General features: G+C 39.9%; 3 protein-coding genes across 3 annotated transcripts; all 3 read left to right on the forward strand.

The window, feature by feature from the left end:
* Positions 1-286: 286 nt before the first annotated feature.
* LOC124110659 lies at positions 287-8,204 on the forward strand. The gene is made up of 4 exons (XM_046469994.2): positions 287-385; positions 1,706-1,897; positions 2,261-2,503; positions 5,100-8,204. The coding sequence occupies exons 1-4, from the start codon at positions 319-321 to the stop codon at positions 5,333-5,335; spliced, it is 738 nt and encodes a 245-aa protein (XP_046325950.2). The 5' UTR covers positions 287-318; the 3' UTR covers positions 5,336-8,204.
* A 7,988-nt stretch (positions 8,205-16,192) lies between these two features.
* Positions 16,193-46,926, forward strand: LOC124126388. Its single transcript, XM_048387160.1, has 7 exons — positions 16,193-16,244; positions 32,701-33,755; positions 33,898-33,956; positions 34,635-34,739; positions 35,567-35,639; positions 37,344-37,412; positions 45,618-46,926. The coding sequence occupies exons 2-7, from the start codon at positions 32,702-32,704 to the stop codon at positions 46,277-46,279; spliced, it is 2,022 nt and encodes a 673-aa protein (XP_048243117.1). The 5' UTR covers positions 16,193-16,244; position 32,701; the 3' UTR covers positions 46,280-46,926.
* Positions 46,927-55,922: 8,996 nt separating this feature from the next.
* LOC124123911 lies at positions 55,923-71,146 on the forward strand. The gene is made up of 7 exons (XM_046487113.2): positions 55,923-55,936; positions 57,831-58,885; positions 59,028-59,086; positions 60,643-60,747; positions 61,517-61,589; positions 63,291-63,359; positions 69,224-71,146. The coding sequence occupies exons 2-7, from the start codon at positions 57,832-57,834 to the stop codon at positions 69,877-69,879; spliced, it is 2,016 nt and encodes a 671-aa protein (XP_046343069.2). The 5' UTR covers positions 55,923-55,936; position 57,831; the 3' UTR covers positions 69,880-71,146.
* The last annotated feature ends 943 nt before the right edge of the window (positions 71,147-72,089 follow it).

The raw sequence follows: 72,089 nt of genomic DNA on the forward strand, positions 1-72,089 counted from the left end.
CGATGCACACACAGTGAGATCAACGATGAGTGAGTGAGTGAGTTGGGTTCAACGCCGCTTTTAACAGTATTCCAGTCATATCACGGCGTTGATCAATGATGCAATGCAAGAGTTGTTGAGGGGGAACATACAGAGAGTATGTATCCATGTTGGCCTAACACATCCTGTTGACGCATGATGCGTTCTTGTATCATCACAAGGTGGTAGTCTTTAATTATGTATGTTGAGAACAAAGAGGAGTTCTCAGCTGACATCACGTTTCCATATCCACGTTGCAATGCACACTTTCCTCTTCTCATTCTGGGTGCTGGCGACAAGATGTCGGTTCAGGCACTCGCCGGTGTGATATTCTATGTTTGTATCACGAGACTGCAGAACACAGTTGGTGAGTCTTTTATGTTTTAGGTTTGTAAGACAAAATGTTTAGCTTTGATTATTTCTCAGTCAAGAGTATCAACTCATTGAGATTATTAAAACATTATTATTCAATATGTAACATAATGCCAACATTTGGAAGAGATACAGATACAATTGTCTAAACGTTGGGCAACATTGATTAATCTTGAGAGTGTCTTTGATCACAAAATCCAGTGCCGCCCTAAGAATATGAAACACATTTGAATTGACAATAGTTTGCTCAAACGCAATTAGTCCTCCAAAATACTTTTTGTCAGCTTCATGCGGTGCTTGTACCAGCGACATTTCACCCCACGCTACAAACCTGTGGTTAACACAATAGGATATAGCAACATGTGCTTAGCTTGTTTTGTTTGTTTGTTTGGGGTTTAACACCGCACTCAGCAATATTCCAGCTATATGACGGCGGTCTGTAAATAATCGAGTCTGGACCAGACAATCCAGTGATTGACAGCATGAACATCGATCCACGCAATTGGGATCGATGACATGCATCAACCAAGTCAGCGAGCCTGACCACCCGATCCCGTTAGTCGCCTTTTACGACAAGCATATTCGCCTTTTACAGCAAGCATGTGTTGCTGAAGACCTATTCTACCCCGGATCTTCACGGGTCACATGTGCTTAGTAGGTTTGATATATCAGTGATGGAGACGGTTTCACATTGGTAACTCGTTTCGGGGTTGGGATTGATGCAGCTGAAACAGATTTATGGGAACATCCTGGCCAACCAAATGTAGGTCAGAGGCCAAGACATGATGCAGGTTTATAGTATTTATTGAGGGCAAAATCACCACTCTACAGCAATTTGACTGGTTTAAGTATTGGCTAAAAAGCTACAACCACATACTTTTCATTCATTTAATAATCTACATGGTGTAATGACAGCCGAACAGGTTACTTTTTGATCGAAATAAAGCATGCATTTATGCTTGATACGATTCTCTAACATTGCCTATGTGGTGATATGTTGTCCTGTTATGCTTTGAGAAACTTGGAACATACAGATCTAGACATCGGCAGAATTAACACATCTCCGACAAAAGTTAACTGATTCGTGATTGTCACTAAGATAACCAATGACAGCTGTAAGGTATACCACAACTTAGAGAACGCTATTGTAGTTCATTAAAGGTGAGTATTTGTTACAACCTCCTTTGAAATACATCCCAGTCAACGTTGTATCAGATCAAATAACTGTAAGATCATCATTTTCTCAACATGAATGCGGTGATCTTAATTCGTATCCATATTCATAAGTGGTATTCGTCTCTGCTGTTTCTTTCAGGTGAAAGCATTTCTTTCGGCAAAAACGCCAAACAAAGTACCACTTTTAGAGACAATGATGCAAGCCACGCCCTCAATCGGACGTTCTCGTATACAGGATCAGTTACAGGCCCTGTCATCTCGCCCTGGTGGGAGGTCGACCTGAGGGGCTACTTTAGAATCAGCATCATCACCCTCACAGCAGGCGAATTTCGTACGTTCAAACAAACAAACAATATGTAAAAAAACGAGAAATCCTGAGTGCAGTATGAACATTTTTCAAGACCTCACTATTGGTGACCTAGTTGCTTGGATCGCGATGTCTTTATCCTTTCAATATCAGTATTGCCGGCCAGTAAATGAACTAAACATAGAATGCTTTCATTTTGCATACAGGACCTTACTTACATGGCATAAATATGTCTTATATCACGGAAGTGATATAATGTCTCTGTTTGAACATTGTGTCAACTTCATGTCACAGCAGTTTGCATGCAAGGAAGATGTAAGCCACATGCTCCTTAGCCTAACGTTATAGTCAACTAAAAGTGAATGCTGTGCTATTTATATGTTGCAGATCAAGACATGAGAAATGCCTCCGTGGAGGTGATGGACAAAGACGTCAGCCTCTCCTCTGATGTCCAGTCGGAGTGGTGTGGGAATGTGCCTAGCACTGTCACTGCTCGGGAAGAGTTCACCTTCACCTGCAATGCCACATTCCCTGTCCGCTATGTCCGTGTCACAAGGCGATCTACCACCAAGGCTTTCCTCGCTATCGGACATGTGGATGTTCAAGGGATCGGGGCTACAAAACGATGCCGTGAGTATGCTGCCAGTAGAGTGTTATTAACAGCAAAAAAAGCATTGGATGAGATGTCTAGATTGCGGAATGAAAGACTGTTCACCTGGACACACCCTGTAGAGAACATTCATGGTGATGGACTCAAGGTAGCTCACTTGAATGTTCGATCCCTCAGTGCTCATTTCGAAGATGTGAAGAAGGATAAGTTTGTTGGTGTGCTAGATGTTCTGTGTTTCACAGAAACACACATCAATTTGTTCACTCACTCATTGACATAAATTTTACAAGTTTTCACTCAGTTTTCTGTATGTAGGTATAGTGACCAGTTAGTTGAGCCCTTTTAGTTTGTGAAATATTCACCAATCACTTGTCATATTTTAGATGCCCCCCTTAATCTCCTTTTGTCTGACCAATCACCACTCTCGTGCGAACTTGTACCTATAACAAAAGATAACAAGAGATTTTCTTCTGGGGGCGAATATATTTTGTGACACCGGCCCGTTTAACCCTGGTCAGGGGCACATTTGTTTTTGTTTTGAGGGACGATGTCGCCTGTCGTTTTTTATCGTCTGTTTTACGTTATTTTGCTTATTTGCTACTTGAGTTTACTTGCCCTTTGATGATTCTGTTTTAGCGTTCAGAATTATACTAAACTGACGTCCAAAAGAAACTTTACAAACTGAAAATATAAATTTCAGACAAAGTATACATTTTTTTTATGAAGTCTATCTAAAACACATAATATAAATACAACAATAGTGTATGCAGAAAATGTTAATCGTCTGTTACATGTTTGCGAGATAACACGCGAAAAAGTGAAAAACACGTGCACAACGGACAACTGCAAATGCACGTGCGAGTAAGGGTATAAAACGATTGCAACGGCAAGTAAGACATCCACAGTGATAGTGAGTGAGTGAGTATGGTTTTACGCCGCTTTTAGCAATATTCCAGCAATATCACGGCGGGGGACACCAGAAATGGGCTTCACACATTGTACCCATGTCGGGAATCGAACCCGGGTCTTCGGCGTGACGAGCTAACGCTTTAACCACTAGGCTACCCGACCGCCCCTCCACAGTGATAAAAAAAAACACAAAAGAAATGTCACGACTCACAGTCAAACAACGTGAACGATCCTTGGGTATGGTACAGATGGGAACCACCCACGCCCATATTGCACGAACCATCGGTTGCTCCCGTGTTGCCGTTACCAACTTGATGCAACGTTACAGACAGACAGGGCGGACCGCTGACAGGCCAAGAACAGGCAGACCCAGGGTGACCACGCCCCATGATGACCGGTACTTGCGTACCTTGCACCTCCGAAATCGCTTCCTGACAGTGACGTTATCGGCGACAAATGCCTTAGGTCACAAGGTTAGTCGACAGACAGTGGCCAGGAGACTCAGGGCTCATGGAATCAGGGCTTTTAGACCATACAGAGGACAGCTATTGGCAGCGCAACATCGTCGTCTGCGATTGGGATGGGCCCGGACTGTACGACGTTGGCAACGACGTGACTGGCAGGGGGTTGTCTTCAATGACGAAAGTCGATTCTGTATGTTTAGGGCTGATGGAAGACAACGTGTTTACCGCCGATGGGGTGAAGGAACGGCGGCGTGTTGCGTGCAGGAGGTCGTACCATATGGTGGAGGGAGTGTCATGATGTGGGGAGGGATCTGTGGGCAGGAGAGGACACCGCTGGTCATCGTTGACGGAAACTTGACAGATCAGCGTTACATGGATACAATTCTTCGTCCAGTTGTCCTACCATTTCTCCAACAGCAGCCACGTGGTGTCATTTATCAGCATGACAACGCTAGAGCCCATACAGCCAGAATTTCACAAACTTCCTCGCAGCCAAAAACGTCAACGGCCTGCCGTGGCCTGCACTCTCACCCGACATGTCCTCCATAGAACACCTCTGGGACTTGATGGATCGTCGTGTTCGACAACGACCACACTCTCCAGCCAACCGGCAAGAACTGATCTTGGCCCTCCAAGAAGAATGGCGTCAAATCCCACGTGACCTCATCAGACGACTGACTTTTTCTGTGCGTCGAAGAGTTTTTGCGTGTATTGAGGCATTTTGTGGTCACTCACGCTACTAATGACTTGTGATTGAACGTGAGCGATTGTTTATATACTCAGCCTATTGTCCATGATTCTGAAAGCTCGAGTTTTGTACCACACCCAACTTTAAGGGGCTCTGACGTCATTCTCGGGCGCGGTATGATTGTCATTTTCAGTGTTGATTATGTTGATATATTGATCTTCTCAATACACTTTACTTCATGCATGTATGTTTTGTTGTTTTTGAGAAAGAATGATTTCAAACTCTGATAAAGTTTCTTTTGGACGCCAGTTTATATTCTTATCATTTGAAATACTTATTAGTCATTCACAGCACAAATTTATTGATTGGCAGGTGTTTGTTCATTGTTAAACACTGTACTCAGCAATGTTCCAGATAAACGACGGCAGCCTCTAAATACTCGAGCCATACTGCGAGCAACGATCCAAGTTTCTCTTCATCTAACAAACATTTTTTTTTAGAAAACAGAAAGGGGCTAACAAGCGCACTTTCCAGCTCTCACCTTCTACTTTCTAGGTTCCCACTACACGCCCACAGCCAACAGGAATGTGTCCATCCCATTCTTGACTACATCAGCCATAACAGCCGGAGCTTGTGGCATCCTTTGTCACAAAAGTTTTTCTTGCATCGGCTTCAGCTACAGCACAACTGCATCCTCTGAAGCTAACTGCATGCTAACCGACAAAGTAGTACCCCAGAATTATGTGGCAGATCACGCCTGGAGCATGTACACCCTGGACAGCTGCCTGTGAACACCACTGGAAACTCAAACTGGAAACATTGAAACTACACTCTGAATCGTAACAGAAGTAGACTAGGCATTTGATTTAAACAATATTTATTTCCCAGAAAAAGGAATGGGATTGATGAACAGGTTCAACCTATTTAAACACCTCTCCCTACAAAGGACATTTAACAATTAATGGGAGTAAACTGGTAGACAAGACATTTGTTGTGGAAACATTATTTATATATTATACAGAAAATTGTCAGTGGGATCATTCGGACTTTGTGAGAATTTTTCGTCAGATGAAATGATTGTAATCACGTTTTTGGAATCAGAATATTTGTAGTGGCATTGCTGGAACAGTAATGCATGGGATACTTCCTTTCATTCCTTTTAAGAGATTGTGACGATTCTAACACACTTGTTTTGTTAGATCACAGAAACTGCACAATCACTTTGCTCTCACCACAATAATAACACGAATGTTTTATGTCTGTTTATTACGTGTTCATCACACTTACTTTTAATACTTGCAATAGCTTCATACTCTGCCAGGATCAGAAACAAAAGTACTTGACTGTTGAACCATATCCCTTGGAATTTCCACATACCCTGCCATCTGGGCATGTTGCGTTCACTCCCATTATAAACCTATTCATTGGGATCTCTATTAAGTAAGAGAGTTCTTTCTACAGGCAGTAAAACCTATTGTGAGGTTTTACTTTCAAAGTAAAACCTATTATGATGTTTTATTTTCGTTCGGAAGGTTTTACTTTGAATGTAAAACCTCAAATTCCAGGTTTAACCAAGTAACTGAAAAAATGACAACAAGTAGCAATTCAAAATTTTAATTCAATTAAAATTGTATGTCAGGTGTACAGTTCCGCGTGGACATTTAAAAGCGACATCACTTCAGAGTCTCAGGTGAAAGGACAGCGAGGTTTCAAACACGTGCTTTTAAACAAGTGCTTGTCAATGCTGCACAATTTGCACGTGCAGTACCTGCTAGCCGTTACGTCACAACTACCTCTATGTAACAGTTGGATTGTTTAAAGTCGAAAATCTTGTAAAGCAAAAAAAAGACACCTTTAAAATTTTCGAATTTTCGTTTTGAAAAGTTTAAAAGAAGTGGAATATTGCAACACAAACATTTAGAAACCGAAGATTTCACTTTCATTTAAAAGTAAGTATTTTCTTTTGTGTTTTATATTTGTCACATCCAAGTGCTCTTGAACGCCTGGCAAGTCAGCGAATTTCACGTGCAAGTTAAGATATCACGTCTTCAAGGACGCGCTATAATGAAGCGCCTCATTTATAGATGCTCGTTATAACATTTAATCAATTTAAGACGGTTTATAAGTATAAAAAACACTTTCCCTCGGTTTTGGTAGACAGAGCATGCCCTGGGGGTCGGGAAAAACCGCGGGGGGTTCGCCCCGTTGGTTTTTCCCTCTCCCCAGGGCATATAATTTTCACCACTATTTTGGATTTTTCACCCAATGGAATCTGTTTCGGCAGATAATCGCGACTGACTCTTCTCTGGTTTTGACGTTTGTTATGTGTAGTATGTGAAGTCTATGCTTAATGCTGGAATTGCCTAACTTTCTGTGTTGTTTGTGAGTAGAAATAGAATTTTAGCCATGTGAGAAATGTGTTTGGTGTTGGTAGTAATATAGAAGGTGGTATAGAGTACTGTAGAAATAACCAATGCTTACTGTTGTCTGATGTTTGCGTTCTATGGAAAGTTTGGTTTTCGTATTTGATGGTTTCCGGCTAGTTTCTATTTATTAGTTTACTGGTGGTTATCATGACGTGGGAATCTTACTCATGTCCGAGTTGTCTTAGTTTGCTTGCCATTTAGTTTCCCGAAACACGAATGTTACCCTCTGTCAGAATAGTTTACGTCTGGTTGACATTAGGTGTTGGTTTCAGTATACCCGGAAACTTACACACGTCAAGTTTCCTACTGATTTCCTGGTCGTTTCCATAAATCTTGTAGATATTTTCAGCTTACTTTGTGTGTGCTTCATTAGCTCTCCTGTTGGAGAACAAATGTTAAGTTTACGCCTGGTTAAGTTTTGTTTCCGATGAGAACCTGATATTCACAATTTGTGGCCTGGTCACGTTGTAACACTCGAGCATACTGCGGTCACCATTGATTTGTCCGCAACACCTTCATCATCAACACGGTTTTTTTATGATATACCTACATCATTGCTAACTGATATCTCCAAACAAAATCACTCATTCACTCTGTTGAGTTTTAGGTTAAAAACATTTATATTTTCACAATTTCGTAGATTCTTAGACACATACTAGATGCTCAAATGTGATGTTGTCCTTCCAAGTAAACAAATAGTTTTTGTGTAGAATTAGTTTTTTCCATAATTACATGCACATATATGTTACCAGATTCTTATATCAACTCTTAGGGTCTTTTTATTGTGTACATGTAAACGTCTAAAATCTGCATCACTGCTGGCGTTCCTCCCACATGAAGTTGACACACAGTGCTATACCTGAAATACTCTTCACAGAAACGAAACTGAAATTTGAACAACAAAAGAAACTGAGGTTTACGCAAAATCACTCATCTTAGTCAAACATGCAGGCAAAGACAACTCTCAGTCCATGTAGGAATGTCTCAGACAATAGAAACTTAAAGCAAAACACATAAAACATTAATTTTCATTGAAATATCTCTTTACTCTTTGGAAACTTAAATACATCAATATTCATGCAATTGTTTCATTTCATAAACAAATTCTCTTTAGTGTGATACGTGCCCCCTCAGCGATACTGCAGATGCAGGTGTGTCAGAAAAAGTCTGAAAAACATTATTTTAGGAAAGGGAACTTTGTTTGGAGCTTTTTTGAGAAATACATTTAAATAAAGTGTTTGCAGCCAAAATGTTTTCTGTTTTAATTTTGTATGCTGTTTGACTCACCACTCAATAATATACTAGTTATATGACGGCTGTCTTTAAATAATCGAGTCTGGACCAGATACCCAGTGGTTGACATCATGAGCATCGATCTACGCAATTGGGATACGGTGATAGTTCATATGACATTTCTTATTCCCTTTATGCCGAGTAAAGTCCAGTCTTTGGTGTCTTTACTTCACGTTTGAGAATTTATTCGCCCATGTTCTTTCACCAAGGATTTCAAATAGCACCTTAGGATTATTGCATATCGCATTTCAAAAGGTGTTTAGTTAAACATATGGAGGACATTTGCAAATGTGAAGTATCACTGACGGAAGAGATGTCTGATGCGATTCCCTATTTTGACTTGTACCACATGTTTTTATGTTAAGTAGGGAAAGGATTTATGTATGAACAACTTCTATATAACAAATAGGAGCACGTTTCTTTGTTGGAAAGTGCTTCTCCGCTTTTTATTTATGTTTATAGTTCCGGGAACGGAGTCTTTCGGTGCAACAAGTCAATTAGCTCTTACGTATCACTTACTGGACCTTTACTGGTATTCCATCATAATTGTAGAGAAATGGTTGTGTGAAAATGTTAAGAATCGTAAAGGGGTATAATTTATTTATGTCTTCACTTTACGAGACATATCCATACCAGTAGCCTTTTGTTTCTACCATGAATAATAACTTATGGCACCGATCAACCCTTCAAGTTATATATTTTATTATGCTCTATAACAATGCTTTGGCCATTGTGCTTGGTTTTAATGCAGGGATCGCTGGTTAACCGTACGAGTCAAATGATCCAGGTCCGTGGGAATATTTGGAATGAAGCGAATTCGATTACTGAGCCATGGACGTCTGTGAGAATGACTGCAGGCAGATTTATGACAGTATAAATTAACAAGAATGCATCTTTAAACTAAACTACCGTGGCGCATAGATGTCATTAGTTATGGTCTGCCAACGCCTCTTTTAACAGTATTCCAGATATATCACGGCGTGTCAGCTTCATGTGGGAGGAAAGCCCGAAGTGATGCAGGTCTCAGACGTTTACCATTTCGGTGAAACCCATGAGCACGGGTATGGTGCTAACAAACCTAGAAACATAATCGGGGCGAACCGGGATTCGAACCCACAATCATAGGTTTCCTGCGTGCCCAAGGGACGCAACTCTGCACAGTGAATCGCGGCGTCTTGGACGACTGGGCCACCCGTGCCCCCGCGTGTATTGTAATGGCGGTTGAATGAAACCATGTGCTGACATTTGCCGGTGTCGCCAGTTCGACTCACAATCTGACATAACATCAAGATGAAACAAAGAATTCCAAGCTGTTGTCGTGACTCCAACCAAGCATCCATCCATTTCAGAGACGTTTGTGTTTTTTCCTGTACGTCATCTGCACAAAGGCGGCAAAACATCCGGCCGTCGCACTAATGGGTTCGTTGACAACTTTCCAGAAAAATTGATCATAACTTACGGCAAGCACGGGGTGCTGAAGACCTACTTTACCGAGTGATGGCGATACTGAATGCGGCAGGTCTTCTATCCACGTCAGGTCTCCTGTCCAATTGCAAGCCAGTATTACATTTGACAGACACATAGTTCACATGCGCTATAGATGCTAAGGCCGCCTCCGTGATCTGGTGGTAGAGCGCCCCCCCCACCGGAGAGCGGAAGGTCCGGGGTGCGTACCACAAAAAAGATCATCAGCCAACTTAGCAACACACCCTTCTTGTATGAGATTGCCAAGAACTCTACACATGAGTTCTTCAAGGTAGGTTTCTGAACCAGGTATCCGCATGGCACATCGGGTGTAAACTCAGATCCCTTTGTTAGGTGTCACCACCCCACAATACTTCATAGAATCCTGGAATAACGGACTTTGGTAGAAGGATTTTAATAAATCAGTTTTGATTATCCCTCAGTACATTGTCTACATTTTGCTTCAGAGACGGTTGAGGCTTGCTAATTCACCTACTTCTCCAAATGATGTCACCAAACGATAACCTCCAGCCGGTTTGCGAACAAGGAATGAGGAGTTCAGATATTCAACAGTAACATTTACTTGTTCTATGGTAGCAAATACGCCCATTTCCTCGAGTTCATCAAACTTGGCTTCGGTAAGCGTCTCCTTATTGTACTGGGGTAAGCGGCCTTGTTTCTCTGAGGGGCTGATGTAGGACCCATGTTGACAACATCCACTTCCCAATTTACGCGACCCCGTGCAAATGACCGACGTGCGTTCCGGAAGTTTCAGCTCGTAGATTTTACACTTATGTTGAACGTCTGAGGGTAACTGGATTCCTATTACGGTTTCTGTGTGCTGATATCGATATTAGCGTGGATTCAAAGCGGTGCCCCCACGCCAATGTAGACCAATCCAGTCCCTTTTGACACAAGTTTAATGCACAACAAACTACAATGCCCAAACCGGAAGGAAGGGATTTTATAAAAAATAATGGTTATGCATTGGATATGATTCTTTTGATGTGCCGCTTTATGTTAGTAAAATGGAACCGACCGTCTCGAACATTACCGCATTTTGAAGTATCCACAAACCCCACCATCTTTTTCTGTTTGAGAAAAGCTGCAAAAGGTTAATCTGTGCGTGATGTAGACTTGATGATCAACGCAGACCATGATGTTGTTGAGCTGGATGTGGTTGCTGATACTGTAACAAACAGCTGAACCATTATAAGAATCAACGTTACAGACTCGCCAGCAGTCACACACGCAGAGCATCAGACAAAGAGCTGAGAGAACACACACAACTTTGGGAGAAACTATTGGCCATACATTCCAATTTCTGAGATCACAACTTTATCAAAGAGTCACCTCTTACGTCAAGCATAGTCGCCACTTAACAACAACAATGCGTTGCCTATCCGTTGGGTTCCGCCTTCACGGGTTCCAAGTATGAAACTGGACTTTGACAAAGGGTCTGGGCGTGCATAGCAAGCTCTTCGCTTAAATTTCAATAATATGGTGAGGGGTTGAAAACAGCAGATGAACTGACCACCGAGAACATACCACGTCCTTTGGCCCAATAGAACAAATGCTATAGAAACAAACCGAGTTTTTTAACAACACCCAGTTGTATGACATGTACATTTGGGCCAATTTTCCAGAGACAAGGGCGTTAACTGACTATACAAGTCTAGTTTCCACAACTAGGATGGAATTCCGGAGTTACATTTTTGATGGACTAAGGAGTCTATGCATATTTCCAATCAAAATCGCGTAACGAACTAGACATCTGGGATTACAACGTGCAGATTTCGGTCGAATACAGGATTTGCAAAGGATGTGTACCGCCAACTGGACGTCGACATGTACTCTTCAAAAACGCAAAACGGATATTTCTGGCCATAAAAGCAAACATAGCGGACCAAACAATGTTAAACGAAGAGGTTTAATGCGTTATTTCAGTTACAAACTTTCCCGGATCAAAATGATCACAACAAGGACATGCAAACCATGAGTCGGGAAACTCGTACGATTCGGAAAAAAACGCACCCAGTGCATCAACAAAAGGGCCATGGAGTTGCACGCACTTCACGTGCAGCAGCACTATGAACGGTATTAAAGTACAGGGTGTTTGATTGCCTGGCATCTGCGTCATTGAAACAGTGACAGTTGAAAAACATGCCGAGATTAACAGAAGTGCAAAGAAACAACATCATGGGCCACTTGCAGGCTGATCAGCTGAAGCCATTGTTTTCAATGTAGCGCCCAGCACCATCACAAGGCTATGGGATCGGTTTCAACAGCATTGGTCAACACGTGATCGGCCAAGGTCGGAACGACCAAGATTAACTACATGTACATCCAAGATCGCTACATCCGACTGTGCCACCTACGTGAAAGGACGACCACAGCCACATCAACCGCATCCCAAATATCCTGACTGTGCAGAATCTCCGACCAGACTGTACAAACCCGTTTAAGAGCAGCAAGGCGTCCTGTTCGACGCGTCATATTCAGGTGACAACATCGTCAACAACTAGTGCATTGGTGTCGTCAACACAGGGTATGGCCTTACCTGTGATGGAGAGATGTCTGGTACAGCGACGAATCAACATTTCTACTCCGTCGAGGGGAAGGAAGAGCACGGTTCTCCGGACCTTAGGGAGAACGTTACGCCGGAAACTGCGTACAGGAAGTGGACAGGTTTGGTGGGGGTGACGTTATGGTGTGGGTGGCTATCTTTCATCATGGCAGGACAGGTTTGGTCCATATCCAGGGCAATCTTACCGCACAACGATATATTCTCCTACCACACGTCCTCCCAATTGCAGCCAATGGCAACGGTGTATTCCAGCAGGACAACGCTCGACCGCATACAGCACGGATCACAAGAGACTGTCTACACAACAACAACGTTGATGTTCTCCCCTGGCCCTCCAGATCCCCGGATTGAAACCCGATAGAGCACCCGTGGGATAAATTGGATAGGCGGCTACGCCGACGTTAACCACAACCCGAGACGTTGCAGCAGTTGGCTATTGCGTTGCAGGCCGAGTGGGCTACCATTCCCCAGGATGTGATTCGCATACTCGTCTCTTCAATGGGCAAGAGATGTCAGGCCGCTATCGATTCCAACGGGAGACATACGCGTTATTGATGGTAGCTGACCTCCACCTTGGACTTTTTCTGTGTATCGAGTGTTCTCTTCACAACATTTTGGCTCAAAACCTTGTGCAGTTCCTCCTATAAATGTATTACCCAACCTCACACAAATCTGGCTTTGCGTTTCTTTTTTTCAAGAGTATATATTGTGTAAATCATTCCGATTTTTTTTAAACAAGGCACTCACGTGATTTGATGCACTGTGCGGGTTATAACGCGTTTTTTTACAATATTGATCAGTCCAAAAGACAAGTGGCCACCTCCGAGGTTTGGAGTTATAGAGCGTCTGCTCGGGGCAATATCATCACTGAACACGAGATTAAACCATTTTATTCACTCTGCACAGTAATTATCTTCACAAGTCATGATGTGAAGGTAACAAACAGAATTACATAGGAATTGAAATCAATCATCACAGATGTATCACATAAAGATCATAAAATTGATAAATCTAATTTATTTAGGATTTCATCACATGTCTTGAGTGGAAAGCTAATATTGCAGTAATAGTTGCATGGGAATGAGGGGTGATGTGAGATAAGGTGAAATGGGGATTAACGTCGCGTTGTTGTACTTCTGTCGTGACGTCTATGGACGTGTGCTTTTGAAGCTGCTTATACTAATGCCGATTTTATAGTGCTAGCTCACTGAGATACCATGCCGCAGTTTAAGCATTGCCTAAAAGTCGGGCCGGGCCGGGCCAAGACGGGCCAAAGTGTTATTGGCTAATTACTTCATTACCGGCGACCATACCTATATATTATTGATGCAACACACACACATGACATAATTAACAATCACCAACCAAAAACGTGGACCATAAATTAAATAATTCGGGGTAAATCACTTGAAAACCAGAAAGTGGAGCTGTGTGTTCGCGACGCTGATCTAGGTAACATGTAAAGGAGCAATCGTTAAACGAAATAAGATTTTACACATATCAAATACTTCTAGCTATCGTGATACAAATTTCCATCTGTCGGCATAGCGTTTATAGGATAGTACTATATATAAGTAAATACCACTTTATAATGTCACTGTTCATCGTATTTAAAGCAGACACGTTGGTTAAAGTAGACCTCTTCTCCTTATACTCTGAACAGTCACACAAGTGTTGGGTTCGACTTGGCCCGGGCTGTCAAAATCTATTTTAAACACACAGATCTATCATCAAATATGTTTACATCTATAGACTGGAGTTATATCTACCTATATATACCACTATATAATGTCACAGTATATCGCAATTTTACCGTATTTTCTTAAGACAATCTCTAGAAGTGTTCGGTCCGACTTGGCCCGGGCGGTCAAAATGTACTTTAAACACATAGATGTATCTTCAAATTTGTTTACATGTATAGCTTAGTGTTATATCTACCTATACACCACTTAAAAATGTCACAGATCGCAGTATTTATAGAAAACAAGGGGCTCAAAGTAAAGCCCTTTTCCCTCTACATTCTCAACATAGTCTCTATCAGAAGTGTTTGGCTTGTGTTGTGTCCGACTTGGCCCGGGCTGTCGAAATCACCCTTAAACACACAGTTCTATCTTCAAATGTGTTTACATCTATAGACTAGTGTTATATCTACTTATAAACCAATTTATAATGTCACAGTAGATCGCATGTAAAGAAAACTGGTCCGTTAAAGTCAAGCATTTTTAGTGTATTTTCTTAAGAAAATCTATGTCAGAAGTGTTCGGTCCGACTTGGCCTGGGCGGTCCAAATCAACTTAAACCTCACAAATGTATCATCAAATGGATTCACATCTATGGATTAGTATTATATCTACCTATATACCACTTTAAGGTGTCTCAGATCGCTGTACTTAAAGAAAACAAGGGGCTCAAAGTGAAGCCCTTTTCCCTCTACATTCTCAACAAAGTCTTTATCAGAAGTTTTTGGCTTGTGTTGGGACCGAGTTGGCGAGGGCGGTCCAAATCTGCTTCAAACACACAGATGTCCCATCAAATGGATTCACATCTATAGACTAGTATTATATCTACCTATATACCACTTTATAATGTCACAGATCGCAACACGATGGAATAGGCAAAGGCAAGGGATTTTCCGACCAAACACATACCATGAAAGGGCTTCACTTTAACGAGTATACTTCACTCAAACACATTGGTGATACATCTGTGAGGTTTAAGATGAAGTTGACAGCCCGGGCTAAGTTGGTACAAGGACATGTGACAGAAATTTTTTTGATAAATACAGTGATAGTGCTCGACGGACCAGTTTTCCTTGAGTTAAACTGCGACATTATCAAGTATTATATAGGCAGATATAATACTAGTCATGTTGAGAATGTAGAGGGGAGAGGGCATCACTTTGAGCCCCTTGTTTTCTTTAAATACGATGTACCGTGACATTATAAAATGTTATATATGTGATTTTGTTTTCTATTAATACAGCGATCTGAGACACCTTAAAGTGGTATATAGGTAGATATAATACTAATCCATAGATGTGAATCCGTTGGAAGTTACATCTGTGTGCTTAAAGTTGATTTTGACCGCCCGGGCCAAGTCGGACCCTACACAAGCCAAACACTTCTGATAGAGACTATGTTGAGAATGTAGAGGGAAAAGGGCTTCACTTTGAGCCCCTTGTTTTCTATAAATACTGCGATCTGTGACATTATTAAGCGGTGTATAGGTAGATATAACACTAAGCTATACATGTAAACAAATTTGGAGATACATCTATGTGTTTAAAGTAGATTTTGACCGCCCGGGCCAAGTCGGACCGAACACTTCTGACAGAGATTTTCTTCAGAAAATACGGTAAAAGTGCTTGACTTTAACGGACCAGTTTTCTTTAAATGCGATATACTGTGACATTTTATAGTGGTATATAGGTAGATATAACTCTAGTCTATAGATGTAAACACATTTGAAGATAGATATGTGTGTTTAAAATAGATTTTGACAGCCCGGGCTAAGTCGAACCCAACACATGCCAAACAAAACTTCTAATAGAGAGAATGAAGAGGGAAAAGGGCTTCACTTTGAGCACCGTGTTTGCTACCGCAATATGAGACACTAAAGGGTTATATAGGTAGATATAATACTAGTCTATAGATGTAAAGTATGTGTTGTAATTGTAGAAGAGCTTTGACAGTTATCAACACGTATCGTATCAGCCCTATGACATTCGCGAATATCCACTTGCAGAAAACATCCTGTGTTGGTTTAACATGAATTACTAAAGATTAATTAGGGATTAATGAAAAGAGAGTAGTCACAACTCTGTCATTTCTTGCACAGGACATCACACCCCTACACGCTAAGGTCGTTGAGAAACCTAGTCATCAAAGAAAAGACACAGTCAAGATACTGACTTTTCTACGAGGACTCTCGGTATGTGGTCATAATTATCAGTTTATTATATTGGTGAAGAAGCATGTTGATTCAAACTCAATTAAATGAGCAAAACTATACTTTTCTGGACAATTGAGATCTGCCTAGATATGCATGTTTCGTTTTATTATTCTGCAATCCATTTTTAGTATTACCCGCTGGCCCGGCCCCGCCCGAATTTTCTGGGCCCGACTTTTAGGCAATCCCCGCAGTTTGTCATGACTAACCGACTCAGGCACAATATACTGACTCCGAGCTGACCAGTCCTTCTTTTAGTCCATTAATGCCAAGCGTAGGGTAATAACAAGTACCATCATTTAACATTCTTTGGTATGACGCGAGGATTAAACACCGGAGCTTAATGGCTCAAACAAGTCATGAAACACTTTACTGTTATGGTGTATAATAGAAAACACTCGGCCGCGTCGCCGTGTATAACAGAGGTATGGACAGACATACGACAAGCATAGTCGCCTCTGCTTTAGGCAGGCTGTAAACAGATGTTTATACATTAGTAAAGATAGAGTGTTGAATTATTTTGTTAAAATGAGATTGGAGATGGTGGAATGTAGTGTATATGCGGTAATGATAATAATTGAGATATGGCTTTATCATTGTGATTTTATACACGTGCTGAACGAACTGGTGCTGCTTGTGCTGGAGTACATGTATTGGGTGTGTATTGTTTCTGAATATACTTGTATAGTGAGAGGTACATGTACTGGTGCTATGCAGGGTATAAGGTAGACACGTATTTCATCAGTTAAAGATCAAAGCAGCCTCCTCCCGTCTAATCTAGCAAAACAGGTCGCACGATGTCACCTTGCGTCGAACCCGCTCCTTCGAAATCCTCGCTAAAACATATTCATAAAACGAGCAGTATTAGCCTCGTGAAATAGAACTGAATTAATTTCGTGTTATATCCAAACGACGGTTTCTTCTCAGGTTACACGGAGGGTCCCATGATTTATAATAGCATTGCCCTGGATGATTCCAACAGCTTCAAGGTAAAGTGACCAAAATATCTGAGTTGACAAAGAATAATGATTTCAATTTCTATTAGTAATTCTTATATATGCATTTATAATTCAGTATACATAAATACTTCAAAAGGATGTGTTGTCTTCTCATTAAAGGAAATAGACACTGTCATTATCATCGTGAACGAAAATATTTATATAGGTTCTAAAATATAACACACTTGTAATAAGATAGTTTTCCCGCGTAATTGTCCGGAAGTGACCTGCGTATCACAGAGGAGGAAGTCACCTTTCTAGGTTGGTGTGTTTGTGTCTCGTCTCTCACTTTGTCTTCCTATATACAGATAACTGTTCCAAATCCAGTGTCAAAACTTGCATGTATATGTCACGACACTATCAGGCTACTGTAGGTGTTACATATACCTCTATTTTTACAGTGTATATCTTCAATATCAGTGTTTGCTGATTGCTACCCATTCCTACTTTCGTTTTACAACGAGGCCGGGCTTCATTCAAACAAGTCATGACCCACTTTTGCTGTTATGGTGTATAATAGAAAACACTCGGCCGCGTCGCCGTGTGTAGCGACCAGAACTGAGATACGACCAGAACTGGGATAAACAGTCCACAATTTCGCAAAACCCCATTTACTGCGGTAATGCTTTTGGTTAGCTCTAAAACACATGGCGATATATATCCGGAATATGATTTAGTTTATATTTTTTGGGGGGGCCGTACTGAATATGATCTTTTGTATATTTCCATGTCCCATTCCAAATAAATAACGCACATTAAATTCTTCACTATAAATTGGAAACATCTTTAGTTGTTATTATTATTTTGTTATTTTGTACTTGACAAATATTCACACGCCTTTCTGTGCGGCAATTCACATTTATGCACAAATTTCACAGTGTCTGTGCGATATTTCTTTTAACAAATTATGTTATAATTAGATTAATAATTGAAATCAAGGATGTGTTTCTACATCACATTGTGGTCACAATAGTGTATAGAATGTAATGGAATCGGCCATATTACAAAAGTAAAAGCGGTAACTCGAGGGGTTTCTGAAATATTTCGGATTGTGGCCGTTAAATAAAAGAGCCCCGACACATTATGCATTCCATTTAGATTTTGTTTTGTTTGTAACTGTAAACAATTTTCCGTATTCTGTTGTTTGTGCGCCAATTTAACGTGCGGCCTCCTCCAATCCCACGATGTGGATAGAAATGCAAAACATGTATCCTCATTAATTTATTTAATGTAACTGTGCTGAAGGGAATCCTTGTAATTCACACATGAGTAGATGTGAGAAATCATATTTATATAATTTCAAAACAATTATTTCACTTGCCTCTGTATTTAGACAAGCTCTTCCCACTTCTTTTAATTAGTTCAATGGGTTAATCGTATATGGTTTGCCAGAAGATTGAGGCGAAAATTACACAAGATGAAAGTGTTTTATAATTCTTCTTTACAAAGTTACGGGGAAGTACACAGGTACATCGGACATAAAATATACATTACTCAGAATGAAACGCGGGGTGTTGTATATCAGTCATCATTATACATGAAAGTCGCGGGGGAGTATGTATATTGGATATAAACTATACATCACTCAGAACGATAGATAACGATAGAGGGTTTGTATCGGATGTATTATATTATACATACTTCAGAATGCTGTAGATGCAGACCAATGTAAGCTTTGAAACATGCTAAGAAGTATCTAAGCTGGATATTGACGATTGTTTCAGAATGGCTTTCTACCCACATATACAAGTTAGTGGTAACCTCAAATACCTCCTTAACTTAACCCTATCACATATACATGATGCAGGTAATGCAAGCTCAGAAGTTTGGTGTGCAAATTTATAATAAATGTATAAATATAAATGTATAACTAACATATATAAGCCGTAAGACGGATATGACTCCTCATCCATGCATGCATGCACCGGTAAACCAGACCTAACAGAAAGGAGTATATAGTTACTCCATAGTGTTTTAGGAACCAGGCAGCTTCAATTTGAAATAAAGGAAAGATATATTGAAGCAAGTCGAAATAATATATTTATATATCTAGCCTAAAATCACGAGGATCCATGGACAGTGCATTGTGTATGTCTATGTTGGGCATTGCTTAAAATATACCCACCGCTTCGCTTGTCACGTTAGGCGACAATCGATGGTTGGTTGGTTGGTTGTTTAACGCCGCACTGAGCAATATTCCAGCTATATGACGGCGGTCTGTAAATAATCGAGTCTGGACCAGACAACACGGACAATCCAGTGATAGACGTCATGAGCATCGATCCATGCATTTGGGATACGATGACATGCATCAACCAAGTCAGTGAGCCAGACCACCCGATCCCGTTAGTTGCCTTTTACGAGAAGCATAGTCGCCTTTTAGGGCAAGCATGGATTGCTGAAAAGACCTAGTCTACCCTGGGTCTTCACGGGCACCACAATCCATGGACCGGGTGGGCATGCTTGTATAGTGACTTCGTTAATTGTGTGTCATGTACCCCGATATAAATACATGTAGATAAACGATTGGTTTAAGTATGAATAACGTCCCACGCCGACATGTACGATGTCTGGCAATCAACCAAATAACGAACCTGACTACCCGAGGCTCGTTAGTCGCCTCTCATTTTACGATTCTAAGCCGGACTCCCCATCCGATCATGGGAATATTACCTGCATGGTCAGCTTTGCTGTTAATGGTTCTTGCAGTAAAATGTTGGTCCACATGGGCAGAGAGCAAAATAGTGATGGATATTATAAGCAAACATCCAGCACGTCGGAGGACGTTGAACCTCCGATCCATGAAGTCACCTGGTAAGACAATCAAAATTAAGCATGTGTTGCTGGGGACCCCTTCTACACGAAATCAACTGCGTGTGGTCTAGTGGATAGACGTCTGCAGAAGAAGTGAGTAAGTGGGTGAATATGTATTTACACTGCTTTTAGCAGCATTCCTGGAGTATCGTGGCACGGGACACCAGAAATAGGGTTTACTCATTGAACACATGATGGGAATCGAACCCGGGTCTTCGACGTGACGAGCGAACGCTTTGACCAATAGGCTAACCAATTGCACCCCTGACAGCGGAAGGTAAAATACACGGAATAAGATAGTACCCGTGCTTCGCGATTGGCATTACATGGATATACGTGGATAAACACAGTACATATTCTGTTTTACAAAACTCATGTAAGAATCCATGTATTACCTTCACCCTCACTGGGTAAATACAAGAATTTCTGAATTCTGACACTCCTTGGGTAACACACTTACTGGTATAATATTCCCTATAAAAGTACCAATCATGACCTCCCTCAATATTTGCTAAGTTTGTGGTCCTAATCACTTTCAAAAGCTAAAATTAATTATAAATATTCAACAGTTAATACTTTTTAAAGGTGTTATGCCGCTTCTGCACGGCTTAATTACAGTAATACAAGGGTAAATATCTAATCGTTAATTAATAAAAATCAGCTACAAGTATTCCATTATTTGTACATGTGAAAGGGCTATCCCATTTCTGGTCAAGGTGATATGAGTCATGATACAGTAAAAAATCCCTTAAAATTAGAAATACTGACCCATTACATAAAGATTCTGCTCACAAGTGTGAAATATTATTTACTATCATCAACCGACAAGAAATCTTAAGATTCCATTAATTGTAGATTTTAAAGGCATTATCCCACTTCTGGTCAAGGTGATATGAGTAAAAAAAATAGTCAAAAATCTCTTAAAGTTAGAAATATTGGCCTATTACATTAAGATTCAGTCCACAAGTGTGAAATATTATTTACTATCATCAACCGACAAGAAATCTTAAGATTCCATTAATTGTAGATTTTAAAGGCATTATCCCACTTCTGGTCAAGGTGATATGAGTCATAATATAGTCAAAAATCTCTTAAAATTAGAAATATTTACCCATTACATTAAGACCTTTGTTCATAGGATTGAAATATTATTTACTATCATCAACCGACAAGAAATCTTTAGATTCCATTAATTGTACTTTTAAAGGCATTATCCCACTTCTGGTCAAGGTGATACGAGTCATGATATAGTCAAAAATCTCTTAAAATTAGAAATACTGACCCCTTACATAAAGATCCTGTTCACAAGTGTGAAATGTTATTTACTATCATCAACCGACAAGAAATCTTAAGATTCCATTAATTGTAGATTTTAAAGGCATTATCCCACTTCTGTCAAGGTGAAACAAGTCATAATATAGTAACAAATCTCTTACAATTAGTATTATTGACACATTACATAAAGATTCTACTCACAAGTGTGAAATGTTATTTACTATCATCAACCGAGAAGAAATCTTAAGATTCCATTAATTGTAGATTTTAAAGGCATTATCCCACTTCTGGTCAAGGTGATACGAGTCATGATATAGTCAAAAATCTCTTAAAATTAGAAATACTGACCCCTTACATAAAGATCCTGTTCACAAGTGTGAAATGTTATTTACTATCATCAACCGACAAGAAATCTTAAGATTCCATTAATTGTAGATTTTAAAGGCATTATCCCACTTCTGGTCAAGGTGATATGAATCATAAAATAGTCAAAAATCTCTTAAAGTTAGAAATATTGACATATTACATTAAGATTCTGCCCACAAGTGTGAAATATTATTTACTATCATCAACTGAGAAAAAATCTTAAGATTCCATTAATTGTAGATTTTAAAGGCATTATCCCACTTCTGGTCAAGGTGATATGAGTCATAATATAGTCAAAAATCTCTTAAAATTAGAAATATTGACCTATTACATTAAGACTCAGTCCTAAAGTGTGAAATGTTATTTACTATCATCAACCGACAAGAAATCTTAAGATTCCATTAATTGTACTTTTAAAGGCATTATCCCACTTCTGGTCAAGGTGATATGAGTCATGATATAGTCAAAAATCTCTTAAAATTAGAAATATTGACCTATTACATTAAGACTCAGTCCTAAAGTGTGAAATGTTATTTACTATCATCAACCGACAAGAAATCTTAAGATTCCATTAATTGTACTTTTAAAGGCATTATCCCACTTCTGGTCAAGGTGATATGAGTCATAATATAGTCAAAAATCTCTTAAAATAAAAAATACTGACCCATTACATTTAGACCTTTGTTCATAGGTTTGAAATATTATTTACTATCATCAACCGACAAGAAATCTTAAGATTCCATTAATTGTAGATTTTAAAGGCATTATCCAACTTCTGGTCAAGGTGATATGAGTCATGATATAGTCAAAAATCTCTTAAAGTTAGAAATATATCACTGGGGGACACCAGAAATGGGCTTCACTCATTGTACCCATATTGGGAATCAACCCAGGTCTTCGGCGTCACGAGCCAATGTTTTAACCACTAGGCTACCCGACCTCCCCCACTTATGGTTGAGGTGATATGATTGATAAATACAGGTTATCACGCGAGTGTGTTTTGGGATGGTAAATATCCTGTATTAGGAATAAACATTGTATTTAGCGAGCCTTGGCTTGTTAAATACATAGTAATTGATATTTCTCCAGATTCCCGATGGTTAATTCTGACTTGATCGCGGAATGAAAGTAGTCCCAACTTGACCTTTGACAATTGCATCTCTATCCGCATATGACCCCAACGGATATCGTTTTTATCCATTGGCTTTATTCTGCTGAGAAACCTACCCATTATATGATAATACAGTATAAAATCTCATAAAATTAGAAATATTGACCCATTACATTCAGATTCTGTCCACAAGTTTGAAATGTTATTTACTATCATCAGCTGAAAGAAAATCTTAAGATTCAATTAACTGTAGATTTTACAGGTGTTCTCCCTTTTTCTGGTCAAGGCCATATAAGTAATAATATATACTGAACAACAAAAGTTCCTGTGACATTAAATAAGATTTAATGCAAAGTTATGTTTTTTACCAAATCTGAAACAATTTCTGTTTGCAACAGATAAAAGACTCCTGTAAATGTTCAAATGGTTTAATTTGTCATACTAAATGTTTCTGAATCAGCTCCAAGTCATATGGTCTATGGCGAATGTGGTAGATACCCGTTATATATTTGTTCATATTTACGTTTACTCAGATACTGGCTCAAAATAACAGAGATGTCACGGGAACGAATCCCAAGAAAATGCTACGAAATGATTGTCTATCGTGAAAGTGTTGGTTATGTAACCTGGGCATCAAACATTAAGCATTTACTCTTCTCTCACGGATTTGGATATGTTTGGCTAAATCAAAGCGTTGGAGACAAAATGTATTTTCTTAGCTCTTTTAAGCAGGTAGCAATTGATATGTTTACTCAAAACTGGAGGTCATCACTAGATAACAGTGCACGCTACAACGTCTATAAAACCTTTAAATATTGTCTTACACCAAAGGTTTACCTGCATACTATAACAGAGAGAAAAATTAGAGACACATTTATTAAACTCAGGCTAGGGTTAAATGATTTGATGTGCAACAGGGGTCGCTTCTTCTCTATTCCTAAGGATATGCGTTTTTGTCCATTCTGCGAAAACCATATTGAAAACGAATTACACTTTTGTTTATATGTCCAACTTACGACAACCTAAGATTGAAATATATGCCTGATATCACTAAGAACCACTATTCCATGAACAAAATATTATCTTTTAATGGTATCCCTAGTAAAAAATTAACTAAGATATTACAATACATCTATCAAAGTCTACGAGTGCGTAGTAAATTACTTAGTAAATCCGATATGTCCAGAAATAATTAGTTGTTTTGAAACTTTCGCATCTAGATCAGGAGTATCTACATTTCATTTTTGTCTGTTTGTTTCTACTAGAAATGCATATACAAATTGTCAAATTGTCATGACATGATGAGTATATTACTGATAGATCCTTTTGTATTGAACGTCGTGCTATGGCTGAAAGCCTTTGCGACGTAAAACTTCATATTTCCATTCCATTCCTTTTGTATTCCTTTTGTATTTTATACTACTACTGCTGCCACTGTGGTTATTACCACTGTTATTACAATACCTCTATTACATGTCAAGCATCATATTAGTTATCCAATAATTATATAATGCGCTGTACAGCTGTAAATGATATTGTTTATCTGTATGTGTATATGGGCCAATGGCCTTTCATACAATTGATTGATTGACTTCAGAAAATGCGTGATTTCATAAAAAACATGAACATGCCAAAATGTCAATTTACAAATCAATAGTGTGTGTGTCCACCTCTGGCTGCAATGCAAGCAACACGTCTTCGTCTCATGGAATAGACCAGGCGTCGCACAAAGTCCTGTGGGATATCTGTCCATATCTGCTGGAGCATGTTTGAAGTTCCTGCTGTGTCTGTGGAACACGTGGTTGATGTCGAAGGCGCCGATCCATCTCATCCCATATGTGCTCGATTGGTGAGAGATCTGGGGAGTGAGCCGGCCAGGGGATGACAATTACGTTGCTTTGTTGAAGAGAATCCTGAACAAGTCGAACAATATGAGACCGGGCATTGTCATGCTGAAAGGTAATGCCTGGGCCATGACGACGACAAAACGGTAGAACAACAGGGCCAGTGATCTCGTCGTGGTAGCGCTGTCCATTGAGATTTCCCTCTACCACTATCAAACAGGTCCTCTGTCTTGCTGTAATCCCACCCCATACCATAAAGCTGCCGCCCCCGAACCAATCTTCTTCCATAACACAACGATTGAAGTAACATTCACCTTGACGTAGGTACACAAGAATCTGTCCATCGCTTTGGCTGAGGTGAAAACGAGACTCGTCAGTGAATAGAACTTGTCCCCACTGCATGGCCGTCCAGCATAGACGCTGTCTACACCAGAGTAGACATGCTTGACGGTGGTTTCCTGTCAAAATGGGACGTCTGGCGGGTCTTCTGGCGACAATCCCTGTACATCTGAGGTGGTGAGGTACGGTTTGTGAAGATATTCGTCAAAGGCCAGGGATGCTTCTTGCAGTCACTGTTGCTGGCTGGAATCGATTTCATAGGTGTATTGTTCCAATCAAGTTGTCTTGTCGATTGATGGTTACGCATGGCCTGCCACTCTGAGGATTGTGTCTGACTGCAATTGTCTGTTGCCAATGTTGCCATAAACACCAAATTGCTCACAGGCGCTCATTTTCGGACAAGCGTGGCATTTCGTAATGTGGAATAATTGCGTAATTTTGTTGTTTTTCTGAGTAGTTGTTGTCAGCATGATGCTAAACAATGCACATGGAATCTAGTTAACGCACATGTTTTTATACCCATTCTTGGGTAGTGAAATGCATGGGCCTTGCATAAAAGTAAAACTTTTGCATCGAATGCATGCTTTTCTGTAGCAGTTGCGTTTTTGTGACTAGATTCCATACATGTACTACAATATTGAAAACCAAACTTTACTTGTTTGAAAAATACACTAAAATATTGGTGTCACAGGAACTTTTGTTGTTGAGTATAGTACCTGGCAAATGAAACGAGAACAAAGAAGTACTGCTTATTACCATAGTTAATGTAGAGATCTACTTGAATGTTGAGGTAAAATGTACATATTGATCATCTATGTCAGGCAGAATAGTTTCTTTTTATCCCCCGCCGCGCGAAAGCGCGAAGCGGGGGATATATTATTCACGACCGTCCGTACGTCCGTCCGTACGTCCGTACGTCTGTACGTCCGTACGTCCGTCCGTACGTCCCACCTGTTTGTTGCCGCGATATCTCAAGAACTAAACACTGGATTGTCTTCATATTTGGAACTATGGTGTATATACAGACTCCGCAGACACCAGTCGGTTTTGGTGACCTTGACCCCATTTTCAAGGTCACAGCAGGCATATCTGCTTTTGGAGTTGGAAAACGGTGTTGCCGCGATATCTCAAGAACTAAACACTGGATTGTCTTCATATTTGGAACTATGGTGTATATACAGACTCCGCAGACACCAGTCGGTTTTGGTGACCTTGATCCCATTTTCAAGGTCACAGCAGACAAATCTGCTTTTAGAGTTGGAAAACGCTGTTGCCGCGATATCTCAAGAACTAAACACTGGATTGTCTTCATATTTGGAACTATGGTGTATATACAGACTCCGCAGACACCAGTCGGTTTTGGTGACCTTGACCCCATTTTCAAGGTCACAGCAGGCATATCTGCTTTTGGAGTTGGAAAACGGTGTTGCCGCGATATCTCAAGAACTAAACACTGGATTGTCTTCATATTTGGAACTATGGTGTATATACAGACTCCGCATACACCAGTCGGTTTTGGTGACCTTGATCCCATTTTCAAGGTCACAGCAGACAAATCTGCTTTTAGAGTTGGAAAACGCTGTTGCCGCGATATCTCAAGAACTAAACACTGGATTGTCTTCATATTTGGAACTATGGTGTATATACAGACACCGCAGACACCAGTCGGTTTTGGTGACCTTTACCCCATTGTCAAGGTCACAGCAGGCAAATCTGCTTTTGGAGTTAGAAAACGGTGTTGCCGCGATATCTCAAGAACTAAACACTGGATTGTCTTCATATTTGGAACTATAGTGTATATACAGACACCGCATACACCTGTCAGATTTGGTGACCTTGACCCCATTTTCAAGGTCACAGCAGGCAAATCTGTTTTTGGAGTTGGAAAACGGTGTTGCCACATTATCTCAAGAACTAATCGCTGGATTGTCTTCATATTTGGTACTATGGTGTACAGGCGGGGGATATTTCGTCACTCTGTGACAAATACTTGTTGTCTTTGCTTCAGGAGTTCAGACATGGTGTACAAAGTATTAGTAAGAATTAGTCTTCAGGCGAATCATATGTCCTGTGATGAAAATATGAGGGCTATATTGAATTTTACTTATCGCGTACATGACGACACTTTCAAAGACATGTTAGGAGGGCTTACTTTGATCAGAAACATTATTCTTCAAGGTCAAATTGTTGGTTCACAAACTCGCTCCAAGAGAGCATTGCTACCTTTTATTGGTGAATTCTCACACAATTTATTTGGTGCCGCCCTGACAGCGACGTGAACATAATACGACAACATATCAATATCTTATCAAACAGAATGAGGGCTGAAGAAGCAGCTTTTAATGTGTCACAGGATGACATGGGTTCGTACATATCTAAGGCTAATGACAGAATGGATGGTTTGAAGCAAGGTATAATTCAAATAATTCCAGCAAAGTAAAATTATTTTTTTCTGCTACAACATTAACAATATGAGCTTATGACCTTGCTTAAATTTACACTGAGGTTCTCACACCCTTCATAAAGATAGTTCCTCCTTGGAATTCAAGTATCAACAATCTCCTGATCAGTAAGAGATCTGAACAGACAACTAGTCAGTAGTAATTAGGGAATCATCTTGTGACATGTTTATGGCTAGTGTGTCAGGTCAGTGCTAGCAGTAGCTTGCCTGTATTCAGTTGTTTGAGCCCTCAGCAGACCAATGAACCCTTCAGTATAAACTATCAATTTCCACTTTCCCCAGTTTGGCTTTAGCAAGTCTAGAAATAGACAAATACACACTTCCATGGAAGGTGATAATACATCAGTCTATACACATGTTCACAGGTCATAATCAACCTATGACATTTTATACACAATATCATCATACAATCTACACTTAATGGAATGTTAAGATTTCTTCTTGGCTGATGATAGTAAATCACATTTCAAACTTGTGAGCAGAACCTGAGTGTTATGGGTCAATATTTATAGATATTTTGCTATTTTATTACTCATATCCCCTCGACCAGAAATGGGATAACACCTATAAAATCTACAGTTAACGGAATCTGAAGATTTTCTTTTGGCTGCGGATAGTAAATCACATTTCTAGCTTGTGAGCAGATCCTGAATGCTATGGGTTAATATTTCTAAGTTTAAGAGATTTTTTACAATATCATTACTCATCTCCCCTCAGCCAGAAATGGGATAAAGTATATAAACTCGACAATTAATGGAATCTTAAGATTTCTTCTTGGCTGATGATAGTAAATAACATTTCTAGCCCGTGAGCAAAGCCTGAATACTTTGAGTCAAGATTTCTAATTTCTTGTCGGTTGATGATAGTTAATAACATTTCAAACCTATGAACAAAGGTCTAAATGTAATGGGTCAGTATTTCTGATTTTAAGAGATTTTTGACTATATTATGACTCATATCACCTTGACCAGAAGTGGGATAATGCCTTTAAAATCTACAATTAATGGAATCTAAAGATTTCTTGTCGGTTGATGATAGTAAATAATATTTCGAACTTGTGGACTGAATCTTAATGTAATAGGGCAATATTTCTAATTTTAAGAGATTTTCTACTATATTATACTCATATCACCTTGACCAGAAATGGGATAATGCCTTTAAAATCTACAGTTAATGGAATCTTAAGATTTCTTGTCGGTTGATGATAGTAAATAACATTTCAAATCTATGAACAAAGGGTCTAAATGTAATGGGTTAGTATTTCTAATTTTAAGAGATTTTTGACTATATAATGACTCATATCACCTTGACCAGAAGTGGGATAATGCCTTTAAAATCTACAATTAATGGAATCTTAAGATTTCTTCTCGGTTGATGATAGTAAATAATATTTCACACTTGTGACCAGAATCTTAATGTAAAGGGTCAATAATACTAATTTTAAGAGATTTTTGACTATATTATGACTCATATCACCTTGACCAGAAGTGGGATAATGCCTTTAAAATCTACAATTAATGAAATCTTAAGATTTCTTCTTGGCTGATGATAGTAAATAACATTTCAAACCTGTGAGGAGAATCTGAATGCTATGGGTCAATATTGCTAATGTTAAGAGATTGTTGACTATATTATTACTTACATCCCCTCAACCAGAAGTGGCATAAATGTTATGCTTTCAAGAATGAAAGGAATCTTGAGAGTTTTGTTTTCTGAACATTGTCATTCACATTTACAACCTCTGAGAAACATATGTACTTTGACAATAAGCTTTGAATATGAAACTACATAGTTTTAAAAAAAGCTTCGTCCCCTTCACAGCTGTAATAGGCTAACTGATCATCATGGAGGGACTGACTGCACAATGCATGACATTGTGCTAGGTCTGTACCTGCCTTGATAGAAACCACAGAAAAAAGGTAAAAAGTAAAGGTATAATGACTTACCTACACATTCTCGTCTTTCAAAGAAATATTATCTTAGAAACTTCAGCCACTTGGCCTTCAACAGCAAGGACCAGACGACCATTTTGATCAAGTTGTAAAGGGAGGATAACTCTTACTGTTGCTTTGTCTTGCAAATTTTAATGTCAATGATGACAGAGCATGAGATAACAAGTTCAGTTCTCTATTAGTAATGGGTTTATTAAATATATGTTATCTGCCTTAAGTTGGTAATTTTGAAACCTTTCTAAATATTTCAATCATATTAAATAATATCATTTAGATTCCATATGGTCTCCCCAGAAATATGAGGACATTTTGCTGGCAAAACGGTTATGAAAGCTTCAACGTATTTATGTCAATAAGCTACCAGGAATGGTTCAATGAGTTTCCGAGTTATTTTAATACTGACCAGGAAGGAGATTTTGTCATACCGGGTATTACATATGTATTTTTTCCCTTAAAACAATGAGAAAAAGAATAGGGTGGTGGGTGAATCAAAGGAACATTAAAGAAATCTTTTTTTAACAAGAGAAATCTTTTTCAACAATTTCTACTCTAATATTTCTATATGTAATTAGTTTCTTTTATTTTTTAAGTTAGACTTCTAAGATGAAGCACAAACTTTCTCACATCCTGCATCTGCTATGCCTGGAAGCAGTTACATGTACCTCCTCCATTAATATAAGAAAATAGTTGCTTTTATCATCATGTACACAATAATCAAATGGATTGATTTTGAATAATTGTTACCACTAAAATCTAACATGATAATGATAGTAATATTTACAAAAAATGACTTTGGGACTTGAGAATACAAACAAAAATACACACATCAGTTGCCAGAGGGCTGTGAGGTGATGGGGCTTAGAAATCCCTTGAACAGTACAAATTTAACTGTACCCCTTTCAACTCTGACATGTTGAGTATTCATTGTTTGATGTTAAATGACACACTTAGTTATATTCAAAATAATTAATATTATTATATTGATGTACATACCCTCCCACATATATTTTGTGAACATCATGGCCTATTGTACAATGTCATGAGTATTTATTCCTAGATATTTACCTGCTTTTTTACTGTGTATGAGAAGAAATATGCCCAACTCTCATAACTCTTGCAAAATTGCATAACACAAACATCCTAGGAACTTAAATTATTACGCTTGTATCCCCACCAATGAGTGGCATAACAACTTTAAAATACATAAATTAGAGAATAATTTTATTTTCATTTGGCTTTTGCTATTTTGTAGGAAACACTGTGTTCAGAAGTGGCCAAGATAGCTATTTCACAGAAAATTTACTCTGTTATTAAACATGTCACCACCTCACAAAGGTTATGATATGATAGACAATTAAATAATACATTTGGGAGTGATATCATGGTTAGAAATTAAACATGGCAATGGGCAGTAATTACAGATAATAAGCAACACGACCATATTTATAGGAATTGCATTTTGTCATGAGCGATATTGTATTCCGCTTTAGTTCCGCATTACCACTTTTATACGCTGCTATATTTAGCTGCAAATGTCGGACATCGAGTCAGTAGCATTGCCATTGGCGCACTTTGCAGAACCGAGTAAAAATACAAAACACAAGAAGTGCAGATGATTTTGCTCTTATTAAATGTTTGTCAATTAAACACATAGTTGCATGCCACAGATATAATTCTCTACGGTGTTTATCCCAGTTCTGGTCGCTACAGCCGTGTATAACAGAGGTATGGACAGACATGTCCTTGCTTACACTACAGCGATAATGACTGTATTTAGACGGCTTATACCTGTAGAATATACACACTGTGTAAGATAAGAGGAGGTTATTTCCTGTTATTGTGAATTATCGAATAGCGATGCTTATCATGTGCACACCCTATTGATTCTATGTTGTTGCTGAATGTACATGTACAGTGAGGATCCCTCATAGGAGGGTAGGGTAGCTGTGTGTATGCAATGAGTGGCCTTGAACGCTGCTTTAGGCTTTGTTTGTTTGTTGTTTAACGCCGAACTCAGCTATATTCTAGGTATCTGACGGCGGTCTGTCAATAATCGAGTCTTGACCAGACAATCCAGTGATTGACATCATGAGTATCGATCCACGCAATTGGGATAGGATGACATGCATCTACCAAGTCAGCGAGCCTGACCACCCGACCCCGTAGTCGCAACTTACGACAAGCATAGTCGCCTATGCTTTAGGCAGGCTGTAAACAGATGTTTATACATTAGTAAAGTTAGAGTGTTGAATTATTTTGTTAAAATGAGATTGGAGATGGTGGAATGTAGTGTATATGCGGTAATGATAATAATTGAGATATGGCTTTATCATTGTGATTCTTTTCACGTGCTGAACGAACTGGTGCTATAGTGAGAGGTACATGTACTGGTGCTATGCCTTTCACGCATTAGTGGATTCTGTAAAATGAGAAGGTACTTATTGAGGAGTATATCAAGAATAAGTGAAATACGCTCTGCTATGCAGGGTTATGTTTGAAGTAGTTGAATTGCTGTTTGTGTATTTTGTGGAGAGTTGTTGTATGATATAAATGTTGGTGTTAATTCTTCAAGTATGTAGTCAATATAACTGTTTCTAAAGCCGAGTTTAGCATTTCCATCCATTGTGATATGGCCCTTATTCATTATGTTGGTGTAATACCTGCCTAACACAAATACCAGTAGGTGTTTGCGACATTGCCCTACATGTCGTTTTCATTCTGCGAGCATAGTGTGTAGATAAGAGAGTGAGGTAGTATTGTTTCTTACAGCTTTCAGCAAAAGTCACCGGTAATTGATTTCGCGCATTGTACCCATGCTGGGAATCGAACCAGTCTGGACTAGTGACTGCACCACCTACTAGGCCACCCACCGCCCAGCGGTAGATAAGACATCTAGAAGTAATTTGTTTGTATGGACCCGCCCCCTACATTTGCCCCTGTCTCTACTATACTGTTCAGGAACGATTTTCTGAATTCATATTTAGTTTTTGTACCCTTTTTTCCTTTTTGTGCGTCAGATTCACAAGTGAACCAATGCCATAATTTAATATCTGACACTTAAACGACCAAACAGAATTTAAAGCAACCATGTTTACAATGATGTTTCATGTCATGCAAAGATGGTCTCAGAAAAGCATGTTATTACCCTGTCTGCCAATTTAAAAACGTACCACATATTCAGGGAAACTTAAGTTGATCAACACAAACCTGGCATGTCTACACCAATGCAATGTGGATATGTATCGCAAAGTTGGTCAGTATTGTTTTCTGTCTTTCAGAATGAACACCTTCCCGAAGTGTTCTGTCTGTCAGCAGCAGTTTACCCTGAAAGGTCCAGTCCCCTACTTACTGCCCTGTCTACACGCTGTGTGTGAGACGTGTGTGACATCTGCAGCTGGCGGTGTGATATCATGCTCTACATGTCAGAGGGAGGTCAACCTCACAGACACAAGTCTCCAGAAGGATGCTGTGAGACAGAAGGAAATATTCCACCTCACAGTCAAACATCGCCCCACAGAGCTCCTCTGTACAAATGACGATGATGGCAACCAGGCTGTGTGTTGGTGTCAGGAGTGTGAAGACTTCCTCTGTGAATACTGCCAGAACATGCACAGCAGCTTCAAACGTACCAGAAACCATCCCGTGCACAAGTTTGGGGATATTATTCTGCAAAATCTTGGAAATGAAACAAATTGCAGTATTCACAACCGTTATCCACTTGATTTGTTTGACAAAAGCTGCAACATGTCTATCTGTGGTCGATGTAGCAGAGGAGAGCACGTGGATCATGAGGTTGAGGATCTGGATGAGGCTGCTGAAGGCGTTAAACAGCGGATTGAACAACACGGGAAAGATCTGTCGGCGCTACTGTCTCGTCAGCAAACACACCTTCAGAGTATCAGACAAGATACAAAGTTAGCAGACAGGACGCAGAACACATTGAGAGAGACAATAGGACATACGTTCCAGTCTTTAAGATCACAGCTTGACCAAAGGGAGAAGGAACTCTTGATTGATCTTGAAAGTCAGACCAGGGAAACCAAAGCAACTCTCCGTGCTCTTCAAACCTCATGTGAAGAGGATCAAGCAAAATGCACCGGGGTTTTAGATTACATCAGAAAAAGTGTTGTCTATGCTTCCAAATCGTTTCTCTTGCAACTAGAGAGTTCTGTTGAGGGGATAACTCGGACTTGCCTGGAGACTGCTGCACCTCAAACACACGATGTACCCACAGCGGCCTTCAACACCAACGGCTTGTCCAAACTGAAATCAGATATGTCTGGATTTGGTACCATCACTGCTTTGAAAGAAGAGATTATTGACACAGGTGATGGTATGTAAATAAAGACATTTCTTGTCCTTTGAGAATGATATGTGCCAAAAGTCTGCAAAACAGAATTCATGTTTTTCATGTGCTTTTCACACAGTATTATTTTCAGTTCCTACTTTTTCAAAATTTGCTTCTTCAATTTCAGATAAGCAAACACAGACTGATGATGACTATTTGGCGGACCTGGAACAGAAACACGAAATGGTATGTAAAATTAGCTAAGGATTCATATAGGAAGAAGCCCACAGTCAAGTCTTCACCATACCAATCATAATAGTGTATGCATTTTATCTGAATATTTTAGAAGCACCTTGAAGACGAAAATAGCATTCTGCAGAATCTGTCAGATTTTAAAGTGTCTGACATCAAAAGATAAAGATTCCATACAGAGTGTCAGATAGATGATATGCTGATATTGATGGAGCTGACTTGTTAGAGCGTGGCGTTTGTGTCTTCTCTCCATTCTGGTGGAGTGTCTGTTGATGCAGAGAGCAAACTGATACATGATGTTAATCCAACTGTTCTCATTGTCCACATCATCCCTCCAGCCTGGAGAGAGCTGCTGGTTTTCATGTACGAAATCTAGCAGCTAACGTCTATATCAGTATCAGATCAACTGACAGATAGTATCAAAACAATGTGTTGGATGACAGTATCAGAGATGGTGGCTGGGGATACTGGACAGATCAGAGCACTACTACCAGGACGTGAAGTTAGCTTTTTTTACTTCGTAGGCCCAAATCATGTGATGGACATAAACTCTTGATCACACAATACTTGCATCAACCTGATGTAACTGTAAGAAAGTATTTTTGCTCCTTGATTGAAAAGTATTATTTTACAGCCTCGAACTTCTATCAAAAGGTATGTTTTACTTTTCAGGAGCTTGCAGAACTGAAATCAAATATCGCTTCAGACAAGGAAAGAATTGAATTACTACAAGCCCTAACGGACAAATTGAATGATGAAGCGTACAACATGAACATGGTTTGTATATCATTGTGTCACACTCACAGGCATATTGTTATGTCATATTCTAACTATTGGAGAGAGAGGGAGAGAGAGAGAGAGAGAGTGAGTGAGTGAGTGAGTTTGGTTTTACGCCGCTTTTAGCAATATTCCAGCAATATCACGGCGGGGGACACAAGAAATTGGCTTCACACATTGTACCCATGTCAGGAATCGAACCCGGGTCTTCAGCGTGACGAGCGATCACTTTAACCACTAGGCTACCCAACCGCCTGAGAGAGAGAGAGAGAGAGAGAGAGAGACAGACAGACAGTGAGATTCCGAAAATCACTGGTAATGACACAATGTCACAGTGTCTGCTCCAAATAAAACTTCCGCGCATTGAATACTCAATGACACCCGCAATTCTGGAAACACATGCTGTCACCTCCTACACCATGTCCACAATACAATATCGCTGGTGCGCAAAGGAGGCTGACTTCGGTTAATTGGCCTACACGTTTGTTTCACATTTGCAGATGACACTTTGTGTGACATCCTCCCAGTAATCCAGGATATTTGTTGGCACAACAGACAGGGATTGGTTTGCTTTGAATAATACTTGAATGTGTAATCCGGGGGAAGAACTGCCAGCTAAAAGCTGACTGATTGACCCTTCGGTTTGTTTTGTCCAGGCTTGATATCTCCAAGCTCCCTTTTTTCCAGTTCACGGCAAAACAACCATTCATCCCATCAATAATGTTTTAATTTGTTTCTTACAGAGATATACATGTCCTTCATATAGATATTAATATCCCAATTGGTTTATATCTCATGACCTTCCAGTACATTGTTTTCCTTTCTAGACGCTAGCTGAGAAAGACGAAACCTGTAAGATCGCCTCAGAGACCATTGGCCGTCTACATACATCCTTGATTGGTATGTCCAGAAATATTTCTGAATACCTTGGCCAATCTCAGGTACATGTACACAACGCTTTTCTATTGAAAATAAAAGATGGGGAAAAATACCTTTAACTGAAAGAAAATGTCAATTTTGTAAACCATTTGATTTAGGTGATGAGTTTCACTGTCTATCTATCTGTCCACTATTTCAAAATGAGAGAAATCAGCTAATTAGAAAATCTTTTTACACTTCACCAAACATGTACAATATGAATTTGCTTTTTAATAGTAAAACATAAGGAACACTTAGAAACTAATGCTATTTAATTCTGTCAGTGTGTTTCGTAACTGAAACTTTTCTTGTATCTTTATTTACTGAAGCCACTGCTTGGTGAATCTGTTGTTTTTTATTGTATATATGTATACAGTAACGTATCCACGTTTTTTGCATGTGCGCAACGCAACAAATTAATGTATATCAACTTCCGGGGTTTCCGGAGTAAATATCGTCCTTATACAATCCATATATTCTTCCTGATTACATGAAAAGAAATATTCTTTCAAAAACACACTTTAATTTGTAATCGAGTGATGTATACTAGCTACAGTCATGACATCTTCGTACCACGTAGATTCTATGGTATCTTTCTCTGTTCATGTGCTATTTAAAAGTGCCAGAAATGCTATAATCAGGGAAATGTGTCGATATAATAGAATTAAAATAATGTGAGTGAAGATTCTTTACTATTTTCCCTTCATACTGTGCAAGCGAGATCATGCCTTCGTTCCAACAGCAGACATTCAACACTCAAGATTGGAGGACACGTCTGACATATATTGGGGCAGTTTGTTTATTTGTTTGAAGAAAGTTAGTGATGACAGCATCTTCGTATTACACCCGGAAGCAAACAAGACCAAAAATGTTTAGAAAAAGCACATCTATGAGTGTCAAGCACAAGCCTAGGCACGATTCTTGTAAAGTTTCATAATTGGATTTTGTTGTTTTGTTGTCAAAATAATTCTTGCTGCTTGTGTTCAGAACGTTTAAAAATTATTCATGTCAAGATCTGTTAAGGTCAAAATTTGAAAATGACAATCTGTTTGGATATTTAGCATATTCAAGTTGTTTCCCGTCGTCAATCATGCCACCTGTTAATGTGAACTTAAAGATCAGTCTCCTTTAGTTTTCACCTAGAATAAAAATAAACTTACAAAACTGCCTTATTTCTGCTGAGGTATGTATACCAAAGGTGGCCGACATTTTATACCTTGTTCGCGTGTCAATCAGCATTTGAAACGTACATTTTCAGTCGCTTCTATATTTTTGACTAGTGACCCAAATATTGTACACGTATTTAGTAGCAGAAAAGTGCCACTGTATCTGTGTCTTGAGTAACACAAAGAAAAATATAAAATATAAATGCCCACTCACAGAGTGTACTATCAAAGTAAGTAATCTCAGTGCTTCTATAGTTTGGCACTACTATATCATCACTGTTTCGTCCTGTCTTGACTTCCGGTCTGTGGTGTGCTCCTGGTAATGTTCCTGGTTTGATTTCCTGTCAGGATAGCTGATATGACGTCATGATAGCTGTGTGCACTTTATACAGTGGCCTACATGTCCCAATTATGTTTTTCGCTTGAGATAAAAAGACCCAGCAGCATGTGACTCCAGCACTTCTGTAACTACTCACAGGACAATTCCACAAGCTCTGTATATGCTGTTGTTGTCTTGCAGGTTTCCCTACTGAAGGCTGTGTTCACCTGATGAAGACAGGTGTAGCGGACAGATGCATGATCCTGCATTGTGAGTACCTCAATAACTCCGTTCAGGAGATATACACACACGTTAATCTGCTGAACCACTGCACCTGATGAGTAAAGACAAGTATGTACAGGATCTTCCATGTGTTGAGTGAAACAAAGATGAGAGAAACATGGTATTTCATGAGACAAAGGGGGAATCCTATGTATTATACACTTTTTTGTGGAGATGACTACCTGAAATGTTCTATTTCATTAGAATATAAAACCTTGAAACTTCACATGCAGGGACGTTTCAATACCTTTCGTAATTGCAACTTGAAAAGTATTTCCGCGTTCGCAAAATCTTTAAAAAACCATGCACAAAAGTAACAAATAATATTTTAAGTCAATAAAAGTCATACATTTGAATATGGCTACATACAAAATAAAGTCGAACAAAACATATTTTTGGAATCTTGGAGACCACTGTTGGAAGCGAAACAGTAAATACTGATTAAGACACACAAATGGCGCTTTGCGAAACAAACAGTCTCGACTGACAAGTTAAATGAGATTTATAATGAAACAATTTCCAGAGAATAACAAACCACAAGAAGCGATATTTACTCCATTAATGACCATCTGCCATTTTTTTGCCTTGTCAATGTAGAACTAAAGTGAAAAGGAAGCCAACAGGGGAGATAATTTGAGGGTAGGTAACTCCTGTAAGACAATGTTCATAGCAGTGAAATATTAAGTGTAATGTTCACTGCAAAGAAAATGTCACTTTCTCAAGTCCAGAATACTAAGCCTTTCACACTGAAGTATATAATAAAGCCCTCTCCTACAGCAATGCATATGATTTGGTTAAGTTGGTTCAAATTCGTTAAGTGTGTACCCAATACTTGCCTTGTGTCTCAGTGACTCGGAAGACTGAGTGGACGCCACTTTGAACATGTCCGGTACTTCACACATGCGATGGCACAAAGGATAAGATATGAAGTAATTCTTTAAATCCTTAACGTTTGGCATGAATTATACAGTCTCGATTATCCGCTGAAACAGATTTGATTATGCCTAAACGGCGAAATATCCGTAAAAATTATATGAATGGATAATTGAAAACAGTGATGACACAAGGTGTTCGCGAAAGCATGTCCTGCCCTACCGATAGTACACGTCACTCACAAAATGGGCATAAAAAGGTTTTCTTGACTCACTCGCATATCAGTATTCCTGCCATGCATTGGTGGCCTGTACACAAACCAGACAAGTGATGGACCAGACAGAGAAGCCACTGACACGACAGCGCATATACTAACAGACGGTGTCAGAGCAGACTTATAAGACTTACAAGTAGAGACATTTAAGAAAAGAAAACATATAAGAAATATGTTTGTTTTCTTCTGGTGATAAAATGGTTTTTAACATTGCAATCTTAGATCAAACAACGGGCGGTCGGGTAGCCTTGTGGTTAAAGCGTTTGCTCGTCACGCAGAAGACCCGGTTTCGATTCCCGACATGGGTACAGTGTGTGAAGCCCATTTCTGGTGTCCCCCGCCGTGATATTGCTGGAATATTGCCAAAAACGGCGTAAAACCAAACTCGCTCACTCACTCAGATCAAACAAAGTTCAACTTTGAAACAATGCCATATGCCTGCTGGGTCATGTGACCAATCTGTTGGCATCGATTGGGTGATAATGAGACACTAACGTCTTCATCTACTTGTTGATGTACAGCCATAATCAAGTGAGTTTCAGCGCAACACCTGTCACGTGACGGGGCTTCTTGATTTTGTGACTTATATACTCTTTAGTATATTTCTGTAAGTACATGTTCTTTCTTTCTATCATGTTGTGTCTTTGTAAGGCATTCAGAAGTGATACACATAAGGAAGAGGCTATATGGATGTCAACTTCTTTATAAGGAGGAACACAACGTTTCGGAGTATATGCTTACTCCTTCTTCAAGAAGTTGACATCCATATATTCTCTTCCTTGTCATGTTATGCACACGAATATCCGCTCTAAAGAGACCAAGCTGAACTTGACCAAATGACCTGGTGTGGCCTGGTCCGTACTGATTGGTATCCGTTCAGTGTTGAACAGGGTCGTTATACACACTGATTCCAGACAACATAGACACTGATTTAGGACATTCCTGGGGACTCTGTTCTCTTCTGTGCCGCTTCGTGTCATAACGCCGAATGTGAACCAACAAGAACTCTCGTGTGTATGCAGCTGTGCAACATTCAGGACGTCTGCTGAGTCAAGATTACATATAAAAGGGCTAGCAAAATGAAAATGTTCTCAGTGTTAATCTATCACGTACAGGCAGGCCCAATACATTGTTTTACGTTCCGCTCATGTTGTTACCATCAACACTGTTTACTGTGTCGTGCCTGTGTGAATCAGCTCGATTGCATTATTAGTTTATTTCTGTTTAAATCACCTACTTATTGACACTTGACAATATACACTCACAAACTTTCTTATGGTTTGTTTGTTGGTTGGTTAACGCCGCACTCAGCAATATTCCAGTTGTATGATGGCGGTCTGTTATAGATACACCACCCGTCGCTCACATGTAAATACACAACGTATCTGATGATTATCCCAATGTTATAGAACTATCATTGCTACACGTTGAACATGCCGTAGACAGTGTGTGTGGCCCCATTCTCCAAATACATGAACATCTGGGTTCAATAATCACGATTTAAGACACTGGAACTTCCACATGTACGTCCTGTCATTCCGCCTACTGACCTGGAGATGCGTTGAGACATGGACCTACCAGTCACCAAGCCTGACCACGCGATCCATGCACTCGTCTCTTGGCTGCTTGGGAAACATACTGTGGCCCAGAATCACCATGCCGTTAATTAGAAGAAAATGCATGCAAAGTTAAGTGTAATCAGCTGTAGGATGATGCATTTACAATGATGCCCCCCCTTGTTTGGCTCCATGGTACACCCCGTTATAACGCGCAAAGCAACACAGTTGACGATCGAAATGACACGGTGGGATGACAGTGGCCATTTTAAGTTTGGTGTAACTTCCATAGTTTGTTCAGGAAAGAAAGCCAAATGACGAAACGGACAATTTACAGAGAGAAAATAAGGTGAAATGGGGTCTGAATAATGTAAATTGTCCAAGATGATAGATAGATACAAGTATAGAAAACATAAGACGAATAGGTATTGATTAGATATCTCACACCATGGCCGAGGCATGAATACAAAATGCAATGTGTGCTAATAAGTAAACCTAACATTATTTTGGTATCCTTCCACCAATTTCCCCAATGAAGTAGGTATATACTCATTCACTCACCACCCACGCGAATAGCTGCAATACTAGTACTGGTAATTTTATAATAAGCAACAGTAAAACACTCACTCCCATGTAATGTCATGTTATTTTATGGAAAGGGTTTTGTCGATTGTATTTACAATATTTCAATCGTTTCTAACGGAAAATGCAATTTCACAACCTCTTATTACACTTATTCAATATTCCTTACCTGCATATATTATATCGGGAAACCACAGTAAATAGCTAGCGTTATTGATTAGTATTTACAGGTTTTATTTGGATAATTATGGTTTGCAACCATTGACAGAAATTATTAAAAATATTTCTTATTGATTATAATCAATAAAATAAATGATCCCGATTCCAAGGTCACTCGTGTGATCACAACTGGACATGGTACAGTTAGTTGGGTTCAATTTCAACTCTTAATACCCTCTCTGTGGTATAATAGAACTGTTTCCATGCACTGACACATGTACTATGCTTAACATCCGAGTTTCAAATAACCAACGATAGTCATAGAGTAAACTTTGATTTGCGACTATTATTTTTTAGAAATAAATACGTAATTTCATTAGTCGGTCAAAGTTCGCGAAAGGTCGTTCTGACGTGACCTGTAATGAGGATGTCCTCAGCGGTAGCGAGAACTCGTATCCGATTTTAAGAGATTGAGGTAATCTTGGCGGTTCCCTCCCATAACGTAGACCTCCAAAATGCAGCCCTCCCAAGAAGCAGTTAAAATTAGCTCACTAATTGATTGGGCCATGCTGGTCACACCTAATTAATGAATGGACTGGTCCACTTCCCCTGCTATGAGGGATTATCAATGAGCAGTAGTGGACAACAACAACATTGTCTTAAAAAAACTCCTCCTTTCTTTAATCTGCTCCCGGTACATCACAAATCTTATTCAAACATTACCTTTAAACAAGTTGTGGGATTTGTGTAAGAATATACCAATGTTCTCAATCACTTATACTTCCTTCTCTTGTGTATGGTATAACATACAAGTAGAGATTGCTGCAGAGCATCAATAGCTCCCCGCCATATAATGTTATGTGCAGAGGAAGGAAGTGTAAGCTATGGGAGGAGAGAATTTGTGTTAAGTACAAATTGGTTGTTATTAATGTACTTATCTTTGGAAAGCACAATAAAAGAAACAGTGTCTTTAATGTGGTCAGCACAAAGAAAACCCAGGCAAGAAAACTGGGCCTGTCAGGCAAAACTTGATGTATACCCACTATTAGTAACAAAAAAAAAATCCTATATAGATAACACAACATGCAGCAAATATCAATATTTCTGGTCAAAATGTTGGTTGGTTTAAATAAAGCAAACTTTTAAAATAGTAAACACAAAAAATGTAATGAATACACTCTAAATATACTTCAGTTCAAATGTAAAAATTCACGCAATCATTAATGGATTCCCATTAATCTAGCAGCAAGTTAGGAACATACAGTTTGGTCACGTTATCTATAAATATTGAGAATAATCTTACATATTGTAAAAACAAAGGCCATTGGTCACTTTTTCTCAAAACTTCGTTTAAGTAATCACAAACTAAAAATTGAAAAAATTGTAGATATATAAAAACACCAACCCCATTTGAACAACGTCTCTGTGAAACATGTGATGTCTCAGAAGATGAACAACATTACGCACTGTCTTACATAATACAACCAAGAAAGAGAATCACAAATAATCCCCAATCATTATAAAGAATTTGGTACACTCTGTTAAAAGGAGCAGATTCTTAATAAGTTTACCAACAGTTATCCAGAAACAACTTCCAAGATCTGTTAACATATCAACAATTACAAACAAATTCCTTGTACATGTATGTACTACATTACCATAGTTTTGCTCAATTCTCATATTGTTTCCATATCATTATAAAACACTTGTTTTAGAAATTAAATTCTACCTCTTTTGAATGTTGAATGTTCCTGTGTTTTTTAATTGTCGTTTATTGTGCATGTATTTTGTAGTTTGTGATTGTGCAATATTGCCACTGTTTCTTCATGGAATGTTCCGCAATACATATCTCATCTAAAACATCTTTGTTGTATAATAGTTTCTTACAGTTGTTTACGGGGACATGGTTGGCCCAGTCGCCGAAGGCGCTGCAATTCGCTATGCAGAGTTGTGTCCCTTGGGCAAGCCAGAAACCTATGACAGTGTGTTTGAATCTCGGTTCGCCCCGATTTTGTTTTCAGCACAAAACCCTTGCTCGTTGGTTTCACCAAAGTGGTGAACGTCTAAGACCTGCATCACTTCAGACTTTCATCCCACTTCAAGCTGACACGGAATACTATTCAAGACGGCGTTAAACCCAACTACCTCACTCACTCTTGTGTATGGTTCCGTTTGGTTAACTGGGTTTGTGTTGTGATTGCTTCCGGCTTAGATTGGAAATTTGTTTAGAAGAATGTTACTATGTTCAACCCAAACATCGTGAAAATATCATGCAACCGTATTATCTTTTTGGAAAATAATTGCAAACTACAGACCAACCTGTTGATTTCCTATGTATCCAGAAGCAAAGAACATATACGGGTGTATGATCTCTGCTGGAAGTTAATTTTTTTTGTCAAAGCAATAAACCATGCAGAAACGTAAACCGCCGCATGAAACGGTATGTACCATACATTACATACAGTGAAGTATTTAAAACAATGCTGTGCTCAACTATGCACAGCAAGAGCCATACATGTGATTATGAAGACAACTAATAAAAAATTTCTCATATCAAACCCGTTTCTTTACATGTGTTGTTTATTGAAGAAAGTCATACTTTATAGAAGCCTGTTATTTAATCGTGTTGAACAATATGTTGCAATAGCAGTGTGAAAATTGAGTGCGCGTGACAGGCTTGGCCTAAATTCCTTCCTGGAACGTTTCTCGATGGCTGCCAAAATATAGACCGGTTAACTTTAGCGAAATGGGATCATTTTTAGCTCTTTTAAAAACAAAATGAACAAATTTCATGGGTTATCAGCATTACGCAAAGTGACTAAGTCTCAGAATAGCAAGACGATTTTGAAGTATCTCTTATTGCCCGAAAAGAAAAACATCAACATTTCACGCACATTTCACATGGTTTGTATATTTCGTTTCGGTAACTGTGTGGCTTGAAATATCTAAGAAACCAACATGTCGACTTGCATGCTCCAAAATTAACCTCTCCCGTATACTTCCCCGCCTTAAGGGCGGGGAAGAATAAATATATTTGAACATGAGCGTCAACCTCCCGTGTGCGACCAAGTTCTCCTAGACGGCTACACGTATGCTAAGTACAGGACGAAGAATGAAAATGAGTACTTGAGGTTACGACATGGGTGGATGACGATGCCGGGTTCCCACCTCGACTGTGGATATACCATGCGACACAAGGGCCCCGTACAAACAACAACCTAGAAGGTTTCCACTCCAGAACTGATCCAGAAGGTAAAAATTTCGGAGAGAGCGAAACTAGCGCAGATTCAATTTGGAGCCGCACCGCCACCCAGGAAGGTTGTCTACAGAGAGAAGGAACAGCGTCATCGCCGTGAAAAGACACCCCTTCAGTACCTGGATGCAGTTGGTCCACTGATGATAAACAAGTGAAAATGACTGATAATCATGAAATAACATTTGAATAAGAAATTGTGAACTCTACCCAGCTTTCTTTCTTGTTACATGGGTGATACCATTTTACTTAAGGGTACAGAGTACTAAATACTGATGCAACCAGCCATAACGAGTGTTGTTTTAACGGGTCTGCGTTTTGGCAGGTCTACGTTTTGGGAGGATACCATCTAGGCATGTGATTAATCCTGTTTTGTTTATTTAAAGCAGTAATTGTTTATTGTTAAGCAAGTTTATCTGTGCAGCCGTTGAAATATGCAGCTACTCGACGACTCGTCTCGCATCAAAACACAGACTCTGTAATCGCGGGCAGATGACCACGGAGTACGCTGATCACTGTGTCGGATTAACGAGACTGATTAATGAGTGATTTCGGTAATTTGTTGCAAGTTAGGTGTGTCGGAGATCCAATCCAGTGTTTGACATCATAAGCATCGATCCACGCAATTGGGATACGATGACATGCATCAACCAAGCCAACGAAACTGACCACCCGATCCTGTTAGTCGCCTGTAATGGCAAGCAAGATTTATTATCTTCACGGGTCTGGGGTAAGGTTGTTCGAATAATATTTGCATATTTACATTCAATTTAGCTGCTTTTAGTCCCAACAAGTTCTTCATAAAGAAACCAGAAGGACATTATAACATACATCTACTCCACATTACAATCTACCAGAATATTCCAGAAATATATCAAAATAATGGGGTTTATTGTTTGTGTCCTGTACTGACAATGCTGTCTTACCAAACGATCATCCATCGTCAACCTACGTGCGTCCTGCAACGTGCCACACAATACTTCACCAGCTTCTAGATGACGTCACCAGGTCACATGACACTGTGATCTCAACACTGATATTCAATCTGCATGTTCCTCATTATACCACGTTCATTCGTGTCTCTGTTATAACACGGTGTACATTGTGATTGCGTCTGTTCGCCCACTGTGTGATTGTCGTGCTCTGTATATCCCCACGTATTTGTAATTCAGAATCTCAACTGCAAATATTTCTGATTTCTGTGACGTAATTAATGTTGATGTCGTGTGTCTGCCGTTCTGAATAATTTGACAACTGACGAGCCAGGCACTAGACCTGTCACTTACTAATTCTACAGTCGGGTTAAAGGATTATCAGTGAATCCAATGTTAACACAAAGATCCAAGGTATTACATAGAAGGTTTTATGTTCTTATATTATACTGTTTGTATATAAGTACATTGTGAATTTCTTTCATTTAAATATCATTATAGAACTTGACTATCACTATTTGTCTTATGTTTTATTCACAAGTAAACTACATTCATATGTTGTAGGTATACATCTGAAGTATGACAAAGACAGAGTCAATCTCGACTACGTCCACATCAACACAGAAGGAGACCTGGTCAACAGAGAGTCGGGCACCAGACCTGCAGGGGAGGGGAGACTGAAGGCGTATGATGGCACATGTAGCACTGCCCCCCTCCCCCGGGCTGGCTGTCCCCAGTACTGGGAGATGAAGTCGAGGGTCAGTCTTGACGAACCACTCACAGAGGACTGGCTCATCCTGGAGTTGGGTGTGTGTGGGGAGGAGCAGAGGGACGTGTGGCATTGTATCAGTGGACAACCCAGCTCCTGCAGCATGCAGGTCGCCCACTGTCACTGTACTACACACGGCGGGATATGCAGGACGACATGGAAGGAGGGGAAGTATGTGCTGTGTCTGCCTGACACTCTCCCCAACACAACAGGGGCATCACACACACTACATTACGGTGTTGTCTATGATGACGCCAGGAAGAAGATTGTCTTCATTGATGTGAAGGAGAACAAAGTGATGTCGACGTTAGACAATGTAGACTCCAGTCAGCCACTGTGGCCGATGTTCGGGGTGTATATGCCCTCATTGGGTAATGTCAGCATGACACTTGTAGTGGGCAGCGACATCAACATGACAGAGGAGAAGAAAGCAATGATTGTCAAGGCGCTGTCGTGATGGTGACAGTGATTGTCAAGGCGCTGTCGTGATGGTGACAATGATTGTCAAGGCGCTGTCGTGATGGTGACAATGATTGTCAAGGCGCTGTCGTGATGGTGACAATGATTGTCAAGGCGCTGTCGTGATGGTGACAATGATTATCAAGGCGTTGTCGTGATGGTGACAATGATTGTCAAGGCGCTGTGGTGATGGTGACACTGATTATCAAGGCGTTGTCGTGATGGTGACAATGATTGTCAAGGCGCTGTCGTGATGGTGACAATGATTATCAAGGCGTTGTCGTGATGGTGACATGATTGTGAAGGCGCTGCCGTGATAGTGACACTGATTATCAAGGCACTGTCGTGATGGTGACAATGATTGTCAAGGCGCTGTCGTGATAGTGACAATGATTGTCAAGGCACTGTCGTGATGGTGACAATGATTGTCAAGGCGTTGTCGTGATGGTGAAAATGATTGTCAAGGGGCTGTCGTGATGGTGACAATGATTGTCAAGGCGTTGTCGTGATGGTGACAATGAATGTCAAGGCGTTGTCGTGATAGTGATAATGATTGTCAAGGCACTGTCGTGATGGTGACAATGATTATCAAGGCGTTGTCGTGATGTTGACAATGATTGTCAAGGCGCTGTCGTGATGGTGACACTGATTATCAAGGCGTTGTCGTGATGGTGACAATGATTATCAAGGCGTTGTCGTGATGGTGACATGATTGTGAAGGCGCTGCCGTGATAGTGACAATGATTGTCAAGGCACTGTCGTGATGGTGACAATGATTGTCAAGGCGTTGTCGTGATGGTGACAATGATTGTCAAGGCGCTGTCGTGATGGTGACAATGATTGTCAAGGCGTTGTCGTGATGGTGACAATGATTGTCAAGGCGTTGTCGTGATAGTGACAATGATTGTCAAGGCGCTGTCGTGATGGTGACAATGATTGTCAAGGCGTTGTCGTGATGGTGACAATGATTGTCAAGGCACTGTCGTGATGGGGACACTGATTGTCAAGGCGCTGTCGTGATGGTGACAATGATTGTCAAGGTGCTGTCGTGATGGTGACAATGACGGTGATATGAACACACACAGATTTGTAGTAGACACTCACTGCTCAGGAACAACTGCGGACTGTGGTAAATACAAGCATTATCAACTTATTGTATCAAATTGTGTATATCTTTTGGTTTAACGTGAAATATGTTGTATGCAATGAGTATATTTAGCACAAAATATCAAATATATATTTAAATACACTCTCAAGCATTTCTATAAGACATTTTGCTACAACAATTCCCTTGGATCATTTCTTACGACAAAATTCCAGAACGTATTTTACACCCGCTTCAGTGGGACTAAAAAAAAACACATGCACCCTGAGTGATACTCCAACAACGAATTTATCTTACCGACATGTTTTAAACTCATTGCAAAAGAATTAAAACAAATCCAAAATTGATGGAAAACAGCTGTTCGAGTGAGCTGAGGTTAAATTTAGCTATGTCACGCGACGTTGCGTGACTCGAAAAAATATATTGTGTTTTTTTTTTGCTTCGAAGCGTAGAATAAGGGACTTCTTCGATCCCAAATCACGTACAACCTGTCTTGTTCGAGGCGGAGCATAAGGAATTCATTCATTTGTTTTTCGTTTTGTGTGTGTGTGTGTGTTGGGGGGGGGGGACTAGCCTAAATAACTGACTGGCATTTTCTGGCATTTCTTTCAAACATTATATTTGTTTGGAATAACAGAAACATGGTTTCAGATTAGCTCGGGCAGCAAACCACGGAAGACTGTCAGGGGGTATAACCCCCAGTTCGAGAAAATCATCATTCAATCATAGATATGCCTTTACAGGAGAGAACGCTATTTTCCTAGTGCTGCACAAGTCTTTGTTTGATTTAGAAAATGGTGTCTTTAGTGTGTTCTTATATCAATCCTGTGATTGCGTCTCCACCATTGCTTACACAATGCTCTGCATTCGATGTCATGTCGAGGTTAGACTCGTTACACCTGCCACTAACTTATAGATTTTCGTCCAGAAACTGAACTCTCATCTGATGGATAACAAGTTGAACCAACCTCACCACACACTGACGACCCTTTCGCTCAAACAGAATCTTGAATGACGAGTTGATTACAGATTTTACGAACACTTCCAGACTCTTCCAGACTTCCTGATTTTTTAGATAGAGACTTGAGAGAACACGATTGACCGTAGCCTTACTACAAGTTGTGACCACAAAATAATTTAATGGTCTCTGCTACAAGGTTGCCCTGTGTGTTTAGTAAGCCTGCCCTTACAAAAGGCAAGTCTAGATAAGTGAACTGTAAGCCAGTCTTACAGGGACAACGTGTTCTTATTATTTATATAATCTAGAAATTAGCAAATAAGTCTGAACACATGAAATGAGCTACATGTATTTTACTCACTCACTCACCAAACCACTCAACTCACTCTCATTCACTCGCTCATCTTTGATCAATATATGTCGACTGTAATTATTTCCCATTGAACACAGTTACGCGACGAAAGATGTTTTTTGTATTGAATAATAATAACTGACCGAACTAGAAATACCAGTTTCGTAATATTTCATGTCCGAATAAAAATATGTTCTTTATTGTAATCAATGGTTATTTTGTAACCGTCGACATGTGGAATAGATCTTCAGCAACCCATGCTTGCCTCAAAAGGTGACTATGCTTGTCTTGAGAGGCGACTAACGGAATCGGGTGGTCAGGCTCGCTGACTTGGTTTGATGCATGTCATCGTATCCCAATTGCGTGGATCGATGTTCATGATGTCAATCACTGTATTGTCTGGAATATTGCTTAGTGCAGGGTCACACACACACACACGAAGCAGACTTCACTGGTTTAAGAGATATTTGCTTATTGGAATACTAAGTCGGCTATTGTGGCCAATACTGTTACCAGTCATCACATTTGCATGAAAATAACATATTTACGATGATCAAAGTTGTTGTTGATTATCATTAAAAAACAGCATGGTTCATGTTTAATATAAGAATTAAAGAAATAGAGAATAGAAATTTTAAAAAGGTTGTTTATTAACTCTAGAAGTATTTTTCCTTAGGTTAATATTTGACCGTATGGGTACGTTTCATAAAATGACAGTATTAGCTGTAAGTCAGGTCATGTTCTTATGCGTTGCTATTCGGTGTGCAGAGTTGGGTTCCATGGGCACGCCAGAAACCAATGATGGTTGGTTCGAATCCCGGCTCGCCCGGATTATGGTGCTATGTTTGTCAGCACCACATCTGCGCTCGTAGGTTTCACAAAAGGGGTAAACGTCTGAGACAAGCAGACCTTTTGTGTTAGCTCCCACATCAAGATGGCACGTGAGGCAACTGGAATACAGTAAAATGCAGCGTTAAACAACTGACTCACTCTGATCAAATCTGAAATAAGCTCTAATTGATATCCTGTGACGCCCAACATCACCTTACACCCACCAGTTTATATGTATAGTTGCATATTCGTCAGTCTAAGATATGAGCACAGATGGATATCCTGTGACGCCCAACATCACCTTACACCCACTAGTTTATATGTATATTTCTATATTCGTCAGCATAAGATTTACATAAACATGTTTCTTACCAGTAAGTCAATGGTACTTAGATCTCTTTCAGGAACTTGTCAGTCTGTTTATGTGGATTGAATAACAAATGATATAATTTACATCAAAGATTTTATGGGCGCCTTTTCTCATCGGGCGATAACGTTTAGCTGCAGGCAGTGAGTGTTGTTTGGTTTGGTGCTGGTAAAGTCTTAGTTACAAAGTTCCGACATTCTTGTTAGAGACTGAATATTTTGTCAGTAAATGCTTCATTGCAACATTAAGTCTGGGATGAGTGAGTGAGTGAGTGAGTTTGGTTTTATGCCGCTTTTAGCAATATTCCTGCAATATCACGGCTAGGGACACCAGAAATGGGCTTCACACATTGTACCCATGTCGGGAATCGAACCCGGGTCTTCAGCATGACGAGCGAACGCTTTAACCACCAAGTCTGGGGTGAGGCATGCAAGGCGTGAAACACACGTTACATTGATACAACATAGAGTCAGAGGTGAGGTAGTTAGTTCTTGTTAGAGACTGAATATTTGATTGATGAATGCTTCAATACAACATTAAGTCTGGCGTAAGGTATGCAAGGTATGCAAGGCCTGAAACACACATGTCACATTGATACAACATTAAGTCTGACGTAAGGTATGCAAGGTATACAAGTCCTGAAACACATATGTGACATTGATACAACTTTGACTTGTCACGTTTGCTCATACTATCAGTCACTGGTTTGTATGGTCAAGACTCAGATATATAAAGGTCACAGCCACATAGATGAAATATTGCTGAGTGTGACGTTCAACAAGCAATAAAAACGCATCTTATAGGTCTACAAATCTTCGACTCTAACACCCTACAGCGAAGAAGACGCTGGGGACAACGAACACTAAGGGGAACAACTCTTGTTCCCTTAATATCGTTCAGATATGTCAGAAAATGTACAATAACTAGAGTGAGCGTCTCTCCTATATCAAAGCGCTCATGTTATACACACTGTTTGTCTGTGAGAGACTTGGCTTTGTGGGACACTTCTTTATACATACATTTAGATAGGTATGTCAGGGACGTGACAAATACATAGCTTTCATTAAATGTAAGGGACTGGGATTATACACGGTTGTTGAACTAAAGATGCTTGATCTATACACGGCCTTGCATGCAATGGGTCATAATCGATTATCCAGAGTAGTGTATCGCCATTCTGCTATGATCAATACCCTGAGCCCATTTGCCACCATAGCATCATCCCGGAAGTGACGTCACCAGCTCCATCTCTCTTATCAATAACTTAGTACCAACTTCTTCTCGCGCATGAGCGTGCCGTCAACAACCAATCAAAATGACTCTTCTAAATGTGAGTTTGGCATAGATCTACATTCAGAATTGTAGCCTCGCCCGAGCAAACGCTCGTTGTAGATACACGAATCACAAGACTGTTATAAAGGATTTTGGGGATTGAAAACAGTGAGGGAGTGAGTGAGTGAGTATGGTTTTACGCCGTTTTTAGCAATTTTCCAGCAATATCACGGCGGGGGACACAAGAAATGGGCTTCACACATTGTACCCATGTCGGGAATCGAACCCGGGTCTTCGGCGTGACGAGCGAACGCTTTAACCACTAGGCTACCAGACCGCCCCTAGGATTGAAAACATGTATCCCTGAGTACTGAGACGGGAGACCCGTGAACATCCGGGGTAGAATAGCTCTTTAGCAACCCATGCTTGTGGTAAAAGGTGACTATGCTTGTCGTAAGAGGCGACTAACTGGATCGGGTGGTCAGGCTCGCTGACTTGGTTGATGCGTGTCATCTATATCCCAATTGCGTGGATTGATGCTCATGATATGAATCACTGGATTGTCTGGTCCAGACCGCCATCATAAAGCTGGAATATTGCTGAGTGCAATTTACACACTAAACCAACTAAGACGGGGAAGCGAAGTCCTTTGTCTACAATAAGTTCCGCTGGCATGTGACGGCATTATTACCGTATATAAGACAGCGATGCCTTAAATCGCAAAATACAACGAAGAACGAAGCGTTGTTTATTTCACGATAAAGTGTTGTTCTTTCATGACGTTTCTTCTGGAAAATCGAATACTTATGAGAGGTAATTTGTGTGGTAAGTATTCCCCCAAAGATGTAGCTGGGCAACGCAGATAAACGATCGCATCCAAAAGAGGGAGAGATATGACAATCGGTACAAGGTGAAAAGTACAGAAGATCGACGTGACGGCGTGTGAAAGTGAAGGCGAATATTGGTGGTATCGCGGCTTTTTGAAATGATGAAAGATGTTATATGACTGGACGTCTATTTTCTGCATCCAAACCGGACTCACAAGGGTCTTATTGTGGTGATTATACAGGTGATTAAACGTTACTGGAGGAGTGGGCTTATTCATAAGTTTGTATAATGCTGGCTTCCACAAGAATTAAAACACATCTGTGACCTAATTCTATTGTTTGAACGCTCCATTATTTTTCAGGAATGGAGAGTTGCTTGTCAACTGTAAATTATCTTGAAGCAGCATTTGAATTTTTAAAATATTTTCAACAACAGAATAGTTTGTCAAAGTGTAAAAGTAGGGATGAGTTTTAAGTAGGGGAATATCCTCGCAACTCTCCATTCCTTAAAAATAATGGGCCTCGGCCCCTGCGGGGCCTCTGCTCCATTATTTTTAAGGAATGGAGATTTACTCGGACATTCCCCTCTATATATCGCCTGTGTAAGATCAAACGTATCTCATAGACGTTATCACTACCAGGACGTGCATTACAGTGCTTGGAGGGTCATTGTGACGTTTTGACATTATGTATATTGACTGATGTTGCCACTTATTTGACCCACTGTCTTGACCGTTCTGACTATGAACCTAAAATGTGTGGATTATTATCGTTATTGATTATGTATAACTCTTGTGAGGTCATTTAGTTCTGTGATTGTCGATTTATGGGCTAACCTCTGCGTTTCAGTTTTTAAATTGAACTTACATTAAATTACCATGTTGTCGGGGGTGATGCCAAGAGAAAGATTATCTGCATCGATGGACAATCCATAAATATTATCATTTTGTTGTTTGTCACGCGAACTATGTGGACTACCAAGAAATGCTTCAGGAGACATCAAGGGAAATTATATGCTCGTTATACAACAATTTTCGCGAGTCGAATCCACTTCAGTGTAATGTACACTTTACGGTAAGCCAGGGAGTAACCTTTTATCCAAACTATCGCCGATTGGCACAGTTCGGTAGGCTGCTGTGGGTTCGTCGAAAACTCTGGTTTGATTCTCCCTATATGTACAGCGCGGGAAACCAGCAATTTCCAGTGCCCATCCCCTCCCCGATCTAACCGTCGTGATTTGCCAAGAACAAGGCATAATGCGGCATGTACCACAACTCACCCACCCACGCACGATCGATACCCACAATTATATTCTTAGGGGGTGTCACGAACATCAAGGAATTATCATTCTACGCCCGTGAAGATCCAGGTTAGATAACCCATGTTTTCTGTGAACAGCGAATCTGCTTATCGTAAGAGGCGAATAACGGAATCGGGACCAGACAGTCCAGTGATTGATATCATGAGTATCGATCTACGCAATTGGGAAAGGATGGCATGCATCAACCGAGTTATCGAGACTGACCACCTGATCTGGTTAGTCACCTCTTACGTAAAAAATAGTCGCCACTTAACAAAAATAATGCGTTGCCAAAGACCTTTCCTAACCCGGATCTTTACGGGTTCCAGTAAGAAACTGGACTTTGATAAAGGGTCTGGGCGTGCATAGCAAGATCCTCGCTTAAATTTCAATAATATGGTGATGGGTTTAAAACAGCAGATGAACTGACCACCGAGAACATACCACGTCCATCTGCCTCATAGAACAAATGCTATAGAAACAAACCGAGTTTGTTTAACAACACCCAGTTGTATGACATGTACATTTGGGCCCATCTTCCAGAGGCAAGGGCGTTTACTGACTATACAAGTCTAGTTTTCATCTTTGCCGCACTAGGGTGGAAGTCCGGAGTTCCATTTTGGCTGGACTAGAGAGTCTATGAATATTTCCAATCAAAATCGCGTAACTAACTAGACATCTGGTTCGTTTAACAACATGGATTACAACGTGCAGATTTCGGTCGACTGCAGGATTTGCAAAACATGTGTGCCGTCAACTCGGCGTCGACATATATTTTGTTAATCTTTTCAATTTCTTAAACAAGGTACTCACGTGATTTGATGCACTTTGCGGGTTAAGACCCGTTTTTTAACAATGAAGATCAGTCCAAAAGACACGTGGCCACCTTCGAGGTCTGGAGGATAGAGCGTCTGCCCGGGGAGCGGAAGGTAGGTGCTAAGTTGCGATATTATTGAGGGCAATATCATTGAATACGAGGTTACACCATTAAATTCACTCTGCACAGCAATTATCTTCACAAGTCATGATGTGGGGGTAAAACAGGATTACATAGAAATAATAATCAATCATCACAGATATATCAAATACAGTAATAACCCTAATAAATCTCATTTCTTCAGGATTTCATCACATGGCTTGACTGTAAAGCTAATATTGCAGTAATGGTTGCATGGTGATGAGAGGTGAGGTGAAATGGGGTTTAACGTCGCGTCCATTATTGTTGCACTTATATGGCGACGTACATGCACGTGTGTTTATGTAGCTGCTTGTATTACTCTATACTAATGCCGATTTATAGTGCTAGCTCACTGACATACCATGCCGCAGTTCAACATGAATACCCCACTCAGGCACAGTATACCGACTCCGAGCCGACCAGTCCTTGTTAAGTCTGTTAATGCCAAGCGCAGGGTAACAACAAGTGCCATCTTTAGGCATCCTTTGGTATGACTCGGCCGAGGATCAAACACCGGAGCTTTTGCTATCCAGGCGGACTCTCTACCTCGAGACCACGGAGGGTACAAATGCAGGGTATAAGGTAGACACGTATTTAATCAGTTAAAGATCAAAGCAGCCTCCTCCCGTCTAATCTAGCAAAACAGATCACACGATGTCCACTTGCGTCAAACCCGCTCCTTCGAAATCCTCGCTAAAACATATTCACAAAACGAGCAGTATTAGCCTCGTGAAATAGAACTGAATGAATTTCGTGATATATCCAAACGACGGTTTCTTTTCAGGTTACACGGAGGGTCAAACAAACATTTCAGTGTTCGCATAAACTGGGTATGCATGTGCATAAAAAACACATTTCTTTCCTTATCGATAGAATGCAACGACAGTCACAGACGTATACAATTGGATTGCAATTTCATTGAACTTATCAAAGTTAAATAAATCTGCGAAACCATCATTAGATCCGGACCACCTCCGTGGTCTAGTGGTAGAGCGTCCGCCCGGAGAGCGGAAGGTCCGGAGTTCGATCCCCGGCCGCGTCATACCAAAATACAATAAAAGATGGTACTTGTTGTTACCCTGTCTGGTACTCGGCATTAAGGGCTAAAGCAAGGATTGGTCGGCTCGGAGTCAGTATACTGTGTCTGAGTGGGGTATTATTGTTATACTGCGGCATGGTATCTCAGTGGGCCAGCACTATAAATCGGCATCAGTCCGGACTAGTACAAGCAGCCACATACACCCACACACACGTGCATACACGTCGCTATATAAGTGCAATAATCTTGGACGCGACGTTAAAAAAAATTCCACCTCACCTCACCTCACCATCATTAAATCCGAGAACTATCATCATCATATAACTTTGTTTCCTATGAAACTATGGCCTATAATTTATAATATCAACAGCTTCAAGGTAAAGTGACCAACATATCTGAGTTGACAAAAATAATGATTTCAATTTCTATTTGTAATTCTTATATATGCATTTATAATTCGGTATACATAAATACTTCAAAAGGATGTGTTGTCTTCTCATTAAAGGAAATAGACACTGTCATTATCATCGTGAACGAAAATATTTATATAGGTTCTAAAATATAACACACTTGTAATAAGATAGTTTTCCCGCGTAATTGTCCGGAAGTGACCTGCGTATCACAGAGGAGGAAGTCACCTTTCTAGGTTGGTGTGTTTGTGTCTCGTCTCTCACTTTGTCTTCCTATATACAGATAACTGTTCCATATCCAGTGTCAAAACTTGCATGTTTATGTCACGACACTATCAGGCTACTGTAGGTGTTACATATACCTCTATTTTTACAGTGTATATCCTGAATATCAGTGTTTGCTGATTGCTACCCATTCCTACTTTCGTTTTACAACGAGGCCGGACTTCATTCCAACAAGTCATGACCCACTTTTGCTGTTATGGTGTATAATAGAAAACACTCGGCCGCGTCGCCGTGTATAACAGAGGTATAGACAGACATGTCCTTGCTTACACTACAGCGATAGTGACTGTATTTAGACGGCTTATAACTGTAGAATATACACACTGTGTAAGATAAGAGGAGGTTATTTCCTGTTATTGTGAATTATGGAATGGCGATGCTTATCATGTGTACACCCTATTGATTCTATGTTGTTGCTGAATGTACATGTACAGTGAGGATCCCTCATAGGAGGGTAGGGTTGCTGTGTGTATGCAATGAGTGGCCTTGAACGCTGCTTTAGGCTTTGTTTGTTTGTTGTTTAACGCCGAACTCAGCTATATTCTAGCTATCTGACGGCGGTCTGTCAATTATCGAGTCTTGACCAGACAATCTAGTGATTGACATCATGAGTATCGATCCACGCAATTGGGATAGGATGACATGCATCTACCAAGTCAGCGAGCCTGACCACCCGACCCCGTAGTCGCAACTTACGACAAGCATAGTCGCCTCTGCTTTAGGCAGGCTGTAAACAGATGTTTATACATTAGTAAAGATAGAGTGTTGAATTATTTTGTTAAAATTAGATTGGAGATGGTGGAATGTAGTGTAGATGCGGAAATGATAATATTTGAGACATGGCTTTATCATTGTGATTCTTTTCACGTGCTGAACGAACTGGTGCTCCTTGTTCTGGAGTACATGTATTGGGTGTGTATTGTTTCTGAACATACGTGTATAGTGAGAGGTACATGTACTGGTGCTATGCCTTTCACGCATTAGTGGATTCTGTAAAATGAGTAGGTACTTATTGAGGAGTATATCAAGAAGTGAAATACGCTCTGCTATGCAGGGTTATGTTTGAAGTAGTTGAATTGTGGTTTGTGTATTTTGTGGATAGTTGTTGTATGATATAAATGTTAGTGTTAATTCTTCAAGTATGTAGTCAATATAGCTGTTGTAAAGCACAGTTTAGCACATCCACCCATTGTGATATGGCCCTTATTCATTTTGTCAGTGTAATACCTGCCTAACACAAATGCCAGTCGGTGTTTGCGACATTGCCCTGCATGCCATGTTCATTCTGCGAGCATAGTGTGTATATAAGAGAGTGAGGTAGTATGGTTTCTCGCAGCTTTCAGCAAAAGTCACCGGTAATTGGTTTCGCGCATTGTACCCATGCTGGGAATCGAACCAGTCTGGACTAGTGACTGCTCCACCTACTAGGCCACCCACCGCCCAGCGGTAGATAAGACATCTAGAAGTAATTTGTTTGTATGGACCCGCCCACTACATTTGCCCCTGTCTCTACTATACTGTTCAGGAACGATTTTCTGAATTCATATTTAGTTTTTGTACCCTTTTTTCCTTTTTGTGCGTCAGATTCACAAGTGAACCAATGCCATAATTTAATATCTGACACTTAAACGACCAAACAGAATTTAAAGCAACCATGTTTACAATGATGTTTCATGTAATGCAAAGATGGTCTCAGAAAAGCATGTTATTACCCTGTCTGCCAATTTAAAAACGTACCACATATTCAGGGAAACTTAAGTTGATCAACACAAACCTGGCATGTCTACACCAATGCAATGTGGATATGTATCGCAAAGTTGGTCAGTATTGTTTTCTGTCTTTCAGAATGGACACCTTCCCCAAGTGTTCTGTCTGTCAGCAGCAGTTTACCCTGAAAGGTCCAGTCCCCTACTTACTGCCCTGTCTACACGCTGTGTGTGAGACGTGTGTGACATCTGCAGCTGGTGGTGTGATATCATGCTCTACATGCCAGAGGGAGGTCAACCTCACAGACACAAGTCTCCAGAAGGATGCTGTGAGACAGAAGGAAATATTCCACCTCACAGTCAAATATCGCCCCACAGAGCTCCTCTGTACAAATGACGATGATGGCAACCAGGCTGTGTGTTGGTGTGAGGAGTGTGAAGACTTCCTCTGTGAATACTGCCAGAACATGCACAGCAGCTTCAAACGTACCAGAAACCATCCCGTGCACAAGTTTGGGGATATTATTCCGCAAAATCTTGGAAATGAAACAAATTGCAGTATTCACAACCGTTATCCACTTGATTTGTTTGACAAAACCTGCAACATGTCTATCTGTGGTCGATGTAGCAGAGGAGACCACGCGGATCACGAGGTTGAGGATCTGGATGAGGCTGCTGAAGGCGTTAAACAGCGGATTGAACAACACGGGAGAGATCTGTCGGCGCTACTGTCTCGTCAGCAAACACACCTTCAGAGTATCAGACAAGATACAAAGTTAGCAGACAGGACGCAGAACCCATTGAGAGAGACAATAGGACATACGTTCCAGTCTTTAAGATCACAGCTTGACCAAAGGGAGAAGGAACTCTTGATTGATCTTGAAAGTCAGACCAGGGAAACCAAGGCAACTCTCCGTGCTCTTCAAACCTCATGTGAAGAGGATCAAGCAAAATGCACCGGGGTTTTAGATTACATCAGAAAAAGTGTTATCTATGCATCAAAATCGGTTCTCCTTCAGCTGGAGAGTTCTGTTGAGGGGATAACTCGGACATGCCTAGAAACTGCTGCACCTCAAACACACGATGTACCCACAGCTGCCTTCAACAACAACGGCTTGTCTAAACTGAAATCAGATATGTCTGCATTTGGTACCATCACTGCTTCAAAAGAAGAGATAGTAGACACAGGTGATGGTATGTAAATAAAAACAGTTCTTGTCCTTTATGAATGATATGTGCCAAAATTCTGAAAAACAGAATTCATGTTTTTCATGTAGTTTTCACACAGTATTATTTTTAGTTCCTACTTTTTCATAATTTGGTTCTACAATTTCAGATAAGCAAACACAGACTGATGATGACTATTTGGCGGACCTGGAACAGAAACACGAAATGGTATGTAAAATTAGCTAAGAATTCATATAGGGAGAAAGCCCAGTCAAGTCTTCACCATACCAATCATAATAGTGTATGCATTTTATATAAATATTTTAGAAGCACTTTGAAGACGAAAATAGCAGTCTGCAGAATCTCCAAGATTTGAAAGCGCCCGACATTAAAGGATAAAGATTCCATGCCGAGTGGCAAGTCAAGTGTATTCGGACAACACAATCCCAAACATTATGTCAAACTGCAGTCAAGTCAAAGTCAAAGTCAAGTCAAAGATATTTATTGCATGTAAGGCCTCCGGCCCATATACAAGAGAGTTACAAATAAGTAGTTGTACATATTTGGGTATATATTCATGTTTAACCATTTGTTTCTGAGGGAAATTACATTTTTAACATATATATAGCCAGTTTTAATATGACAGAATCATGTTATGAAGAAAGAAGAGAAATATAAGCAGGTACAGGATAATTTGACAGATAGCGTTCTGGTATAAACTTTCTTCTAGGGATCACAATAATAAGGACATACAAACGTAAAATGAATTTCATTTCTATAGCTGAATGACATAATGGGCACAGCCTCTTCGTCTTTTCAATGGACATTTTTCTTCCTTCAATTATCATGACATCTAACAATCCAAGCCTAAATTGAATTTATGGACGTCGAAGATTTCTTGATGTTAATGTTCATAAGTATTTTTCTGGTTTAATAAATGTTCTTTACAAGTCATACCTTGAACATGCCATTCCTGATTTATAGATTGTTTACGAAATTGTTTCAAAAGGAGTTTAACATCACCAGCTGGTTGGTTTAGCCATACAAAACCGTAGCCATGAGAAAACAAAATGTTTCTAATATGTGATGCCCATGTTACTTTGCCCATATCGTCTAAATGTACAAGCATATTATAAGCAAGTTTGATGATTAGGCGTTCATGCATTCCAAGAATATTAAACCAGTATTTCAAGCATCTAATTTGGTAGTTGATGTATAACGGGTATCTGCCACACTCGCCATATACCATACAATTGGGTGTTGGTGGACCAACAGATAAGAAATGTCAGAAAGATGAGATGCTTATATTAGTGGAGATAGCATATATTTGATGTGCCACGTGTTAGAGCGTGGCGTTTGTGTCTTCCCTCCATTCTGGTGTAGTGTCTGTTGATGCGGCGAGCAAAGCGACATATGTTGTTAATCCAACTATTCTAATTATCCACATCATCCCTCCAGCCTAAAGATATCTGCTGGTTTTTATGTTCTATATCTAGCAGCTATCCGTATCCGATCAAATAGTAGATAGTATCAAAACCACTGTGTTTGATGACAGTATCAGAGATGGTGGCAGGGGCACCTGGGCAGATCAAAGCGTTACCACTAGAACGTGACGTTTGCTTTCTTTACTTCGCAGGCCCAAATCATGCGATGGACAAAAACTCTTGATCAAACAATATTAGCATCAACCTGATGTAACTGAAAGGAAGTCATTTTACAGCTGGATTTAAACGTATTATTGTACAGCCTCGAACTTCTATCAAAAGGTATGTTTTACTTTTCAGGAACTTCCAGAACTGGAATCAGATATTGCTTCAGATTTGGAGAGAATTGAAATACTTCAAGCCCTAACGGACAAATTGAATGATGAAGCAAACAACATAAACTTGGTTTATATATAATTTTGTCACACTCAATGATTATAATCACAGGCATATTGTTATTTGATATGGCACTGACATTCATTATATATCTGTTCAGTATATATTCCAACTTTTGGAGAGAGAGAGAGAGAGAGAGAGAGAGAGAGAGAGAGTGAGAGAGAGAGAGAGAGAGAGAGAGAGAGAGAGAGATTCTGAAAATCGCTGGTAACGACATAATGTCTGCTCCAAAGGAAACTTCCACACATTGAATACCCAATGATACCCGCAATTCTGGTGGAAACACATGCTGTCACCTCCTACACCATGTCCACAATACAATATCGTTTGTGCACAAAGGAGGCTGACATCGGTTCATTGGTCTACACGTTTGTTTCACATTTTCAGGTGACACTTTGTGTGACATCCTCGCAGTAATCCAGGATACTTCTTGGCACAACAGACAGGGATTAGATGACACTTTGTGTGACATCCTCCCAGAAATCCAGGATATTTGTTGGCACAACAGACGGGGATTGGATTGCTTTGAATAATACTTTAATGTGTAATCCGGGGGAAGAACTGCCAGCTAAAACCTGACTGATTGACCCTTCTGTTTGTTTTGTCCAGACTTGATATCTCCAAGCTCCCTTTTTCCAGTTCACGGCAAAACAACCATTTATCCCATCAATAATGTTTTAATTTGTTTCTTACAGAGATATACATGTCCTTGATATAAATATTATCATCCTATTTGGTTAATATCTCATGACCAGCCAGTACATTTTTTCCTTTGTAGACGCTAGCTGAGAAAGACGAAACCTGTAAGATCGCCTCAGAGACCATTGGCCGTCTACAAACATCCTTGATTGGTATGTACAGAAGTATTTCTGAATACCTTGGCCAATCTCAGTTACATGTACACTACATTTCAAAATGAGAGAAAACAGCAAATTAGAAAATATTTTTACATTTCACCAAATATGTACAAAATGAATTTGCTTTTTAATAGTAAAACATTAGAAACACTTAGAAACTGCTGCTATTTAACTCCATCAATATATGCGTAACTGAACCCTTTCCTGCATTTTTATTTTGTGAAGCCACTGCTTGGTGAATCTGTTGTTATATATTGTATATTTGTATATAGTGATGAATACACGTTTTTTTTGCATGTGCGCAACGTAATCGAAAGCACACAAAATTAATGTATATCAACTTCCGGTGTTTCCGGAGTAAATATCGTCCATATGCAGTCCACATATTGTTCCTGATTGCATGAAAAGAAATATTCTTTCAAAAACACACTTCAATTTGTAATCAAGTGATGTTTTCAGCTTTGAAATTTGTATGTAAGCTTGGGAAGGGGTTATCGTCAAGCAACCTATTCACAAAATAAACATACTTCTATTTTGTATCCCACTTGTACTTTAACACCCAGGCGCTCATGCATACTAGCTACAGTCATGACATCTTCGTACCAAGTCGATTCAACGGTATCTTTCTCTGTTCATGTGCTATTTAAAACTGCCAGAAATGTTATAATCAGGGAAGTGTGTCGATATAATAGAATTTTAACAATGTGGGTGAAGATTCTGTACTATTTTCCCTTCATACTGTGCACGCGAGATCATGCCTTCGTTCCAACAGCAGACATTCAACACTCAAGATTCGAGGACACGTCTGATATATATTGGGGCAGTTTGACAAGAGGGTTTATTTGTTTGAAGAAAGTTAGTGATGACACCATCTTCGTATTACACCCGGAAGCAAACAAGACCAAAAATGTTTAGAAAAAGCACATCTATGGGTGTCAAGCACAAGCCCAGGCACGATTCTTGTAAAGTTTCACAATTGGATTTTGTTGTTTTGTTGTCAAAATAATTCTTGCTGCTTGTGTTCAGAACGTTTAAAAATTATTCATGTCAAGATCTGTTCAGGTCGCAATTTAAAAATGACAATCTGTTTGGATATTTAGCATATTCAAGTTGTTTCCCGTCGTCAATCACGCCACCTGTTAATGTGAACTTAAAGATCAGTCTCCTTTAGTTTTCACCTAGAATAAGAAAAACTTACAAAACTGCCTTATTTTAATTTCAGTTGAGGTGGGTATTACAAACGCACTTTGTTCGAGTGTCAATCAGCATTTGAAACGTACATTTTCAGTCGCTTCTAAATCTGTGTTTTTGACTAGTGACCCAAATATTGTACACGTATTTAGTAACAGGAAAGTGCCACTGTATCTGTGTGATACACAAAGAAAAATATATAATATAAATGCCCACTGACAGAGTGTACTATCAAAGTAAGTAACCTCAGTGCTTCCATATTTTGGCACTACTATATCATCATTTTTTCATACTATCATGACATCCGGTCTGTGGTGTGCTCCCGATAATGTTCCTGGTTTGATTCCATGTCATGATAGCTGAAATGACGTCATGATGGCCTATATGTACCAACTATGTTTTTCGCTCGAGATAAAAAGACCCAGCAGCATGTGACACCAGTACTTCTGTAACTACTCACAGGACAATTCCACAAGCTCTATATATGCTGTTGTTGTCTTACAGGTTTCCCTACTGAAGGCTGTGTTCACCTGATGAAGACAGGTGTAGCGGACAGATGCATGGTCCTGCATTGTGAGTACCTCAATAACTCCGTTCAGGAGATATATACACACGTTTAATCTGCTGAACAACTGCACCTGATGAGTAAAGACCAGTATGTACAGGATATTCCATGTGTCGAGTGAAACAAAGATGAGAGAAACATGGTATTTCATGAGACACAGGGAATATCCTATGTATTATACACTTTTTTGTGGAGATGACTACCTGAAAATGTTCTATTTCATTACAATATAAAACCTTGAAACTTCACATGCAGGGACGTGTCAATACCTTTCGTAATTGCAACTTGAAAAGTATTTCCGCGTTCGCAAAATCTTTAAAAACCCATGCACAAAAGTAACAAATAATATTTTAAGTCAATAAAAGTCATACATTTGAATATGGCTACATACAAAATAAAGTCGAACAAAACATATTTTTGGAATCTTGGAGACCACTGTTGGAAGCGAAACAGTACATACTGATTAAGACACACAAATGGCGCTTTGCGAAACGAACAGTCTCGATTGACAAGTTAAATGAGAAATTTATAATTTTATAATGAAACATTTTCCAGAGAATAACAAACCACAAGAAGCGATATTAACTCCATTAATGGCCATCTGCCATTATTTTGCCTTGTCAATGTGGAACTAAAGTGAAAAGGAAGCCAACAGGGGAGATAATTTGAGGGTAGGTAACTCCTGTAAGACAATGTTCATAGCAGTGAAATATTAAGTGTAATGTTCACTGCAAAGAAAATGTCACTTTCTCAAGTTCAGAATACTAAGTCTTTCACACTGAAGTATATAATAAAGCCCTCTCCTACAGCAATGCATATGATTTGGTTAATTTGGATCAAATTCGTTAAGTGTGTACCCAATACTTGCCTTGTGTCTCAGTGACTCGGAAGACTGAGTGGACCCCACTTAGAACATGTCCAGTACTTTACACATGCGATGGCATGTCAGCCCGTGTAGGAGAAAAGCACAAAGGATAAGATATGAAGTAATTCTTTAAATCCTTAACGTTTGGCATGAATTATCCAGTCTCGATTATCCGCTGAAACAGATTCGATTATGCCTAAACGGCGAAATATCCGTAAAAGTTATATGAATGGATAACTGAAAACAGTGATGACACAAGGTGTTCGCGAAAGCATGTCCTGCCCTACCGATAGTACACGTCACTCACAAAATGGGCATAAAAGTTTTTCTTGACTCACTCGCATATCAGTACTCCTGCCATGCATTGGCGGCCTGTACACAAACCAGACAAGTGATGGACCAGACAGAGAAGCCACTGACACGACAGCACATATACTAAAAGACGGTGTCAGAGCAGACTTATAAGACTTACAAGTAGAGACATTTAAGAAAAGAAAACATATAAGAAATATGTTTGTTTTCTTCTAGTGATAAAATGGTTTTTAACATTGCAATCTCAGATCAAACAACGGGCGGTCGGGTAGCCTTGTGGTTAAAGCGTTCGCTCGTCACGCCGAAGACCCGGGTTCGATTCCCAACATTGGTACAATGTGTGAAGCTCATTTCTGGTGTCCCCCGCCGTGATATTGCTGGAATATTGCCAAAAACGGCGTAAAACCAAACTCACTCACTCACTCATATCAAACAAAGTTCAACTTTGAAACAATGCCATATGCCTGCTGGGTCATGTGACCAATCTGTGGGCATCGATTGGATGATAATGAGACACTAACTTCTTCATCTACTCGTTGATGTACAGCCATAATCCAGTGAGTTTCAGCGCAACACCTGTCACGTGACGGGGCTTCTTCATTTTGTGACTTATGATATACTCTTTAGTATATTTCTGTAAGTACATGTTCTTTCTTTCTATCATGTTGTGTCTTTGAAAGGCATTCAGAAGTGATACACATAAGGAAGAGGCTATATGGATGTCAACTTCTTTATAAGGAGGAACGCAACGTTTCGGAGTATATGCTTACTCCTTCATCAGGTGATGAAGGAGTTCACCTGGTGAAGGAGGAAGCATATACTCCGAAACGTTGTGTTCCTCCTAATAAAGAAGTTGACATCCATATATTCTCTTCCTTGTCATGTTATGCACACGAATATCCGCTCTAAAGAGACCAAGCTGAACTTGACCAAATGACCTGGTGTGGCCTGGTCCGTACTGATTGGTATCCGTTCAGTGTTGAACAGGGTCGTTATACACACTGATTCCAGACTACATAGACACTGATTTAGGACATTCCTGGGGACTCTGTTCTCTTCTGTGCCGCTTCGTGTCATAACGCCGAATGTGAACCAACAAGAACTCTCGTGTGTTTGCAGCTGTGCAACATTCAGAAGGTCTGCTGAGTCAAGATAACATATAAAAGGGCTAGCAAAATGAAATTGTTAATCTATCACTTACAGGCAGGCCCAATACATTGTTTTACGTTCCGCTCATGTTGTTACCATCAACACTGTTTACTGTGTCGTGCCTGTGTGAATCAGTTCGATTGCATTATAAGTTTATTTCTGTTTAAATCACCGACTTATTGACACTTGACAATATACACTCACAAACTTTCTTATGGTTTGTTTGTTGGTTGGTTAACGCCACACTCAGCAATATTCCAGTTGTATGATGGCGGTCTGTTATAGATACACTACCCATCGCTCACATGTAAATACACAACGTATCAGATGATTATCCCAATGTTATAGAACTATCATTGCTACACGTTGAACATGCCTTAGACAATGTGTGTGGCCCCAATCTCAAATACATGAACATCTGGGTTCCCTGATCAAGATTTAAGACACTGGAACTTCCAGATGTATGTCTTGTTATTCTACCTAGTGACTTGTAGATGCGTTGAGACGTGGACCTACCAGTCACCAAGCCTGACCAAGCGATCCTCCGCTCGCCTCTTGGCTGCTTGGGAAACATACTGTTGCCCAGAATCACCATGCCGTTAATTAGAAGAAACTGCATGCCAAGTTAAGCGTAATCAGCTGTAGGATGATGCATTTACACTGATGGCCTCCCCTTGTTTGGCTCCATGATACATCCCGTTATAACGCGCAAAGCAACGAAGTTGACGATCGAAATGACACGGTGGGATGACAGTTGCCATTTTAAGTTTGATGTAACTTCCATAGTTTGTTCAGGAAAGAAAGCCAAAAGACGAACCGGACAATTTACAGGAGAGAAAATAAGGTGAAATAGATTCCGAATATTGTAAATTGTCCAAGATGATAGATAGATACTAGTATAGAAAACATAAGACGAATAGTTATTGATTAGATATATCACACCATGGCCGAGGCATGAATAAAAAATGCAATGTGTGTTAATAAGTAAACCTGACATTATTTTGGTATCATTCCACCAATTTCCCCAATGAAGTAGGCAAATACTCACTCACTCACCACCCACGCGAATAGCTGCAATACTAGTACTGTTAATTTTATAATAAGCAACAGTAAAACACTCACTCCCTTGTTACGTCATGTTATATTATGGAAAGGGTTTTGTCGACTGTATTTACAATATTTCAATCGTTTCTAACGGAAAATGCTATTTAACAACCTCTTATTACACTTATTCAATATTCCTTATCTCCATATATTATAATGATATTATAAGAGCTAGCGTTATTGATTAGTATTTACAGATTTTATGTGGATAATTGTGGTTTGCGACCATTGACAGAAATTATTAAAAATATTTCTTATAGATAATAATCAATAAAATAAATGATCCCGATTCCAAGGTCACTCGTGAGATCACAGCTGGACATGGTACAGTTAGTTGGGTTCAATTTTCACTCTTAATACCCTCTCTGTGGTATAATAGAACTTTTTCCATGCACTGACACGTGTACTACGCTTAACATCCGAGTTTCAAATAACCAACGATTGTCATAGAGTAAACTTTGATTTGCGACTATTGTTTTTGAGAAATAAATACGTAATTTCATTGGTCGGTCAATGTTCGAGAAAGGTCGTTCTGACGTGACCTGTAATTAGGATGTCCTCAGTGGTAGCGAGTATCGGATTTTAAGAGATTGAGGTAATCTAGGCATGTGATTAATCCTGTTTTGTTTATTTAAAGCAGTAATTGTTTATTGTTAAGCAAGTTTATCTGTGCAGCCGTTGAAATATGCAGCTACTCGACGATCCGTCTCGTATCAAAACACAGACTGTGTACTCACGGGCAGATGACCACGGAGTACGCTGATCACTGTGTCGGATTAACGAGACTGATTAATGAGTGATTTCGGTAATTTGCTGCGAGTTAGGTGTTTCTGAGTCGGAGTGCGAGACGGTCGGATTAACGGGTCTAAATAGCACTGATTTAATCGGTTTCCATCATTAGTCTCGGATAAAGCCGACTGTCGGTTGAACGAGTGTCGGATAAACGAGACTTGACTGTAGAATGAAATTTGTAACCAATTGGTCGTCTGCTCGCATCTGCTTTCTGACCTAAGGGCGGTGTAGTCACGAGTTGCACGTGCTTGACCGGCGGCGAATCTATTTCGCACGTGAAGCGCGATGTTCCTTGTCACAACATCAAGCTGGAAGTTTTGTTCTGTTTATTTGTGTGTTTGTTTAACGCCACACTCAGCAATATTCCAGCTTTATGACGGCGGTCTGTAAATAATCGAGTTTGGACCAGACAATCCAGTGATTGACATCATGAGCATCGATCCACGCAATTGAGATACGATGACATGCATCAACCAAGCCAACGAAACTGACCACCCGATCCCGTTTCTCGCCTGTTACGACAAGCAAGATTTATTATCAAGCTGGATCTTCACGGGTCTGCGGGAAGGTTGTTCGAATAATATTTGTATATTTACATTCAATTCAGCTGCTTTTAGTCTCAACAAGTTCTTCATAAAGAAACCAGAAGGACTTTATAACATATATGTAACATCTACTCCAAATTACAATCTACAAGAATATTCCAGAAATATATCAAAATAGTGTGGTTTATTGTGTTATTTATTGTTTGTGGTTGTTGTTGGTTTGTTGTTTAACGCCGCACTCAGCAATATTCAAGCTATATGACGGCGGTCTGTAAATAATCGAGTCTGGACCAGAACATCCAGTGATTGCTATCATGAGCATCGATCCACGCAATTGGGATCGATGACATGTATCAACCAAGTCAGCGAGCCTGACCACCCGATCCCGTTAGTCGCCTTTTACGACAAGCATAGTCACCTTTTACGGCAAGCATGGGTTGCTGAAGACCTGTTCTACCCTGGAATCTTCACGGGTCTTATTTTTGGTGTCCTCTGCTGACAATGCTGCCTAACCATACTATCATCCATCGTCAACCCACGTGCGTCCTGCAACGTGCCACACAATACTTCACCAGCTTCTAGATGACGTCACCGGGTCACGTGACACTGTGATCTCAACATTGACATTCAATCTACATGTTCCTCATTATACCACGTTCATTCGTGTCTCTGTTATAACACGGTGTACATTGTGATTGCGTCTATTCGCCCACTGTGAGATTGTCGTGCTCTGTATATCCCCACGTATTTGTAATTCAGTATCTCAACTGCAAATATTTCTTATTTGTGTGACGTAATTAAATTAATGTTGATGTCGTGTGTCTGCCGTTCTGAATAATTTGATAACTGACGAGCCACGCACTACACCTGTCACTGACTAATTCTACAGTCGGGTTAAAGGATTATCAGTGAATCCAATGTAAACACATAGATCCAAGGTATTACACAGTAGGCTTTATGTTCTTACTACCCAACTGTGATTATATTATACTGTTTGTATATGAGAACATTGTGAATTTCTTTCATTTAAATATCATTATAGAACTTGACTATCAATATTTGTCTTATGTTTTATTCACAAGTAAACTACATTCATATGTTGTAGGTATACATCTGAAGTATGACAAAGACAGAGTCAATCTCGACACAGTCCACATCAACACAGAAGGAGACCTGGTCAACAGGAAGTCGGGCACCAGACCTGCAGGGGAGGGGAGACTGAAGGAGTATGATGGCACATGTAGCACTGCCCCCCTCCCCCGGGCTGGTTGTCCCCAGTACTGGGAGATGGTGTCTAGGGTCAGTCTGGACAAACCACTCACAGAGGACGACCTCATCCTGGAGTTGGGTGTGTGTGGGGAGGAGCAGAGGGACGTGTATCATTGTATCAATGGAGAACCCAGCTCCTGCTGTATGCTGGTCACCCAGTGTCCTACACACGGCGGGATATGCAGGGAGACATGGAAGGAGGGGAAGCGTGTGCTGTGTCTGCCTGACACTCTCCCCAACACAGCAGGGGCATCACACACACTACATTACGGTGTTGTCTATGATGACGCCAGGAAGAAGATTGTCTTCATTGATGTGAAGGAGAATAGAGTGATGTCGACGTTAGACAATGTAGACTCTAGTCAGCCACTGTGGCCGATGTTCGGGGTGTATAACTCACATCTCCTCACTGTCAGCATAGCACTTGTAGTGGGCAGCGACATCAACATGACAGAGGAGAAGAAAGCAACGATTGTCAAGGCGTTGTCGTGATGGTGACAATGATTGTCAAGGCGTTGTCGTGATGGTGACAATGATTGTCAAGGGCTGTCGTGATGGTGACAATGATTGTCAAGGCGTTGTCGTGATGGTGACCATGATTGTCAAGGCATTGTCGTGATGGTGACAATGATTGTCAAGGCGCTATCGAGATAGTGACAATGATTTTCAAGGTGCTGTCGTGATAGTGACAATGGTTTTCAAGGCGTTATCATGATGGTGACAATGATTGTCAAGGCCCTCTCGTGATGGTGACAATGATTGTCAAGGCACTGTCGTGATGGTGACAATGATTGTCAAGGTGCTGTCAAGGGTGTCTTTAGTGTGTTCTTATATCAATCCTGTGATTGTGTCTCCACCATTGCTTACACAGTGCTCTGCATTCGATGTTAGTCGAGGTCAGACTCGTTACACCTGCCACTAACTTATAGATTTTGGTCCAGAATCTGAACTCTCATCAGATGGAAAACAACCAAACTCACCACACACTGACGATCCTTTCGCTCAAACAGAAGCTTGAATGACGAGTGGATTACAGATTTTACGAACACTTCCAGACTCTTCCAGACTGTATTTTTTAGATAGAGACTTGAGAGAACACGATTGACCGTAGCCTTACTACAAGTTGTGACCACAAGCTACAAGGTTGCCCTGTGTGTTTAGTAAGCCTGCCCTTACAAAAGGCAAGTCTAGATAAGTGAACTGTACGCCAGTCTTGCAGGGACAACTTGTTCTTATTACTTATATAATCTAGAAATAAACAAATAAGTCTGAACACATGAAATGAGCTACATGTATTTTACTCACTCACTCACCCACTCACCCACTCACCCACTCACTCACTCGCCCACTCACTAACTCGCTCACTCACTCACTCACCCACTCATCCACTAACTCGCTTACTCACCAAGCCACTCAACTCACTCTCATTCACTCGTTCATCTTTGTCGACTGTAATTATTTCCCATAAAGCACATTTACTCGACGAAAGATGGTTTTTTTTATGGAATAATAATCACTGATCAAGTGATAACTAGAAATACCAGCTTTGTAATATTTATTGTCCGAATAAAAATATGTTCTTTATTGTAATTAATGGTTATTTTGTAACTGTGGTGTTAAACAACACACCCACTCACCCACTCACCCACTCACCAGCTCGCTTGCTCACCAAACCACTCAACTCACTCTCATTCACTCGCTCATTTTTTATCAATATATGTCGACTGTAATTATTTCCCATTAAACACAGTTACGCGACGAAATATGTTTTTTATAGAATAATAATCACTGACCTAACCAGAAATACCAGTTTTGTTATATTTCCTGTCCGAATTAACATATGTTTTTTACTGTAATCAATGGTTATTTTGTAACCGTCGACATGTGGAACAGTTCTTCAGCAACCCATGCTTGCCTCAAAAGGTGACTAACGGAATCGTGTGGTCAGGCTCGCTGACTTGTGTTGTGTTGTGTTCACTTGAAATGATATTCAGAAGGATCATGTTTATTCATACAGCACGCCCAGTTTTACCAGGTACAGAGAGTTGCTTAGTTTTATACTAGTGTACACAAATACTGAAGCGGGCATTGACGGGTTTAGAACCTACTTTAAGTTCATATTCATGTGATGTTGTACGGAGCAGACTTCACTGGTTTAAGGGATATTTGCTTACTAGAATACTAGTCGGCCATTGTGGCCATACTGTTACCAGTCATCACATTTGCATGAAAATAACATATTAACGATGATCAAAGTTGTTCTTGATTATCACTAGAAAACAGAATGTGGCATGTTTAATATAAGAATTAAAGAAATAGAGAATACAAATTTTAAAAAAGGTTAATTGATTTTAGAAGTATTTGTCCTTACGGTTAATATTTTACCGTATCGATACGTTTCATAAAATAACAGTATTATCCGTACGTCAAAACATGTTCTAATGCGCTGCTATTCTCTGCGCAGAGTTGCGTCCCTTGGTCCCGCCAGAAACCTATGATCGTGGGTTCCAATCCTGACTCGCACCGATTATGTTTTTAGGCTTGTCAGCACCATTTCTGTGCTCGTAGGTTTCACTAAAGAAGTAAGTGTCTAAGACAAGCAGAACTTCTGGCTTTCCACATTAAGCTGACACGCGAGACAACTGGAATACAGTAAAATGCAGCGTTATACAACTCACTCACTCTGATCAAATTTGAAATGA

The sequence above is a fragment of the Haliotis rufescens genome, unplaced genomic scaffold (assembly GCF_023055435.1).
Source record: "Haliotis rufescens isolate VD_foot unplaced genomic scaffold, xgHalRufe1.0.p SCAF_67, whole genome shotgun sequence".
Lineage (NCBI taxonomy): Eukaryota > Metazoa > Mollusca > Gastropoda > Lepetellida > Haliotidae > Haliotis > Haliotis rufescens.

Bases quoted from the DNA above. Each gene is read 5' to 3' on its own strand.
- LOC124110659 (XM_046469994.2), top strand. From the start codon at position 319: ATGTCGGTTCAGGCACTCGCCGGTGTGATATTCTATGTTTGTATCACG. The intron at 386-1,705 runs GTGAGTCTTTTA...TGTTTCTTTCAG, and splicing joins GAGACTGCAGAACACAGTTG to GTGAAAGCATTTCTTTCGGC. The intron at 2,504-5,099 runs GTGAGTATGCTG...TCTACTTTCTAG, and splicing joins CGGGGCTACAAAACGATGCC to GTTCCCACTACACGCCCACA.
- LOC124126388 (XM_048387160.1), top strand. From the start codon at position 32,702: ATGAACACCTTCCCGAAGTGTTCTGTCTGTCAGCAGCAGTTTACCCTG. The intron at 35,640-37,343 runs GTATGTCCAGAA...GTTGTCTTGCAG, and splicing joins TCTACATACATCCTTGATTG to GTTTCCCTACTGAAGGCTGT. The intron at 37,413-45,617 runs GTGAGTACCTCA...CATATGTTGTAG, and splicing joins CAGATGCATGATCCTGCATT to GTATACATCTGAAGTATGAC.
- LOC124123911 (XM_046487113.2), top strand. From the start codon at position 57,832: ATGGACACCTTCCCCAAGTGTTCTGTCTGTCAGCAGCAGTTTACCCTG. The intron at 60,748-61,516 runs GTTTATATATAA...TTTCCTTTGTAG, and splicing joins AAGCAAACAACATAAACTTG to ACGCTAGCTGAGAAAGACGA. The intron at 63,360-69,223 runs GTGAGTACCTCA...CATATGTTGTAG, and splicing joins CAGATGCATGGTCCTGCATT to GTATACATCTGAAGTATGAC.